Source organism: Dermacentor silvarum, chromosome 7, assembly GCF_013339745.2.
Source record: "Dermacentor silvarum isolate Dsil-2018 chromosome 7, BIME_Dsil_1.4, whole genome shotgun sequence".
NCBI lineage: Eukaryota > Metazoa > Arthropoda > Arachnida > Ixodida > Ixodidae > Dermacentor > Dermacentor silvarum.
The window spans coordinates 126,822,286-126,894,374 of record NC_051160.1 but is presented as its reverse complement, the minus strand read 5'-3'; the positions used below and the strand labels follow the sequence as shown (position 1 = coordinate 126,894,374).

General features: G+C 46.2%; 1 protein-coding gene across 1 annotated transcript; it reads left to right on the top strand.

Annotated features, from left to right (window-relative positions):
• Window positions 1-16,865: 16,865 nt before the first annotated feature.
• Window positions 16,866-69,521, top strand: LOC119459158 (probable 4-coumarate--CoA ligase 2). Its single transcript, XM_049671200.1, has 10 exons — window positions 16,866-17,011; window positions 30,504-30,670; window positions 31,938-32,139; window positions 37,626-37,729; window positions 38,973-39,178; window positions 42,176-42,344; window positions 57,263-57,538; window positions 61,288-61,432; window positions 63,506-63,763; window positions 69,362-69,521. The coding sequence occupies exons 2-10, from the start codon at window positions 30,548-30,550 to the stop codon at window positions 69,487-69,489; spliced, it is 1,611 nt and encodes a 536-aa protein (XP_049527157.1). The 5' UTR covers window positions 16,866-17,011; window positions 30,504-30,547; the 3' UTR covers window positions 69,490-69,521.
• The last annotated feature ends 2,568 nt before the right edge of the window (window positions 69,522-72,089 follow it).

Below are 72,089 nucleotides of genomic sequence, written 5' to 3'. Positions count from 1 at the left end.
AGTTTTAAGAAAAACAACCATACAACTTGACGAGAGAAAAGAAGGCGTGACTAAAAAAGGAAAAAAGGAACTTCAAAAGATGTTAGATGCCAATATAATTCGCCCATCGGTGTCTCCCTTTGCTTCACCTATCACCATTGCTCCAAAGGAAGACGGCAGCTGGCGGCTCTGTACGGATTATAGAGCAGTAAATAACCACACCCTGTTGATTCCTTTTAAAAATGCCGAGGATAGACGACATCATCGATGAAACTGGAGGCTGTACCTGCTTTTCTCGCATAGACCTGTGTAAAGGCTTCTGGCAGGTGCCACTACAAGAAGACACCAAGCCATACACCGCATTTACGATTTCATTTGGCATATACGAACACAATCGCCTTCCTTTTGGGTGCAAAAACTCACCTAGTTGGTTTCAAAAGATGATGAACACCGTTTTGAAATCCCTGCATTGGACTCTTCTGCAATGTTTACATAGACGACATTATCATATACTCTAAAAGTGGCACGTTGCATGAAGAACACCTGGCTCATATTCTGGCAGCGTTGTCTGATGGTAAGCTAAATGTTAATTTCAAGAAGAGTGAGTTCTTCAAAACTAAGGTGACATTTCTTGGCAGAGTTTTGGAGGGAGCAACGAAGAACGCGAAAAAAGAATCGGTAGCTCGCATCGCAAAACTAGCAAAGCCGTACGATGCGGGAAAGATAGCCCGTTGGGTGGGTGAAGTTCAGCAGTTTGATTTTGAAGTAGCTCATCGACCGGTAGCTTCCATGAAGGATGCAGACGCAATGTCGCGATTAGCCATTATGCTTCGAGACAGTCATGAAGAGGCAAATGTTGCTAAGATATGGAAAAGAACCGAGGTTTTCCAACGTACTAAAAATGGATGAGTTGCAGTTCCTACGTCATTGGTTCCAAAAATATTGGAACTGTATCATGATAGCCCCGAATCAGGAGGCCATGATGGCTTTTGGAGAACCTACATGTAATTGACAAAAAGGTTCTCAAGGCCTCGCATGAAGCAAGAAACAAAAGAATATGTACTATGATGTCATAAATGCCAGATTTGCAAATTAAAACTTAAGCAACCAACGCAAAAAAATGGTTATAGCACAATATTGTACCACGCCGCTCGAGGTTATTCATCTATACATCGCAGAATTACGAACAAAGTCTGAAGGAGTTAAGAAGACACAAGCCTTCCTGTTGTGTATCAATGACTGCACCAGGATGATTGCCGCAAGACCTGGTAAAGAAGATGCTAACAGTGTACTTTCTTTTTTAAACCGGAAAATGTTTGACAACACAAAAGTAATTGTCTCCGACAACGGACCTGCCTTCCGAAGCCGTCGGCTACAGGAATGGGCTGAAAAGCATAACATTAACTTACGGTTCACTGCATCCTATCCCCCACATGGGCGTCTGCGTCAGCAGGCGTTTGGTGTGTTGCGACACCACGGACCCGAGCACATGAGGGTTGGCCCCTCCCGCGTTTACCGTACGTGGCTTAGCCGTGTCCGGGGAAAGGAGGATCCTGGGGGTTGAGCCGATGCCGGGTGCTTGAACCTTTACGGCCCCCCGGCGGAGGCAACACAACTCTTTGACCTCTGCTTCACGTAGACGGCACCCCCGGACTGGCCCACCGTGGGGAAATCGGTAGTTGCCTTTTCCTGTCTTTCTCTCTCTCTGCAATCTTCGTCTTTCCCTCTCACTTTCAATCTTTTCTGTCACCTCCTCACTTCTCTTACTTCCGGTGTTCTTGGCAGCGAGGGTTAACCTTGTGTGGTACAACCAACCTTGGCTGTACATATTTGGTTATAGCGGCAACGTACAGTTGGCGACCGCTGGGTTTTTTTCTTATATGACCTGCGGCGTCCCCATGCTGGGCTCCACGGTGGGTGACTGGCGTTGTTGCCGAAAAGTGACGACTTTCTATGGAGAATTGTTTCCCCAAACTCCCTGATCGCCCTCATAAGCGAGGGCGCACCGAAGTATTCCTGTTTTATGGCCTTCAACGTGAAAACTTCCCAAAGTATCATGTGATACATTCTGAAAAACCAGAAAGAGCGTGAGAGTCATCTCACCTTTTCTTGTAGCGAAATGTCTGTGCGATTCTATAGGCCCCGGTTACAAATCCACGAAGCTAGCTAGTGGGGACCTCCTTTTGGAAGTGCATGATAAGAAGTACTATGACAAGCTACAGAACCTTGTCTCTTTTGTGAACATTCCAGTGACCGTGACCCCACACCGAAGTATGAACACTATCCGCGGTGTTATTTCAGATGAAGACATGATGGAGCTAACGGAGGCCGAACTTTTAGAAGGGTAGAAAGAGCAAAGTGTGATCAATGTGAAACGGATTACGATAAGACGCGATGGGAAAGAAATTCAAATAAAGCACCTTATTGTCACCTTCGGCTCAAGCGTCATCCCCGAGACAATCGAGGCAGGATTAGTCAAGCTCCGGGTCAGACCGTACATACCGAACCCTCTGCGATGCTTTAAGTGCCAGCGATTCGGGCACAGTTCACAGAACTGCCGAGGTCGACAAACTTGTGCAAAATGGAGTCCTATTGAACATCTCGCTGAGTCATGTGAAAACACCCTTCACTGTGTGAACTGTTATGGAGAGCACGCCGCGTACTCGCGGTCGTGCCCATCATGGAAAAAAGAAAAAGAAATCGTAACCATGAAAGTGAAAGAGAATATTTCATTAAAGAAGCACGCAGGCGGGTATCCTACCTGCCAAAGAACAGCTTTGCCGAAGTGGCGCGTCAGGGGGCAGCGCCACAACGGCTCCCGGTGGCCGTCCGGCCCACGCAGAGTGAGCCGGCGGTGACGCCATCTGCCCCCTTGGCGGCTGCAGCCAGTGCTGGTCCGCCGCCTCAGAAGGGGCGATCGACCTCTGGGCTGATGGCCTTAAGGGTATCGTCTCTTGAGACGAAGCCCTCTCGTCATACACAGCGCTCGCAAGAGCGTACGTCCAGCGGCTCGCAAGAAGCGATGGACGTAATACCGACCGTGACGGCGCATCCAGCGCCTAAGGAGCGGCGGCATTCTATCGACCGCACCAAAAAAGACAAACTTCGTGTCATGGCGCCTGGGAAAGGCCCCATGAACTAATTTTCGTTTCTCCAACGCACAGCACATTTAACACGTTTCTTATTATGCAAACACAAATACTCCAATGGAACGTTAGAGGACTTCTCCATAACCTAGTTGATATCAAAGAACTCCTCCATAGATACAATCCAAAGGTGCTGTGTGTTCAAGAGACTCACTTGAAGCCCACACATACAAATTTTCTCCGACAATACACCATTTTTCGGAAAGATCGTGACGATGCTAACGACACGTCCGGTGGTGTAGCCATCATAGTTGATAAGTGTGTAGCATGTCGCTCCTTTGAACTTCGGACGCCTCTTGAGGCAGCCGCCGCACAAGCACTCTTATTTGACAAGTTAGTTACAGTCTGCTCGTTATACTTGCCGCCCAATCAACACGTCAATAAAAAACAGATTTCTATTGCCTAGTGGACCAGCTTCCTGAACCCTACATGATCCTAGGTGATTTCAATGCCCACAACAGTCTGTGGGGAGATCCCAGGTGTGACGCTAGAGGGTGACTCGTCGAAACTTTTCTTATAAGCTCTGGTGCATGCCTTTTTAATAAAAAGAACCCACGTATTTTAACTTCACGCATAACTCATACTGATCCATTGATCTAGCCATTGGCTGTGCTTCTCTAATTCCTGACCTGAAATGAGAGGTAATCAAAAATCCACTAGGGAGTGACCATTTACCTATAATACTTAAACTAGTAGAGCAACATGATCGTCCACCACATACGCCTGGATGGAAGCTTGCAATGGCTGATTAGAAGCAGTTTAATGAATCAACTCATTTAACACAAGATTTTATCAACTATTTTAGCATTGACGATGCAGTACGGTATTTTACAGCGTTTATTATCAATGCAGCAGAAAAGTGCATACCTCAAACAAATGGCCGTTCATGTAAACGACGCGTTCGGTGGTGGAATGAGCAGTGCAGACAGGCTCGAAAGAAGCAAAATAAGGCATGGAACACGCTGCGTCGATCACCAACTGCAGAAAATCTAGAAGAATTTAAACACATCAAATCGCAGGGAAGGCGGACAAGGCGACAGGCAAGGAGAACGAGCTGTGAGAGATTCCTCTAAGGCATAAATTCCTACACACAGGAGGCGAAAGTTTGGAATAGGCTTTGGAGACTTAACGGGCAACAGACCCAGTCATTACCCTTGGTCGATGATCAAGGGAATACCTTGGAAGAGCAGGCAGACGCCCTGGGGGAGCACTTCGAGGCCGTTTCTAGCTCAAGTAATTATTCTAGGTCATTCCTTAGATATAAAGAAATAGCGGAACGTAAAACACTAGATCCGAAATGCCGACCGAATGAACCTTATAACCGTCCTTTCAGCGTTGCTGAGCTGAAAGCCTCTATAAACGCATATCAGAGCTCCGCACCCGGAGCTGACAGGATTGTATATGACATGATAAAAAACTTGCACCAAGACACACAAATAACACTTCTGGCACTTTTTAACACCATTTGGGCTTCTGGATACGTGCCTTCAACATGGAGAGAGGCTATTGTAATTCCCATATTGAAACAAGGTAAAGATTCATTTTCAGTTAAAAGTTACCGTACGATAGCGCTAACAAGCTGTCTTTGCAAGCTATTTGAGAAGATGATAAATCGGCGTTTGTTACATTTCCTCGAGTCTAACAAAATGTTTGACCCTTATCAATGTGGTTTCAGAGAAGGTCGCTCTACAACCGACCATCTAGTACGCATCGAGTCTCACATACGTGATGCCTTCATTCATAAGCAGTACTTCTTGTCCATATTTCTCGACATGGAAAAGGCGTACGACACGACGTGGCGCTACGGGATATTGCGAGATTTGTCGGAAATAGGTATTCGCGGAAACGTGCTTCACGTTATAGGAAGCTATTTGTCAAACCGCATATTCCGTGTCAAAATTCGAAATGCTCTCTCCAGGCCATTTCTCCAGGAAACTGGGGTGCCACAAGGTGGTGTACTGAGCTGTACTCTTTTTATAGTGAAAATGGATTCTTTGCGCTCGTCAATTCAGCCTACCATGTTTTATTCAGTTTACGTTGATGATGTGCAAATAGGTTACAAATCGTGTAATCTCGCAATTTGCAAGCGACAGGTTCAGCTTGGCCTGAACAGGGTATCAAAATGGCCTAATGAAAACGGGTTTAAGCTAAATCCCCAGAAAAGCTCCTGCATCCTTTTTACAAGGAGGAGAGGCCTGGTCCCAGATGTTGATACTGAATTTGATGGACACCGCATACCTATGCACACGGAGCACAAATTTTTGGGAGTCATACTTGACTCCAAGCTATCCTTCATAGCTCACATTAAATATATTAAGAATAAATGCTTAAAAACAATGAATATTCTTAAAGTTTTGTCACATATAACATGGGGTAGTGATAGGAAGTGTCTAATAAACCTGTATAAGAGCCTCACACTATACCGTTTGGATTATGGCGCTGTAGTCTATCACTCTGCCACACCCAGCGCATTAAAGATACTGGATGCCGTACACCACTCAGGCCTCCGCCTGGCCACTGGTGCCTTCAGGACAAGTCCTGTACCAAGTCTGTACGTGGAATCTAATGAGTGGTCACTTAACCTGGAAAGGTCATACACTAGTTTTACGTACTTCCTCAAAGTTCTTTCAAACCCAGAACATCCTTGTTACGCAACTGTAAATGACATAACATGTGCTACACTGTTTCATAATCGCATAAGGTTCAGAGAACCCTTCTCGCTGCGTGTTAGAAGCTTAGTGAAGAAATGGGTGTCTCGCTTTTAGAACACAGTCTAAAGACCCCAGCAAAGTTCTTACCGCCGTGGCACTGGGAAATCATAGAATGTGACACGTCATTTGTGCAAGTCTCAAAGCACGCTCCACAAGAACACATTCGTATGCACTTTCTAGAACTGGAAGCGAAATACTCCTGCATGGAATTTTACGCGGATGCATCAAAGTCGCATGTGGGCGTGTCCTATGCAGCAGTTGGACTATCATTTTCCGAATCAGATGTTGTGCACCCACTAACGAGCATCTTTACGGCTCAGGCCTGTGCATTATTGTCGGCTGTAAAGCATATCATGCATATAAATTTAGAGAAGGCAATTATATTCACAGATTCATTAAGCGTAGTTAAGGCTTTAATGTTGCGACAAAAGCACAGAAATCCTGTATTAAATGAACTCTATTCGCTTCTGTGCACTAGTTATGCTGCTGAACAACGTATCATAATATGCTGGGTTCCTGGTCACAGAGGCATTCAGGGGAATGTGCATGCTGATGAACTCGCTACATCTACAGCAACGAAACTTCGCAATGCTCCCATGGCTGTCACAGCTATATATTTTAAACCTTTCTTGCGGAGAAAACTAAGAAGCTATTGGCAACGCCTTTGGGATGCTGAAACGTCTACTAATAATAAGCTTCACCTAATTAAACCTCAATTAGGGTTTTGGCCATCAACAACAACATCACGGGCAGTCGATGTCCTCTTAACTAGGTTGAGAATCGGACATACGTACGGCACACACAACCACTTGTTGACCGGCGATGAACCTCGAATCTGTGGGAAATGTAGTGAGAGGTTGACCGTCATTCATGTACTGCAGGAGTGTCGGGAAGCAGACGCTGAAAGAAAAAAAAACAATTTTCCTCTTGCGTACAGACAATCTATTCCTCTTCATCCAGTAATGTTTTTTTGGTAATGAACCGCTATTTAACATGAAATCAGTACTAGACTTTTTCAATGAAGTCCACTTAATGGATGTTATCAGCCCCAAGAAGTCGCTGTTGCGACGGTAGTGTTTTGTATAGCGCATGCCTCCAGACCCTTAATCTCGAAGGGCACTGATGAGGCAGTAGTGCTTCTGACAGTCACGTATTTTAGTATATCACTTCTTCGTAGCACACCTTTTATTTTCGCCCAACATGTCACTGTACGTTATAAGTATCACTGTCATAATTTTATTTAAGTATACGTTTTACGCACTCTACAGCGAAAGATTTTGGGCCTCTATACAGCCGTGTCGCAGATACCACCTGAAATTAACCACAATATCGACTACATCATACCACTGTCTGGCGCTCTCTGGCCTTCCGTGGCCCTTGCGCCATAAAACCCCATTTATCATCATCACTGCACCCTATTAACCCGCATCAAATGGGCTAGCTGAAAGGGCTATCACAGACATCAAACAAAACATTAGCATTTATCCTTCATTTTCTGGTGGTTGGTAATGCTCTCTGGAAGCGGCAGTAGCTCACCACAACCGCTCGTATACAACCGGCCTGGGATGCACTCCTCTATACGCTGCAACTGGGAAACCACTTTATCTGCCTGTGGATTTAAGCCTTGGCACTGACAAGAACGTAAAGCTCACAGAAGCGGCAAGAACTGAAGATTTTACATCAAAGTATCGTGAAAGTATAAAGAGAAACTTCAACAAGAGGCAAAATACAATGTTGCCAACACTCGACGTCGGTGCCTTTGTGCTGGTAAAAGGAGGGCCAAGCCTGAACGCGTCCTATAACGGGCCATTTCGTGTGATGAAGACGGCAAGTTAACAAGGACACTTAAAGACCATATGGTACATTGTCCTCAATGACACCATGGAATCCGCTGCTATTGGAAATATATTCAAGTGTCATGCCAGGAGGGATGCGAACAATTCTGGGGAGAATGAAGCAATCCTATGGCGGCCTGCAAATAGAAGAAGTTGAAACAAGACAAGGGGCAGGGTATGGGAAGAGAATACCGAAGTGTGATAGAGAACAAAATGGAGTCTGTGTTGCGCAGCTACTAAGTGCAGTTTTATTACAAAACTTATAGAGAAAATATCTTTTTTTATACTTCCTGATCTCAGAAAGCCACGAAAACGTATTCGTCTTTAGCCACGATACACCGCAATATGGGGAGAACATCGAACTGGTGCTCATCAGGATGTGACACCGTATACTGTATACAGTCCCGAACCTATAAGGTCGGCTTAAAAAAGAGAGTCGCAAAATCATAAGTTACGTTGGTGTCCGGGCGCGAAACGCAATAGGTACAGTAGTAGCGAAAGGAAGGTTCTCAGAAAGGCCAGTATGTCGAGGAAACTCAAGTACCACGAAGCACAGTAGGATAGTGCGGGTTGGGGCGATGGCGAGTATACGGCAACTTCTGGGAAGCCTGAGCCAGCACGAGCCATTAACGCTCGAGCTTGGCTCTATTGATTTATGGCGTTTTTTTTTCACCACTGGTCAAACGCCTCTTGCTTGTCTCGACCGTTAAGTAGTTAATGATTCGATCCGCTTTGAATCCCAGCTCTTCGCGAAGGTCGATGTCACCTACGGTTCCTGTTGGGTAAGTATCTTGGCAATACAATACGATGTGCTGAGTCATATCCGGGCTTGCTTTTTCCAGGCATATGCTTCGCTCTGTTGAGAATACTTACTCCGACATGTTTTCGTCCTGAGGCAGCCAGCTGGGGCCTCAAATATCACTTCACGTGTTATTGTTCAAGTTTTCTCTCCTTGTTTCATTCTTGATGTTCTTGTAAATCACCAAGGTATTCATTGCTACCATCATTCTTTGTGGTGAATCCGGGTTGTATACTTACACTTTGAGTGACCCTGTACCTTATTGCCAGCTTTCTTGACGTCTTCCTTCATTCAGTGTCCGCGCTTTTCAGATACAGATATTTTTGCACTTTAGCCGGCCATATGGCTTCATTGAAGTTCCCGAGCCCTTCTGCGAAACTCATTATCTGCGCTCAAGCTTCGAAAGTTCGGCAAACAATCACATCTTGCGCTGTATCATTCGTAGTTTTACCATAAGCCCACGATGGCAATCGCACCACTGACCTTGGGTGGCATCTAATGCCGTTAAGATATCTCGATTTCAGCACAGGATGGCATTAGTGAAAATCAACCTTGGCGCCATCACTGCTTTCCCTGTTCCTCTCGTGACCTGATATTTATGTAGCCCCAAAATCGTGTTTCATTAGAACTGCATTCCGCTTCCCCTTCGTCCTCACATGAAAAATCGGAATGGGGCGGTGGCCAAAGGGGCGGCCACTGCACCGGTTGCTCCCGCAGGGGCGTCTGCGCAAGCAGGCGTTTGGTGTGTTGCGACACCACGGACCCGAGCACATGAGGGTTGGACCCTCCCACGTGTCGCCGTGCGTGGCTTAGCCGTGTCCGGGGAAAGGGGGATCCTGGGGGTTGAGCCAAAGCCGGGTGTTTGGACCTTTACGGCCCCTCGGCAGAGGCAACACACCTCTTTGGCCTCTGCTTCACGTAGACGGCCCCCCTGGGCTGACCCACCCAGGGGAAACCGGCTGGTCGCCTTTTCCTATCCCCCTCTCTGCCCTTTTTTCTTTCCTATCTCCTTTCTTTACTGTCCTGTCTCCTCTTCTCTTCAGTTACTTCCTCACTTTCATAGGCGGCTCGGGTTAACCTTGTGTAGGTGCCCTCTCTTGGGTTTATATATAAGGTTATAGCGGCAATGTACGGCTGGCGCCTGCAGCCTTACACGTTAAGCGCTGCAGCGTCCCCTTGTTGGACTCCGTGGTGGGCGGCTGCCATTGCTGCCGAAGTACACTATACTCCTATGGGAACACCTGCTTTTCCACGGCTTCTTGATCGTCTCCCTCAGAAGAGGGGACGCACCGATGAGTTTTTGAATTTGTTCACCCGGCCTAAAGACATTTTCCCACGATATCAGGTAGTACATAGTGAAAGAACTGAAAGACTAGCGAGAACCATATCCCCATTTGTAGTTGCGAAAACCTTGACCAACACTCTAGGCCCTGGCTACAAAGTCACCAAAATGCCAAGTGGGGACCTTCTGCTTGAGCTACGTGATAAGGAGCAACACAACCGACTTAGCAAGCTTGTTACCTTTGGTGATGTCCCAGTTACTGTCTCACCGCATCGTTCCATGAACACAGTACGGGGGGTAGTATCCGAAGCAGACCTCATCGACTTATCTGAAACCGAATTGCTAGAAGGATGGAAGGAGCAGAACGTCACGAATGTGCAGCGCATTGTTATGAGGCGGGACAACAAAGACATTCCTACGAAACACCTCATACTCACCTTCGAATTGAGCACTTTACCACAAAGCATTGAAACAGGCTACACAAAAATTGCAGTAAGACCATATATACCAAACCCTAGGCGTTGCTACCAATGTCAAAGATTCGGCCATGGTTCACAGAACTGCCGTGGTCGACTCACCTGTGCTAAGTGTGGAGTACAAGGTCATGCCTCAGACAACTGCGAGGCCACACCTCACTGCGTTAATTGCGATGGTGAGCATCCAGCGTACTCCCGGTCTTGTCCAAGTTGGAAAAAAGAAAAGGAAATTATAACACTGAAAGTCCGTGAAAACATATCGTTCAGGGAAGCACGCAAAAGGTGCTCACCATTCCACACGACCACTTACGCTGATGCGGCGCGTCAAGGGGCAGCGTCGCAGCGGCTACTGCCACCTGCCCAGCCCGCGCGCAGCGAGCTGTCGCTTGTGGCTCCTGCCCCCAGGGTGGAAGTAGCTAAGTCTACTCCACCTAACCAGCAAACAGGCCCGGTTACCCTAGGGTTGCCGGCACCACAACAGCCCTCGGTGGCAGCCTGCGCTACGCGAAGCGAACCCGCAGGCCCACCAGCAGCTCCCACGGTGGGTGCAGTCAAGGCTGCCTCACCCTCTCCGACCATTGCTGGCTGTGGTAACACCCGGCGCAGCTCAGGCCCAAAGGCAGCCCCATCAACCTCCGGGCTGGTGGGCACAAATGTCTCGTCCTTCGCGGCGAGACTCTCTCGCGAAACTTCTCGCTCGCAAGAGCGCGTGTCCGTCGCCTCTCAAGAGGCAATGGACACTACACCCATCCCGACGGCGCACCAAGCGCCTAAGGAGCGGCGAGGCTCCCTCGACCGCTTCAAAAAGGACAAATCCCGCGTTACAGGGCCTGGAAAGGGCTCTGTAATCTAAGGCAATACTTCCGTTTTTAGTACACACAGCACCAATTTAATTTCATTATGGATACACAAATTATACAATGGAATGTCAGAGGACTTCTTAGGAACCTCGATGATATCCAAGAACTTCTTTACCAACACAATCCAAAAGTGCTGTAAGTACAGGAAACGCACTTAAAATCAACACATACAAACTTTCTCCGACACTATGTTACGTTTCGTAAAGACCGTGACGATGCTATCGCATCATCAGGCGGTGTTGCCATTATAATTCACAAAAGCATAGCATGTCAACATTTGCAGCTACAAACGCCCCTCGAAGCAGTGGCAGTTCGACTTGTTCTTCTGAACAAACTCATCACCATTTGCTCGCTTTACATTCCGCCACATTACCACTTACACAAACATGAATTTCAGTCCCTTATAGACGAATTGCCAGAACCTTATCTTGTTCTTGGCGATTTCAATGCGCACAGCAGTCTGTGGGGCGACTCTCGTATCGATGCGCGAGGTCGTCTTGTTGAAGAATTTCTTTTCTCGTCTGGTGCGTGCCTCCTGAATAAGAAGGAACCTACATTTTACTGTATTGCAAACGGAACCTTTTCTTCTATTGACCTTAGCATAGCTTCCCCGTGTCTATTTCCTGAACTTGAATGGGAAGTTGCCAAAAATCCTTACGGGAGCGATCACTTCCCCATATTACTGAGAACAACCACAGAAAATAAGTCTCCACCACAAGCCCCTCGATGGAAGGTTGATACAGCAGATTGGGAGAAATTTCAAACTCTTACTAGCAATATCTCCTGGCCTGACATGTCTTCGTTAGGAATTGATGCTGCTGTAGAGTATTTCACTGCCTTCATAATTGATGCCGCTTCTAAATGCATATCCGAAATAAGTGGTGTGGCATGCAAACGCCGTGTCCCATGGTGGAACGACGAATGTAGGAACGCTCGTAGGAAACAGAACAAAGCGTGGGGGTTGCTACGTGATTCACCTACTGCGGAGAATCTTATCAACTTTAAGAAGATAAAGTCACAAGGCAGGAAAACGCGCCGACAGGCCAGAAGAGAGAGTTGGCAGAAGTTTTTATCAGGTATACACTCGTATACAGATGAGGCCAAAGTATGGAACAGGGTTAACAAGGTGAGAGGACGACAAACATATTCACTCCCTTTGGTAAATACACAGGGCGACCGCTTGGAAGACCAAGCGAACCACCTGGGTGCACATTTTGAACATGTGTCGAGTTCATCGCACTATTCTCCAGAATTCACAAAATACAAAGCAGCAATAGAAAAACAAAAACTAGACCGAAAGAGCACCGGGAACGAGCCATATAATTTACCTTTCTCTTTAGCAGAGCTTCTTGCATCACTCGCCTGTTGCAACCATTCTGCCCCAGGCTCTGACCGCATATTATATGAAATGTTGAAGAACCTACCCTCTGAAACGAAGAAAACCCTTGTCTGTCTGTATAACTCTATATGGACCTCCGGCGAGATCCCCTCTGCCTGGAAAGAGGCCATAGTGATCCCTATCCTGAAGCAGGGGAAGGATCCATCCTCTGTATCGAGTTATCGGCCCATAGCGCTAACAAGCTGTCTCTGCAAAGTCTTCGAAAAAATGATAAACCATCGCCTATTACATTTCCTAGAATCAAACAGACTGCTTGATCCATACCAGTGTGGTTTTCGCGAGCGTCGATCCACCACTGACCACTTGATACGTATTGAGGCGCAGATACGCGAAGCTTTTGTTCACAAACAGTTCTTCTTGTCTGTATTTTTAGACATAGAAAAGGCCTACGACACCACATGGCGGTTTGGCATACTCAGAGACCTCTCCCACTTTGGTATACGTGGTAATATGTTAAATGTGATTGAGAGTTATCTGCTGAATCGCACATTCCGTGTTCGAGTTGGCAATGTTTTATCACGACCTTTTGTGCAGGAAACTGGTGTACCCCAAGGAGGCGTGCTCAGTTGCACACTCTTTATCGTTAAAATGAACACGCTTCGTGCTTCTTTACCACCAGCTATCTTTTATTCCATCTACGTGGACGACGTACAGATAGGCTTCAAGTCCTGTAACCTCGCAGTGTGCGAGAGACAGGTACAGCAGGGGCTCAACAAAGTGTCTAAGTGGGCAGAGGAAAACGGGTTCAAAGTAAACCCCCACAAAAGTTCTTGTGTTCTTTTCACCAGGAAGAAAGGTCTTGTTGCAGATCCAACTATCGAAATGTATGGACAACAAATACCTGTGAACAAAGAACACAAATTTTTAGGCATCATACTTGACTCTAAGCTTACTTACATTAACCACATAAAACATCTAAAGGCGAAATGCCTAAAAACAATGAACTTACTGAAAATTTTATCTCACACATCCTGGAGCACCGACAGGAAGTGTTTAATGAACCTTCACAAGAGCCTCATTCGGTCACGATTGGACTATGGTGCCGTAGTATATCACTCTGCCGCCCCTAGCGCGCTAAAAATGCTAGATCCTGTCCACCATCTAGGTATCCGCCTGGCCACTGGCGCATTCAGAACAAGCCCCGTCGAAAGTTTATACGTGGAATCGAATGAGTGGTCACTCCACCTCCAGAGAACATACATCAGCTTCACCTATTTTCTCAAAGTGCATTCCGATCGGGAACATCCTTGTTTTACAACCCTTAATGATTTGAAGTGTTCAACGCTTTTCTATAATCGACCCTCTATGAGGCGGCCTTTCTCACTGCGTGTAAGAGAACTTAGCGAAGAGATGGATGTCCCACTTCTAGAACATCGCCTAATGCCTCCAGCTAAGCTGTCACCGCCCTGGGAGTGGCAGGTGATAGAATGTGATCTATCCTTTGTAGAGGTCACAAAGCATGCTCCCGACCTCGAAATAGCAATGCATTTCCGCGAACTTCAATCGAAGTACTCGTGCTCGGAATTCTATACCGACGCATCCAAGTCCCATGCTGGCGTATCTTACGCCGCGGTTGGCCCCTCTTTTTCGAAATCCGACGTATTAAACCCCCTAACAAGCATTTTCACCGCAGAAGCTTATGCAGTACTGTCTGCGGTGAAGCATATAGAGAAATTGAAACTACAAAAGGCAATAATATTCACAGACTCGTTGAGTCTTGTAAAAGCGCTAACATCTTTACAAAAGCATAAGAATCCAGTTGTTATCGAGCTTTACTCACTCTTGTGTAACATTTACCAATCCCGTAGACATGTAATAATATGCTGGGTGCCTGGCCATAGAGGCATCGAGGGCAATGTGCTAGCAGACCAGTTGGCCACATCAACTACATCGCAAGCTATTAATCCTGCCGCTGCTATTTCCTCCACAGATCTGAAGCCTTTTTTGCGAAGGAAACTGCGAGGCCACTGGCAGCGTCTGTGGGACGCTGAAACAACTAATAAACTCCACTTGATTAAGCCACAGTTAGGTTTCTGGCCCTGTACAACTAAAACACGACGAACTGATGTCCTATTCTGTCGTCTCAGAATAGGACACACATATGGTACTCACAATTTTCTATTGAATGGAAATGATCCTCCAACATGTGGTAGATGTGGCGACAGGCTCACCGTCCTCCACGTCCTCTTGGAGTGTCGGGAAGCCGAAAGAGAAAGAAAGAAACATTTTCCTCTCGCATATCGCTATTGCGTCCCTCTGCATCCCGCTATGTTTCTCGGTAAAGAACCACTTTTTAGCACCAACGCAGTCCTTGCTTTCTTGAAAGATGTTGTGTTACATGTTATTAGCCCAATAAGTTCGTAGGGCATCCTCTCTCTAGAGGATGTTGCTGCGATAGTTTTTTAACTGCACATGCCTCCAGGCCCTTGTGTTTCAAGGGCTCTGTTTAGGCACTTGTGTTTCTGGCCAATTCTTGTATCTTAAATTTTTTGTAACTCGTATCATTCTTTCGCAATGCATTTTTCATGTCCATAGTACTCATAATCACTCATTGCCATAATCTTATTACTTATAGATTTTACGCACTTTACAGCGACTGATTTTAGGCCCCTTTACAGCCATGCCACATCTAATGTTCATATAATTCCCTATTCATCTACCACTAACAAGCCATTACCATCGTATTGATACGAACTAATACTGTCATGGCGCTCTTTGGCCATACCTGGCCCTTGCGCCACTAAACTCCAACAATCATCATGCACCGGTTGCTCTACCCCTACGCACTGGTGATACAGTGAGCTTTCCTACAACTCTATTTACTGACTTGGAATCTCCTCATCAAGCTGTATCAAGTTTATTCCTCGCTCATCTCGCCTACTCTTCTACAGTGCCGCGTAAGAACTTGCAGTCCCAGACGAAGAACTCGCTGCTTCTTCTTTCAGCAAGGCTCGTCCAAATAATGTCGCTGCTCCGCCGCGGTCTAGATAGACCCCCCAGAACTCCAGCCAACGCTTCAATTTTAAAAAGACATCTGCGTGGTCGCTCTGAACCCCAGTAACACTTAGCGATAATAATATTACACGTCTCTCGCAATCAACGGTGTCATGCCCGTTAAGCAGCATAGTTTACGAGACAGCACAGACACCCACGCTTGAGGATAGCAAGACTCGTCGAGGCAGCGCTACAAGTTATAACGGTGACGGTAACTTCGCCAAGCTTGTGTCCTTGACAGACTGGCTGGGCTGGCCGATTGAGTTAACGTTTAAAATAAACATGGGCTCCATGAAAAACGTTGTTGTGGAGGTCTTGGCGTCAATTTTGATAAGCTGTACTTCCTTGACACACGCCCAATCCTCGGCGGTAAATGCGCCCACTGAGCGGGGAATTGAGCCAACGTCACAAATAAACAATATGTATAAAGCTGGGATTTTTTGGCCTGACAATTGGAGGCTCGCTATGTTTAACGCCATCAACGTAGACATTATTGATTTTTATAGCCAGAATAAGATGAAGCGCAAAAACATATTTATGGCCGGAAGTGTTTTCGTTTGCTGTTAAAGAAGGCAGTTGCTGCTTAGTCTCCAAAGCTCTGTCAACAGTCACGCCGAGTTTTCCCCTAGTGCAGTCGCATCAACGACGCTTACACTATTTTTTGCTAGTGCGCTTGTGCCGCTATGCATCACCCTTAACTGTGCGACTTCAGTGCCACAACGTCCCCTCTGCCATTAACCACGCTTAGAAGTTGTGTTTCAAGAAGTCGCTATAGATACTCCGTCACGTGTATGGACGGACATGTACAACCACTGTATTACTAAGCTGTCTGGCAGTTTCTTAAACAAGAAAGGCACCTACACGCAGTAGAGTTACAATGGCCATCATCAGCGTTTCAAGGAGGGCGGCGTAGAATAACAAGCCTGAGCTCGTCATTGATTTGAATGGCATACCCTGCGCAGACAGTCGAACTCTGTCATCTCGTAGGAAAGTTTCAGAGGTGCAGTGGTGTTAGAATTGCCTGTTATCTTTTGGCATTGGATCATTTGAGAACATCCTGCAGTGCCGTTCGCACAGCATAGTAATATTTGGCAAAACAAGTGAAATCGTAACTTTTTTGTAATTAATTAAAGAATTATTATACAATAAAAGTTTATTGCGGTAGCTCTTTGATTTACGAAAACGGAAAGCTTCATACAAATTTATAATATATTATTTGTCTGTTATAGCTATATAGGTGGTCATTTCTTTTTCCTGGGAAACGCAATCACGTGTTTGCCGACGAGTTCCCGAGCTCATCCAGCTGCGACGGTTCAGAACCTCGATATGAGCGCGTGCACGAACTGCAGAGCCATAAGCGACGATAACCATCTCCGACATGAGCTCGTTTAATGACAGGATGTCCCGCTATTTAGCTAGATCTGGATGCTTTCGTGTAATGTGAGGCGACGTGGTTGGCTTACGAATATAAAGAGACGGACAAAAGTGCATGTCAGCTTGTCGAGCTCCTCAAAGTAGCCAGAGAAGAATGTAAGTACACAACTTTGGTTGAGAATTCTTGTTTTGTTTCATTTCACAGAAAGCTAGAATGGCAGTTCTGATGGGTCTTTTTTGTGGCTGAGCCACTAATGCCAACGCATCAGGGCATATTATGTGGAATTCTTTTAGGTGTAAAGCTTAGTTTTCTTAACGGGTCAGCTTTCAGTTAGACAAAATTTGTTCAAGAGCCATAAAGTAAATATAATTATCCGGCTTGGGAAACATACCCACCACGAAAACCAGCATAGCGATAAGTGTGCGTTTAGGGGCATTTAATATTGCAAGGAATGAATTATGAGTTAACATAAGCCCGATAGATTCCGCTGTTCCACGCCCCGATACTGCACTGTGGGTTCTGAGGGAAATCGTATTGAAAAACGGTGGGTTATTTTCCCCAATTATGGTTTTTATTTGGTACCCATAGTGCTTAATACGAGTGCTCTTCAATTACAAATTGAGACTGCGTACTCTGTTTCTTTATCATCGTTGAGCAACGAGCTAGGAGGGGAAAAAATCCTGAAAAGTTATGAAATAGAGAGGAGAAAATAAACATCGAAATATCTCGCTTGTAGCTGCGTCCTTAAAGACATGTCGGCAAGATTGAGTAATAGTTTACGCTATATATATGTCAAAATCAAGGTTACACATTTATAAATTTCTTCGGAAATAATCTAGGAGCTAAGCGAGTATTTAAATTGCTAGGTTTCTAGTTTACGGGTGGACATTATTTTCTAAAACACCTGCGCTCAAAGAATTAGCTAAAGCTTATGAAATAAATATGAAATTTTCCGCCTGTATAGATGTTGAGAAAAAGGAAATGAAGACCCTGAATGCAAAAGACAGCTGTCTTACTGTTTCAGAACTGTTTACACATCACCCAAATAACTTGAAGTAAGATCCTGGTAAAACTCATTATAACCTTCGAGCGTGCTTGTGAATGAGAGTGTTATTTTGTGCATATTTTCGAATGTGGCTTCAGGTAGCTACCCCTGTTTTCTGGCAAGTTTTTTGTACCATCAAGATAGCATAGAAACTACTGCCATATTCACTTCTTGTGGCAGCGCAAGTTTATCCACGCTTCCAATAATAAACTTTTGTTTGACTTCACCGCAGCGTTTGTGCATCGTATAAGATAAGGTAGGCTCAGCTGCTTGTTTTCGTATTTACCTGTGCATCCAACGATTTAACCAAAAGCGCCGCTGTATCAAAACTGTGTAGACCGCAAATGCATTTCACAGCACATTTTGAGAGCGCACAGAATACAAATGGCGCTAGCTATCAAGCTTCGCGAGAAACACGCCTGGCTCTGACGAGTTTTATTCACAAAATTTTACCACGTCGGAGAAAAGCCATGTATTATTGGTTCTTCCCATATATCGCTTTGATGAGCGCGATTTTTCATCCACGTTGCCCATGGCGCATAAAACACTATTGAAGCCTGCATTTGTGTTCTTTCGGGATTTTATAGGCGACAATTTGAAGGCGAGCCTAATAAAGTAATCTAGGCTTTACCATAATCTGTATTTTAAACAGCTGGAAAATTCAAAGAACATTCGCTGTGTCTGCTCGCAAGAAGTGTCTCCAACAGCAATCCAGCTTGTAGTAGTAAAAATACAAGCGTATATATTTCCTTCTTTGTCAATTATAACAGATCGGACTTTATTTGTGGTCACTTTATGGAGTACAGTTTGATTTAAGAGCTTCTCAATAAACGCGACGCTAAAGCAACCAAGAATTGCTAGGTAATCTTGGAAATTCAAAAGATACCTAGCATATTTCAATAACATTTGATGGCTTATTGGTAGCTTTTCCGAAGCTTTTTTGGCAGAGCGCGGGAAAGGGGATGGGGTTATTTTTCTGTTTTCTTGTCAGCCGAAATTTACATTTATGTACACTGCAGCTCACCGCACATCGTGTGTACAAATTCAAGGCACGAACACTTGAGTGCATCACCATTTCCCGATGACGTGACTACTCAATATTAAGCTCTGCGCCTTTCTTTACCGGCATATCCCAGAAATGAAAGTAGGAGAAGCAGAAGCCTTGTGAAATGCACACTCAGATACTTCAGGATGACATGAAAGCAAGGTGATGTGCGGGAAACTCGCACATACAAAGCATGCGCCCATGTCGGAAATAAACTGTACCTAGATTTTCCTAGCCCAGACTTGTTCTCACGAAAGACGGTTTGCTAGAAACTTTATCTTATTTTATTTGCTAGCGCCTTCTAATACCGCACCTTAGTTGCATATTGTATTTCATTTTGTGTAATTTTAAAATATTTTTATCAACGTGTGTAGCACAGAATCCGTTCCTCACACTATTTGTTGCGAGGGAATTCAGCCACATCAAGAAATTTCATTTCTACAACAACGTTGAAAAGAATACTTTATCACCGTTTTTGTTTTGAATGGTGTGCTATTGTACTATTGCGTTACAGTATTACGCCTTTGTAGAGTAATAATGAGTTAATTATAAGCTTTTCTGACCTGTGCGCAGGATCATTCCCAATACACATTTATTTTGTGACGCAGTCAGAGATCTCGGTGGGTGCTCTTTATTTTCTGTGGTACAAGCACGGAAGCATCCCATTTGTTTTCATGAGGAATGCCATTCACTTTGATACAACAAACCTTAAGACCGTCTCACGTCTCGTTTCTAATGGCGTTGTGGCCAATCCCCGAAATTCACTACTCGCAAAGATCCGCTTGTATGCTTCGGCACTTGACAAGTCGGTAATCTCACTGCTTATCAATATTACATTATTCGTGCATTGTCTAGTAAAGAAACCCCCGCTCGGATGGTCGCATAAGCCGTGCTGTTAAGGGCCTTCAGCAAACACCGCACGGGAGCGGTCATGATCGAAGGAAGCATAGAAATATCCCCACTCATTCAGCCGACAATCAAACCATTTATCGGTTAGTGTAAAACATCTGGACAATGCAATGAACTGATCGACATTGCGTTCAGTAATGCCGCCTTCTTTTCAAGATGGGATCAGTCACTGTACCTTTTATGGCACCGCATGCTTTGCGAAATGATTAACTACGTTAAACGCAATACTTTCCAGGAAACGGGCACTTATAAACCATATTTAGGCTCATATTACAGGTAATCAGGCCGATTCAAGTCGTTCAAAGTTCCTTATATATTGCTTGGTTTTATTCTCACCGTGTTTTTCTTTCGGCACCAGCAAGTGTGATTGGCAAATTGTACTCCTACTATTCGTAGAGCTGCCCGAACGTTGCTGACAAATATCCGGACAGGTACCAGTAACCAGTAAACCATTCCGAGAAACGTGTAACGGTATATTAAATGATATTCCTGTGCATTTTGCATTCCACTTCGCGTACGCACAAAAATGACTGTGACCTGCAATTACTGGGTTTGACATTGGTTCTCAAGCCTCGCTGACATTTCTTGCACTATCAAAAAAGTAATGGCCAAGATTATCGATACTTTGCGTACGAACTATAATAACTGCTCAAAACACTTTCTCACTAGTACGACAAAGTTCATCTGCCGGGTTTTTGCGTTTCCGCTTATTGAAGTTATGCTTCACTGCCTGCATGCACTTACAACCATCCTCCAGTATACCGCCGGATTGTTTATTCTTGCTAAGCAGCATTTTATGTGTGAGTGCGCGTAAATTGCAACTTGCCTTATAATGGCACAAAGCTTGATTCGACGTGATCTTACTTTCCTTAGCACATTTCGGCGCGCGAGATATATGCCCCGTTTTTTTTGGATTCACGATGCTGAAGCTCGTTAACCTCAATTCTCCAATTTTGTTGACCTGCCGTGAGAGCCCAGTGGCTATGACGTTTTGCTGCTGGCCTCGAGGTTGCGGGTTCAATCGCAGCCGCGATGACCTCATTCCCATGGGTTCGTAATGCTAAAACGGTCGCGTACGGTGGATTAAGTGCACGTTAAAAAACCACACGTAGTCAAAATTAATCTTGAACCCCCTCCTACGGCGTGCCTCATAATTAGATCATGGTTATGACAGGTAAACACCTAAGAATTGTAAGTTTACTCCAATTTCGGACAGGCGTGTCACACAAAACGTTGAGGAAATCTAGTAACGCCATCATTAGAGATAAAACTCGATGCCGTCGTGCTCTTAGCGTTTAGGACAGAGTGGTAACGGATATCTGTTTAGCGGGACATGTGCAGGGACAGGAAAGCGCTGTCAGGCTTCACCTTGAACCCACGTTGTTGACAGATGTTCGGCGACATCCGTTTTCACAGGCACACTTGCACTGTCCTCGATGTCACGTACAAGCGGCATGCGGTTTATTACTGCGATTTCTTTTGGACGTACACACAAGGGCTGAGTATCCAAAGGGATTTACCGGCTTTCAAAGCCTGAGGAGAGCGCCTCTTAAAAGTGCCAGTTTGTCTTCCCTCGTTACAGCATCACTTGAAAAGCTGGAAAATTATTAGTGTGTCAAGCTCACACAATACCTTTTTTCATAATACCAATAAACTTCTGTCGTATTGTTTGTTACACACTTTTGCTCCTCATCGTTGGAGAAAGACATGTAGTTTTCTTTTGTTCTTGTATCTTCATTGTGTTTTTTTATGTGGGCAGCGACTTCTGTGCCACTTCCCACCCATATCATAATGCTCCATTAAATGCTCCATGCGTCTTTAGTTTAAAAATTGAGGGATGCTTACCAAGTTTTGCCTTTCTCAGAGCTAACATGGTTTGTTGATACCTTCTTGGATTGTGCTTATCATTTGTCACCATGCGACCAAAATATGATAATTGGAACGTTTTTAACAAAATTCACCCTTGACACATACAGGCAGTACCCACCTTCATGTGCTTCCTTCGGATGACAGATTTCCGTCTTCAGGGTACACGACACTTGCTCACATGTTGTAGATATCAGAGCAAGATGTATGTTAACAGCACTACGTGTATGCCATAACTAGAGTCAAACTTCAAAAATGAAATTGTAGACTCAAAAGAATGACCCAAACGGTATGTTGTTCGTAACCGTTTTCTGGGAAATGGTTCTTTTGAAACGCTTTAGAGCTCCGTTAGAAACCCCCCATAACGTTGTTTTGAATGACGGTATTTTAGCGGGCTTTGAAGAGAGCCCGCGAAATATAAAATCATGCTCTCAATGGGCTCTTCCACACTGGAATGGCAGTGCTCACGATCGTGTTAAGAAAAAAGACGAAGCCGGCATGCCCGTTCATTGTGAAAGAAAAAAGGCATTGAACGTCGGCCATCGCACCGTTGCCGTGAAGAAAGAACTCCGCAAGAGCACTAAATAATAACCAATAGGGCGGCGCTGAACCTGCCATCGGAAATCTGTTACTAAAAGCCGCTGAGCAAAGCTCATGGGGGACAGGAAATCCAGCGTCAGTTTTCAGAACCATTTCTTTAGTTTTGCGCACGTTGATAACGTTCCAAAACTTCTTAGGATTGGTTGTGAGCAGATGGTGGTACTGTACGTTTCAGAAGAAGAAGTAATTATTGGCTGAGAGGATGGCAATTTTATATTATGATTCGATAGCTACGTAGGCAGCTTTTGCTTTGGTTTCCCCAGACAGCTTGAAGCGTGGAAAATGCGTTTTTTCTTATTAAGAAGCCGTTTTACACACAATTTAAACCGAGGAGCCCGATTGCATGGAGGTAATAGGAGAGTCGGAATATATATTTTAAATTAGTGTTTCAACCTTGTTTTTGAAAAGGAGCCAGTTTTCTGCGATAGGCTTTTCCCAGAACTGTGGAAAAAAGAAATCGGCAAAACTTTCTAACTCGTTATTGATCGAGGAAAAATCTGCTGTACTGTAGTCACGAGTTTTCTTACAGTATTTTGGACGCTGGGGCGAGCGTAACGGGATTGCAAAATGAATCACGGAATGATCGCTTAAACCAGGTATAATTGATAATGAAGAAATTGAATGAGGAGATGTGGTGAAGACGAGCTCAAGGATGTTGGCAGAAATTGCAGTGACACGGGTAGGCTCTTCAACAAACTGGGTGAGGCCAAAGGTCGAACATATATCAAGAAAGGTTGAACATTGGGATGAGGATAGAGTCACTGATGGTAAGTCAACAGCCCAGTCAATGCCGGGAAATTGAAATCACCGAGCACGAATATCGGTGCTGCTGGACATTCAACCACGATTTTATTAAGACAGTGAAACAGTTCATTGCAAAATGTGGATGTACTGTCGGGTGGCCGCTAGCAAGCGGCAAATATCACGACTTTGTTATTTTTGTGAATACAACAGCACAATCTGCGAAGGCGCGTGTATGTCAAAACAGGTGATATCAGATGAAACAGCGATCAAGGTCCCAGCGCCACATCGTCATATTCGGTCATTTCTATAAATATTGTAAGCCTTACTGCACGCGCAAAGTTCCGATTTTTCAATTTTATCTGAAAGCCAGGTCTCGACTAAAACAAAAATATCTGCGTTACACGTGTCGATCAGCGCAGACAGGGCATCGCACTCATTCATGATGGAGCGGATGTTAGTGAACAGCACACAGTAATCGTTGTCATGCTTATTCTGTACGGCCGCGTGATGCTAACTCGAAGCAGGGCATTGTGTATTAGCAGGGAAATTTATTGCGCTGCTGCCTACATTACCGCTGGCAGTAGCTATACTGTTCTGCTGAAGTTCATAAGCAGTATCGGTTTGAGAGCAATACACGTAGCACGTTTTGTTGATGAACAATTTGTTGTACCTGAGATGATACAATTGACCGGAGGACTTCCCAAATGCAATTGACTTATTCCTAGTCATTCTACTTGCCCGGCAGAAGTCTTCTTGAATAGACACCCCGGATCCTTTCAGTTTCTTCTTTTGTGTTATTATGTTTTTCTTTACTTCAAATGATGCCAGTTTCACTACCACTGGTCGACATTTGTTATTTACAATGGCACCTAAGCGATGCGCACGCTGAATTCCCTCTTCGGGTAATCAGCCTTTTGCATTGCGCTGTGGCGCCACCTTAGCGGACTCCGCGAGAAACAAAATGTACGGCGTCGTGGCGCCCTGGCATGCAGAGAGGCACGCTTCATGAAGCGAGCTGAAATGATTTCGTGTATTTGTCAGTGGCTCTAATTTTCGCTTTGTGTGACTGGATGTTTCCTGGGCAGTACACCGAGGCCGGCAACGACTCCAGCGCGACTTACAACCGCAAGTCGTCGAAATATGATGAAGGGCTTTCGTGCAGCTGCACCGACAACACAAGTCACCGTGCGATGTGCCTCTGAACGAATACATCGCACCGTAACGCGATTGCCACAGCATCTACGCTTTTATTCCTATTTAGTAGTAGTCAATATGAATCCAAACATGCTTCGGAAGTTGAAATGCACGAACATGAGTACTCGCCGGCCGCTCACATATAGTTCGAGCTGTGGTCGATACCGCTCAGCGAAGGTTAACCGTATATCGCAGCAACCGAGTTCGTGCATTTGCCACTGTTAGACCTGCGCTGAATGTCCGCCAATTGGATAATAAAAACTGCTTTTACAGCTAAGTTTTGACCGTAGCTCTGTAAAGCAGAGTATTTATGCAACACAAGAACGGCGGATTTGTTTACATCGGAAGGTGTCCTGTCACCGCTCGCTACAAGTACTGTAGAAACCGTGCACCGCTGACAAAAAATAATGATGAAATTCCCAAACATATATGAACACTTCTCATGCGCGTATGAAAATCGTTGTATCACACTGAGATGAGAAAGCGTGAGCGTCGGGGGCACTTAAAAACAGTGACTAAGTGGTCATGTCGGCGTTTTGGGGAGGGCGGTTATTGCTGATATTGAAAGTTGGTCCTCACTTTTCGTGTTCTTCATCAGCCATACAGTTTGTGTGTTCGATAGCATATTGCTAGAGTAAATTCTGCGCACATAAGTTGTCATTTAGACAGCGCGTACATACGTATATAGCTATCAAGCGAAAATACCAATGCCGGCGGTACTCGCGGGGCAACGAGCGATGTTGTTTACGCTGCAGTATTGAAAGAACCATCACTTTTTGCCTGTTTGGCATAAAAGGCAAACTGTGTTTCTCGGTAACTAATAAATTTTTCAGCATAACAATACACACAGTACACCAATCTCCGTAGTTGCACTTTGTTATGGAAGCGCCGGCGAGTGCGACCGATCGGCAGCCTTCGATCAAGAACGGAGATGTACCGCGTTGTTAACACTGGGCCGTGTCGCCGCTTCCCACTTTCTGTGTGTGCAGGCGTGGATCCAGGGGGGATGTCCGGATGTCCTGACCCCCCCCCCCCCTCAGATTTCTGCATCGCCCCCTCGCTGACAGGGGAATGGCCCTGTCCCCCCCAAAAAAAGTATCGCCACCAGCATTCTTCAAAATTATTTTTCGCGAGTACCAGTGGTATGAGCCATGTAGAGGTAAAGCTAGCTCGCTCACAAGCTTAGTTTTATTCCGTAGGGGTGTGGTGTCGCGAAGTTGCCGTAGTTATTTTTTCTCATGAACACTTTGGACCTCCTGGCGCCGGCCGTGCCTTACTCTTCCCATCGGTGGCGTCGAATGAACGAGGGGACGTGCCTTTTGCCAAGCACGCAGATGTCCGCGCCAGCGCCTTCGCAACATATCAACTCAGTTCCCGATTGGGGTGTCATCGGTTGCCTCATTGGCTGTCATCGGTTCCGCGACCAACCTGCTTAATGAAAGAGATCTCTCGATGAAGTGTTCATATATAAATAATAACAACTAACAGCTAAACTAAGAACTTCGCATAGGCAACTTTTTTTAAACTGTAGCACTCAGTGTGATCACTGGTTTTGGCACGTAAAACCCCAGAAAGAAGTGTGATCACAGTTACACGTTCACATTATCCAGTACGAGCACAGTACGGTTCGTACGCTACAAGTTTTTCATTGTAACTTCGCAGTTTTATTGCCGTACATTAAGCATAGGAGGCTCAAAGCCGTCGGATCCGTTTATCTGAGCGGCCGTTCTCGCGGAGCGGGGCGAAGCCTCGAGCAGCGGCTGCGAAGTGGGGGAGCGTGACGTCAGCGGCCAACGCCAGCGCGCGGGCGTCGGCCGCTAACCACGCGTGGTTAGAGAAACGGGAGCAGATGCGCGCCTTGTGTAAAAGGATGACGTCGTGTGGGAAGCAAAACATATAGACGCTGGCTCGCGCTCTCGGCTACTAGGCCACATCGTTTTTGTAGGTGGCGTCGTGAGTCTTCTTCATACGCGGTGATTCGCATATCGTAAACAACCAGCGTAGTGGTTGCCGCGTTGGAGCTCCAAAGCAAACGAAGGTGTCTCAGCCGAACACAAAGAATCTTCTTAAGGAAATCAAGATGTCCCAACAGAACTCCAAAGATGGACCCGTGCTTACGCATTTATAAGAAACCTGCGACAGATCATCCCAAATTTTATTTTAAGAAACAATACAGGCTAGATATACCGGGTGTTCAAAATTAAGCTTTATGGTGTTCTTAAAATTAGGCACTGGGAGGCACGTAAAGACCACCTGGGCAAATAAGTTATGTGGCCAGGGGGACACAAAGTGAGATAATAATTATTGCTGTCAGCAGCCGAATATTACCTAAAATTGAATAATTAACTATTTATCGACTGCAGTAAGTGTGTATGTTTGTATTGAAAAGTTAGAGGCAGCCGTGTTTCTACACAGTTTCACTTGATAGAATTCTTCTAGCATGTCTATTCTCCAAGATATCCAACTCCAAATTTTAATTGTCGTTCGCATGATTACGCATGCAAGAGAGTGAGGATTGGCGCAAAGCTCCTCCATGATGTGACGCGGCTGTTGGGTGCGGCGTTTAGTCTGACAGCGCAGCGGAGGCATTGGCAAAGATAATAACTGTCCCCCTTCCCCTGACGGATGGCGAAATAAAAGAAATCGAAGAACCCGTAACCGCTGTCGTAACACGCGACCGCGCAGCCTGTAAAGCTGGCGGCACCTGCCATGCCGAGATAATGGCGCGAGCGGAGAAGCCGGAGGGCAATGCGCGTGCGTGATGGTGACTAGACGACCGGGCATGGTCATTTCCTGGGCTACGCAAATAAAGTGACTGCTGATTTCCAAGTATTGTAAGGTTTATTGAAATCAAAAGCAACAACTACGCCATCAACAACAGAAACCTTTTTAGCTATGCTAACGAATATTTCATATATACTGCCGTTTTAAGTTTGATGTTGTCATGCACGAATTTCATGACAACACTTCACCCATCAGGATGTCAATGCCCTAAATACGTTCAAAATTCCTCCCTTCCACAGCAACGCAAAGCATAAACCACTCCCGCGTCGATTCCATAACTCTTCGCAGTACGACAATAGAAATTTGGAGTCGGATATCTCGGAGCACGAACACGCTAGAATAATTCTTCCGACCGATACTGTGTGGAAACACTACTGTCTCTAAGTTTTCAATACAAATATACCCACTTACTGCAGTCGACAAAAAATAATTGTTCAACTTAAGTGACTTCGGCTGCTCACAGCGATAATTATCCTCTCACTTTGTGCCCACCTGGCCACATAAGTTATTTGCCCAGGTGGTCTTTGCGTGCCTCCCAGTGCCTAATTTTAAGAAAACCATAAATCTTAGTTTTGAACACCCTGTATTATCAGGCACAGCCGCCAAGCACATGGCTGTATTGGGTAACGTCCTTTTCCTTTATGCTCGGAGAAACCGATACCTGGCTTCGCTATAGGGCTTCTTCATCTTTCTGGGGTTTTACGTGCCAAAACCAGTTCTGATTATGAGGCACGCCGTAGTGGAAGGCTCCGGATTAATTCTGCCAACCTGGTGTTCTTAAACGTGCACTACAACGCAAGCACACGGACGTTTTTGCATTTCGCCTCCATCGAAATGCCGCCGCCGCGGCCGGGATTCGATCCCGCGATCTCGTGCTCAGCAGCGCAACACCTCAGCTGACTGAGCCACCACGGCGGGCTACAGGTGTTGCTCTAGCCGTATAAAACGCGGGTTTATCGTGAGCAGAAACGGTGCATTTCGGTAAATGAGAAAGGCTACTATCATCATCATCATCATCATCATTGACAGAAGCTGATCCCCCCCTCAGAAAAAACCGGGATCCGCCACTGTGTGTGTGCATCGTACTATGCTAAGAGTGGTTCACTACAAGTCGGTATGGCCCGGACTGAACAATGAAAGCAATTTTCTTCGTCGTACTTGCTTATCCCATAGTTAGGGTCCTCCGATATTAGACGAACTCGTATGCTATGTTTGCCTAATGAAGCTGCGCTGAACGAGATCGACACCGCCTCAAACTAAATGATGTGGACGGCTGCGAAGGGCTCGAAATTGTGCATTTCAGCTTAAGAAGTACGTTTCGACTCAATTTGAGCGTGAAGAAATACACACATCAACGCAGTTGCTTCGACATTCGCGTTGTCGGTGCGATGTTCTCGCTCGGCGGCGGATCGCAAAGGGATCGGCACACTGGTTGTGTCGGCGTCGTTGGCACGAAGGCCTGTCATGCTACGACGACTTACTGTCGTCGGCCGCATCGTCGGTCGCGCCTTCGTCATACTAGTGTTACAATATATGTCTCCCACTGACAGTCTGCCAAGTAGTCGCTGCCGAATGTTGGCATCGCCGTCAGGTCAAGTTCATATATCGACATCGGTGTCGTGTCAGCCTATATATTGTGAGGTACCGCACGTTAACTGAATATCGCAGTGAACAGCTGAAATATCTACTGAAACACAACGCAAATACCACGTCGTCGGCACTGCTGCGCCGACAATATACGAGTTCGCGTTTTCGTCGACAATGCTTGCATCCTGCCCGGGCTATTGCATTGGCGCGCGTCGTCTGCTGCACGAACCATGATACCACCGACGCCGTACAAAACGTTTCCAGCGATCTCCGCTAGAGTACAGCACAGGCGCACTCGGAACATGGAAAAGGCGGATTGCAGCGCGAAAAATTGCACAAGAATTGAACGAACTTTTTATTTGTGTTTCCGTCCAAGTTTCAGAGGTACTGTAGGCGATACCATTAAAAATCAAGTAATCTCTCCTTGACTTATCCTCGAAATCGTCAAGACTAGATTGAATCGATGCATTCTCACTTTTAATCATTTTGGTAATGATGCCTCGAATATCAGCAGATTCCTGCGGAGTTTCGAGTGCAGCAACTGTCTTCTCTACGGACGCTAATCTGGCATTCAAGCTTGTAACACGCTCCTCAAGTAATTTTTGGTTGGCTTTCACTTCATTAAGAGTTGAGATTAGCTCAGTATGGCGCACATTAATTTCAGTATCAAGAGAGTTAATGGCCTCGAGAACCAGGTTACTGCTACAACTGGGATCAGGGCCAGGTTAAGCTGAATGTCTCCGGGCATCACAAGCAACTTTGTAACATGTACACAGTGGGTAAATAAACACCACAAAATGTCCGGGCATGGGACGAGCAGCGAAGCGGGATTGCTCATTCTGTCTCTTAACGTTTCTCCTAATATTTTTTGTTGTATTGCAATTTTCGCGGTCCCTAACTTGTTCTCGAGCTTCTTTGTTAGCCTAGAAGTTTCTGCCCCAAATGTTTTTGTTCAAAGCTGCCTTGCGCAGCTATATCAATATATAGTTATCTGGTATTTGTGAAATTAACCAGCTCGTTTGTGCAGCTTGGAAGCGCCGGCAATCGATACACAAAAAGAGCTCGCACGTGTTGGTTTGGTGGGACTGCTGCAGTTAGCGTCTAATAACTTAATATCACAGTCATTTCAAGTAATAATACAAAATAAACAAAATAAAAAGCGTGTGTGCTGCGAAGCGTCACGTCTACCAGATATGCAATACGTGCATTCAATATATGAGGATAATGAATTATCATTGCATATCACACCAGTAACGTGGTGTGAACCTTCCGCGCAGGCTTATACAAGGTGCTACACCTACAAATTTAGCTAGTTCCGCTTGTTCCTTTGCTATCCACTGAGTATATCGACATAGCTTAGGCGCTTACATGTAGAAGGCATGTGCAGTATAGCCAGCACACAGAGGCGGTGCGCGTTTTGCCGACATTCTCACCTGCAACAGCGCTGTGGAAGCTGTTAATAGGACAACAATAAAGCGTAAGTGGCGTCACCAGAATGTTCCCTATACCGAAGAGAGTGGGAAAGATCCGCACGTCCGTTAATTGATACCGACTCTCTCTAAGGTACACCAAATTGCGGCTCGCTGTTGGCAGAGTCGCATTATAGGCATGTACCGAAATAACCACTCAGCTATTGCTTTCACAAAACGTTTTATATTCTTTGCCTTCCTCAACGTATGCGAAAGGGCGGACTTGCTATAAGTAAGAGCAGGTCCAGCAATACTAAAGTAATGTCACGGCAATGTTTGCATCGTCTGCATTACTTCTTACTTTCACGTGGTATCTACGGCGGCGAGTTTCTAAGTACCTGCATGTGCGCATTCATGTTTTTTCTTTGCTTGCTTGCTCTTCAGATGTATAATTCTTATTACAGAGCTTGTCTCAAGGTGTCAACCGTAGAAAACATTCTGAACCAACATGAAGGCTACAATCAAGGATGGCATTGTGTACTCCCCGCACCCGAAGGTTGACATCCCACTGTGCTCTGTCTACACAGCAATGAAAGAATTCATCACAACGTCTCCTGATCAACTTGCACTGGTGAGACACTTAAGTCATTTCATGTTTCGTACAATTAGAAATGTATATGGTATGCTGTTTAGACCTAGAAAGAGGAATCCATGTTTTGTGGAGTCCTGTGCACTGTTCAAGTTTTCCACCAACACGAGCTTTTGTATTGTTGTAATGGGCAACTGAACAAAACGCAGTAGGCCTTGTCCTACCTATTCAAATGCACAGATGTCAAAAATTTAAATGCCTCCTTTACGAAACCGTGGGGCCGAATTGCATGTAATGCGTGATGTGACTGCGCATCAGTTCTGAACTATTGACTAGCCATCACAAGGCTAGGTTACGCACAATAATGCATAAATTTTCGAGAAATAGGAAGGCGTAGGGAGTGCATTGGCCACCGCGGTCGGTCATTTGCCGAGCAACTACTTGAAAAGTCAATAAAAATGCTTTACTAGAAATCTCAGCTTCCTCCCACCACAAAATTTGGCGCGTTTCTCGCCGCTTCCAACGCGACGAGTGATACAATAATTATGAACCTCCATGACATACACAGCAAGAAGCCAATACCTAATCGAGAAGGCCCCAATTAACCCTTCTCTAGCGTCGGCTGACCATATGTCAAACCTGCATATATATTACTCGGGACAGTATTTCTAATTTTATTCCGACTTCAGCTGCATTTCTACTCACCTATTACCCTTTCTGCTACTCTAAAAGACGATTGGTTAACTTTTATAGGCATTATGTATCCGACCCAACTACAGTTCCTCTCCTTAATCTTATCCAGATTTATCACCTACACTGTTTCGCCCCATAGCCCACACCACCTGTTGCCGTTATCCGAAACTTAAGCCTATCATTGACGTCGCTCGTTTCGTGGCTCTTAATTTCTTTCATGTGCTTCAAGTTTAGCACGCAGCTCATGTGCTTAGGTACTTAGCTTTAGCCTATACTCCATAGTTAGGACCGATTCTGTATAGTTTTTTCATGTAATATCATATGCTTCAGGTTGACGACTAGGGAATGCCTAGTCGTGACTTAATCCCCCCACCCTTTTTTTTTACTGTAGAGTTTTTTTTCCTTGGTCAGGGTCCCCTATAACTAATTGACCGACATAAATCTGCTGTCAGACATGTCCTAGAGGTTCCCTACCCATCACGAACTCCTCTTTCCTTGGCCGGCTATTGAGCATCATTGTTACCCACATTCACAAGCGTTACGTGATGACACCAGCTAAGGAGCAAGAAATACCTGATGATTTGTTGCCAGACAAGAGTCACTGTCTCCTTCGCAGGTGGACGAGAAGTTGCGCCTCACACGTGGCGAGTTCTTTTCCCGCATGCGGAGTTACGCGGCGGGCTTCCAGGCGCAGGGCATCCGGCTGGGCGACCGCGTCTGCGTGCATCTAGACAACAGTGTCGAGAACATGGTTGTTCTTTTCAGCATCACCTTCACGGGGGCCTCGGTGCTGCTATCGAATCCTGTGTTGAACGAAAGTGAGTGGCTCCCATGCACTGCTTTGCATTAACTCCCTGAGCCGTGCTCCCTCAAGGGCTGCAGAAGATAGCGCCAACCTTTCCCTTTCCCTCAAGAACCACTTATCATCATTAACTCCCTGCCCTAAGCGCTGCCCCTAAAAAGAGCTGACAGTAGCAGAGTTTTGTTGATGTTTGGTCAGCTGAAGTATTGAATGTTTTGTGGTAAACATGAAACCGGAAATGATGAAATCACAGAAAGAGAAGCCACTGCACGCAGAAGTTTTCCATGTCACCTGCTGTGTTGTACCACTTCAGCTATGGTGAAGGCAGTGCCCCCTAAAGTTTGTATTTTAGTTCTTATTCTTAGCTGGTAATGCGTACTTAACATGACCGACAGAGAGCCTACGACGGTCTCCGTTATGGATCTGCAGCGCTGCTGCGAATTAATTCGCTCCTCGCATCTCTGTGAGGATTCCTGATGGTGTTTTTGAATATATTAATATATTGGTGCGGGGAGCACATATTTTACGGCTGAAGGAAAAGAAGAAGGTGACGCGAACTAAAGGAAGACGAAGACTCTAGCCGTTGCCTTAATGCCATATACATCAGTTGTAAATATACATTTTTTACACTCGTCGGCCTGCTTTCATCCTGCAACATTTTGGTGGAGGTGCGGGGTAGCAAGCTGGTGTTCTGTAGAATAGGAGCGGAGCAGATTGCCGACGACCTTCGATAGAAAGTAGCGGCCGCGATCCGTGAGCAACTGGCGAGGAGCGCCGTGGTGCAGGATGACGTCGTATAGTAACAAGTCGGCGACATCTGTAGCGCAGCTGGTTGGCATTGTTCGTGCAATGGCATATCTCGTGGCATAACCTGTCGCTGCAGCAATCCATTTGTTTCCTTTATTGCAAATTGGAAAGGGGCCAAGGAGGTCGAGGCCCACACGGAAGAAGGGCTCTGTAGGGATATCAATTGGTTGAAGCAAACCAGCAGGAGGCATAGCAGGCGTCTTCCGGCGCTGACACAGGTCGCAAGAAGCGACATAACGGCGCACAGAGCCATAAATGCCGGACCAGAAGAAGTCGAGCCGCAGGCAGTGGTAAGTACCAGTGATGCCCAGATGTCCAGCAGTAGGAGAGTCGTGAAGTTGCCGGAGCACGGCCAGTCGAAGGTACTTTGGAACGACTAGGAGGAGCTCCGGGCCATCAGATCGAATTCTACGACGGTATAAAGTTCCAGCGTGCACGGTGAACATCCGGAGGGACGGGTCATTGGGCGAGCGACTTAGGCGTTCCATAAGTGTTCGAAGAACAGGATTTTGGCGTTGCTCTTTGCCAATATCCAGAAAGCCGAAGAGGGACAGAATACTGATGTCCGAGTCTGCACCGGTATTGTCCGGTTCAGGCAGTCGTCCAGGACAGGCAGTCAGCGTCTTTATGAAGGCGGCCCTGACTTGTACATAATAGAAAATGTATATTCTTGTAGACGCAATGCCTAACGTGCAAGTCGTCCAGTTGGGTCGTCTAAAGGGATACGGACACAAAATCTGAATATTTTACGGAAATGCTGAAAATGAATCCTCAGTGTGTGATTACACCGAAAATAAGTAGTCACTTAGCTCATTTTTGAGCCGATGACTTTATTTTTGGCGTTTTTGTGAGCGCGTACCTCGCCGCCCGACCCGCGGGAGTTAGAAGACGTGACGTCACGGCACCCTAGTCGGATAGCCAGCCGGCCGGCCGCGGTCATTCGAAGTGCGCCGACGCCACCATCGTGAGCATGGATTCGAGTTCTGGTGCGTCTACCAGCGATGAGTACACGTCTGAAGACGAGGACCATTCCAACTTGGCAAGAAATACTACCGCTTACTGTTACGAGCCTTCCGCGTCACGTGACGAAGAAGAGCAGGCGGCCGTGGAAGCGTCGGTCAGGTTTGCGCGTACCCTAGCGCGAAGATTTCGCTCTGCACCAGACACTTATGCAAGAATGATTGGTCATTTCCTTTTGCAAATTTTCGGCACTGGCGTAATCTTGTTGCTGCCGATGATTTACACCAACAGGGAAATAGAACACACTTGGTTATTGCAATATTAGCTGTTTTTGTATGTTTGAGCTCTGCGCCACCAGGTGGCAGCATCATACAGGCCGCTCACGTTTACGGTTCCGCCCCAACGCCCCAACGCCTGCGTTTACCCGATTATTGGACAAGCTAAAGCTCTCTAATAGGCATGTATCCAAAGTTTACACACCTTCTCGTCTCTGGGAAACGTGTGCGACGGCGTGTCACGACCGACGATGCTGTTATAACAGCAATGTCTGGGTATTTCCTTCCGCCACGACGAACGCGTCAATACCGAGCGACGACCGCGGGAAGCTTTATGTAAGACGCACCACCTGCGTGGAGCGCCGACGGGGATAGTGTTTCAGACGGACCATGTGCGAAGGTCGCCGAAAGGGGTTAAACAAACGCTGCAAGGGACCGACACCCCTGGAAATACTGCGACAATTTGGCCGCGGGCGGGCGTTATGACATCAAATTGCAGCTTCTGCCGGCGGCCGCTTGGAGGTAAGATGCAACAGAAAATCGCAAAAAAAGATGTTTCTCGTTTTTTTTTTTCAAAAGCAGCTTGTTGTATTCGTCATTTTCAACAGTTCAACTTTTTTTCCGACGCAAAAAACCACCCGCCAACTTTTGTGTCCTTATCCTTTTAAAGAGGAGAGTCAGAAGACGGCCTGATGATCGGTTACGGCGCAGAAGCTCCGACCGAAAAGGTACGGTCTAAATTTCGCGACCGCCCATACGAGCGCGAGACATTCCCTCTTAGTAATAGAGTATTTCGCTGGGGCGTGAAAAGAAGGCGGCTGGCGTAAGCGATGGCACGGTCTTGGCCCTTTTGATGCTGAGCGAGGACAGCGCCGATGCCATGACCACTTGCTTCAGTTCGTACTTCAGTGGGCGCAGAAGGGTCAAAGTGTGACAGAATGTGGGAAGTTGTAAGCCGCCCAAACAGGGTAGAGAAGCCTTTCTCCTGCAGTGGTCCCCAAGAGAAAGCGATATTGTTCTCAAGAAGGTCAGTGAGAGGGCGAGCGACGTCGGCAAACTTTTTCACAAATCGCCGGAAACAAGAGCATAAGCACAGAAAGCTACGGACATCGTTTGTTGAATAGGGTACAGGAAAATTTCGCACGGCGTGAACTTTCTGTGGGTCAGGTTGGATTCCGGAGGCGTATGCCAGATGGCCGAGCACGGTAATTTCACGGCGACCGAAATGACCCTTGGAGGAATTTAGCTGAAGGCCAGCCCTGCGAAACACGGAGAGTATGGTCGTGAGGCGCCGCAGGTGGCTCTCAAAGTTCGGCGAAAACACAATGACATCGTCGAGGTAACATAGGCAGGTAGACCACTTCAAGCCGCGTAGGAGAGAGTCCATCATGCGCTCGAATGTAGCTGGCGCATTGTATAATCCAAAGGGCATGACTCTAAATTGGTACAGACCGTCCGGTGTTACGTCCCTTGGCATTTTAAATTGGTACAGACTGTCCCTTGCCCGTCTCTGGACGCCTTTACATCGCGTCGGCTTGTCGAAAAAACTAGTTTCCCCTTATTCTGGTCCGTACCATATCTACGTCAACTTTCCGTCAGCCTTCAGTGCCTCCCAACGTCACCAGCGATGTTGTTCGCGTCTCCAGACTCAAGCCCTATGTCCCCGCAATAAGTGAGCCTCTATAACATGCACCGGGACGGAGCTAACCCTACCGGGAGGGTGATGTTATGGTAAAGGAAAAGAAGAAGGTGACACGAACTAGACGCAGACGAAGACTCTGGCCGTTGCCTGAACGCCATATAGATCAGTTCTAAATATACATTATTTTAATCTCGTAGGCCTGCTTTCATACTGCAACAATATATACATAGTATATATTTACAAGGGAAGGCGTACAACGCTCAATAAGTGGTAGTGCTAGCGTGCGCACACCAGTCCACCCCACCGTCGTCGTCTTCATCGTTCAAGCACCGGCCACAGGATCGCCGTTAGTGACATTACCCGCCGGCTACAGAAGCACCGTCCCGGTGCAATTACGGCTCGGGTCGAGGTTGGCACCGTTTAAGGCACGAGCTCCGGCACAGGCCACTGCCCTTCACCGCGTGCTGGTTGCCTACCAGGATATCTGACTTTGGCGACCGTCCTTTGAGCCAGATTTCCGTCGTCACCCATCGCATTCATACCGGTGATGCGAGTCCCTTTCAACGAATGCCTTACCGTGTGTCAGCTCCGGAGCGTGCTGTCATGCAACAGGATCGCCGTCCCTGACAATATTGCTGCATTTCTAGTTTTCCGTCCTGGAGAGTCCATAATTGGTCTGCGACGAATAGCGGTGTGGCTGGGGCAACGGCGACCGACGGCGCTGACGGGACGGTGAGCGAGCCGGACGACTGTCTCTCTTACGGGACGTGATTCGACAGCATGGAGCTCCACACTAACTGCTCAGTGACCGTGGTCGGACATTCGTTTCTAAAGTCATCGCCTACATCCTGCAGTCCTGCTCAACCAGGCACAAGCTGACTACGTCTGACCATCCAATGACTAATGGTCTCACAGAACGTCTGAATCCAACCTTGACAGACATGCTTGCAAAGTATGTCACATCCGACCATACTGATTTGGACCTTGCCCTGCCCTATGTCACATTTGCGTAAAATTCTTCGCGTCACGGCACTGCCGATTATTCCCCGTTCTTTCTGCTGTTCGGCAGAGAACCCACATTGCCACTAGACACATCCCTTCCATCCGTCGCAGCAGAGACCAGCGAATGTGCACTTGACGCCATCACCAGGGCAGCCCAAGCACGCGAAATTGCCCGCGCTCGCCTGCTGTCCTCCCAAGAGAACCAATGGCGTTTGCATTGTACGATCGACACCACAGAGATGTTCACGTTTCGCCTGGATCTTTAGTACTCCTGTGGTCCCCGACTCGTCACGTTGGCGTGTCCGAAAACTCCTTTCTCTGTACACAGGTCCATATCGAGTGTTGCGTGCCGTGACTCCGATTACGTATGAAATCGTTCGAGTCAGTACCAGTGCCTCATCTGACCCGAATTCCACTGACGTTGTGCATGTCGCACACCTCAAACCGTATTACTCCCCTGTTACCACCGATATTTAGAGGCAACGGGACGTTGTTTCTGCCGCCGGGAATAATGATACATGCATATTGCTTGTTTCTTGTGGACGATGCGCGCGGTCGCCCCGATGAAGAATACGAACTGCTCCTTGCTCTCGAGCTGTCGGGTGAACTGGCCAGCGCTGCAGTTGTCTTGTGTAAATGTACTTCTTAAATAGTCTCCAGTGCTTAATCCTTCGTTCGCGTAACAATATCACAATGTTTCTTGGATTGCTTGTTGCGCTCCCGTTATGTGTATGCATCTCATTTCGATTATTTCGAATAACTACTCCCGCTTATTGCTGTTGCATAATTTTATTGTTTATTTTTTCCGTCTTTTAGACGAGCTTCTCTTTCAAGTCGACCATGGGGATGCAACTCACATCTTGACGAGTCCACAACACGCAGCTAAGGTTACTGCAGTTAAGGACAAAACGAAAGTTAAGGTATTCCATTATCCGCCACTTTATAGCCGTACAGCGTGTGTACCGATTGCATTGTAATAAATATGATTGAAATCGGTGCAGAAAGGAAGAAGAGGGGTCCCCCGAGGTAATACAAAACGTTACAGTCGTAAAGCTCGTGAATTCAAAGCCAAGAAATTCGGCGCCATAAAAGACATACACCCATGACTTCGAAAAATGGCAAGTGCCATTTTTCTTCTGAACAGGCGGTGCTATCAGGGTTCGGGGCGGTGTTCAGCAATTTTCTTGTGTAGGCGTTACCATGCTACCACATGGGCACTGTATGGCAGTATGGCAGCGCATACACATGCAAAAAAAAACAAAGAAAATGATGGATTCTCATGTAGCCGCGATATTTATGTTGCAGTAAGAGTGTTCCACATAAAGGTAATTAACTCTGCGAGCTTAAATAGGCAGCGGGCCTCTCTGTCTCTTTTGCAGTGCCACAATTTTACACTTTCGATGTTTTCAGGCGTACTTTATTTATGGCAAAAGTCTGTAAAACGACAGCGACGTTGCTTTTTTTTTTTTTTTTTTGTTTTAATCTGCAACCGCCGTGGTGGCGTATTGACAGTGGTGTTACGCGGTCGCGGCGTCCGCATTTCGATGGGGGCGAAAAGCAGAAACGCTCGTGTAGCATACATTGGGTGCACGTGAAAGCACCCCAGGTAGTCGAAATTAAGCTGTAGTTTCCCAATAAGGTGGGCCTCGTAATCACATCGTGCTGGCGCGTAAAGCCGCAGAATTTATTTTCTTTTCTCTAGATTTCTTTGTCGTCTATGAACAAAAGAGGCGCAAGCTACTTGCCTGACTAATCATGGTGCACAACGTAACTCTCCATACCAGCCGCGAAAATCACCACCTTTGCGAAAATTGACTACAGCGGCCGGCAATGAGCATGCATTCTAGATCACAATAAAGTGCTAAATACTCTGATGTAGGCGCTATCATGGTTCTTGAGGCATCGTGAAGACTCATAATGGGCTACCAACGAGTACATTCTGTATGATTCATGTGATTCACCGGGCACTTTTAAAGTAAGGAATCATGACTGCATAACGACGCTTTCTTCGCGTTTTTCAATGCTGCATGGTTTAGTACCTTGTATTCATCAAGTATTTGGATTAACTAGAGCTATGTCCAGCAGAGTTGACAGAGTGTGTCCGTCACGTGTTCCCGGATGTGTTCCTGATTCTGTACAGAGTTTGTCTGTTACAATTTACAGGGTTTGTTTATAATCGGCGAGCCTGTTCCTGGCTTTGTGTCCGTGTCTGATTTCACGGAATTGAACGAAGACGACTTCAAGGAAGTGCCCATTGCAGACCCTAAGCAGACCACTCTCGCTGTGTTCTACTCATCCGGTACGACGGGCGACGCCAAAGGAATGGAGATATCTCACTACAGTCTCGTCGCCAACCTATACATGACCAAGTGCGGACCTTTCATACATTCAACTTAAGCGCGTATTTGGGCATGTATTAAGGAAGTCGTAAGCATATGGGACACGGCGATGCATGTTCACCGCTTTCTGTGCATTCTGAAATCTGCAACTATGGCCTGAGGATAGCCCTGTTTAGTATTATGATGCTTCAAGAGGAATCATTACATGGGGAGCTTCTATCGAAATACATGGGAAATAGGAAATCATTTTTTCTCGGCGACCATTGCACCAATTTGGATGCGGTCGTCGCATTTTGAACAATATTTTAAACTGTGGTATCTATGTTAAACATTTTTAATAAATATTGTCGAAAATTATTAAATTTAGAAAAACTCACGCATCAGAATTACTACTCTGTAACTCTGCAGTAAAACTAATATCACAATTATGTAAACTGCACCTGGTAGTGCATCTAAACCCTTCAGTCAGGCATTATGATCGACTGCCGATACATAAGTGAAGCATACATAATTTTATGCCATGGTGCTTGAGACTCTCCTGAAAGCAAGTCGAGGTGGTAGAATGAGAGTTTGGGCATTATACGATCAGTCATCATAATTGCAGCCTAACTCATTATCTGAATATTGTAAAGTAAGTCATGCTATGTTTCTTCATAAAAACGATTGAATCGCCCGTTTGAATTGCATGCACACGTTATTTACTGGCGACAAGCATTTCAGGAAAGAAAAACAGATATTTCGAGATTGCCACCGACTTTCTCCACGTTAAATGTCACGTAAAACACGGTAGTGCCTTCACCAAAGCGATACTCTGTAGCGATACATATAACTTAGACGTAATATGGAAGTAATTTAGGTTAGCAGAATGTTCAATTTAACCTAAGCTTAATTTTTTTACTCTATTCCTTGCTACCGCTGCAGGGAAATGGCACAAATAGGTCGCGTCCACAAATGTGACGCGGGGACTTAAGGGGCTAAAGCAGACAAACTTTATGCAATATACATCGCTGCGAGACAGCACGAATTTTTCAGTAAGACTTTCGCAAGGCCGTCATAAACATTTTAACAATTTCACGTAAGCTGTCAACTCATATATTACAATTGTCAAATTTATGACATGCAAATTGATTTATAATACATTACGCAGAAATATACCACCAAGCTGTGAGTAGGAACTCCTGCAAAACACTCGTAAACGTTTGAGCAACTTCGCGTAAACTGTCAACTCATGTATCAAATTTGACAGTTTTAGGTGCTCTAGCAGATGAGTTTACTGAAGTCGCGATGTTTTTTCTTCATATATAAGGCTTTGTAAACTTTGTATGCTTACTTTGTTTTAGCCTGCCAAATTTCGGCTATTTCTAATAATCGAAGTATAAATCAAAATTATCCTTCCTAGAGTTGCTAGAGTTTATCTTCTCTCAGAAATCGAACAAGCTTTTCGGAAATCGCTCCAGTGCTTCTCTCATTAAATTATTTCTGCCTCTTACGCGTATTTCTAAGGGAAACCGCAGTTGGCCCCGTGCTAAAATTTCCTCTTAGGCATATTCAGCATGGTAATGCATCTTCACCGCTGTCCGTCCATTCTGAAAGCTCTGCAACTTTAGCCTGAGAACAGTCACCTTTAGGGTAAAGCTGAGAAGTAGATGTTATGGTGCATCTGCTATTCGCTCGTTGCTCTAACACCTCAAAAAACCTACAGGGCTGAAAGCGGGTGCTTGTGTGCCTAAAGTACTGCTACACAACAAAATTTGTTCGAAATAACCTACAGAGAGAGAGAGAGAAAAACGTGGTGGGAAAGGCAGGGAGGTTAACCCGAAAAGATTCTGGTTTTACACTGTGCCAAGCACCTACCGTTCCTTCAAAGTCGCTCTGGTCTACAAAAACAGAAGTGGTATAAATATTTCGCAGTAATGGAAATAAATGCGCATCTCCGTAACGGTTTTATATTCTTTGTAGTCCGGACAAAAAGGCGACATACCTTGTAGCTCATCCTCACCGACAATGGACGGCGCCTAGCAGTAATAAGAAAGGCATGCACGGAAGCGAATACAAACGAAGTGGTTCGCCTGTTTAATTCGATTTTTATATGCGTAAGTTTTTATGCCTACCCAATGAGGAAACCTGTCCTTTCGTTCCGTAAGACGACTGCTTTCAAGATAGGGGCCCGCAGCAGCGAGCGAACTGACCTTCGTGCTGGTTCTTGCTTCAACGCGAACTAAGCGGCAAGTACACAGCACACACGAAGCTGTCCGCAAGCGGCGCACTCTGTCCCCCAGAAGATCGCTCCCGAGGTAGGGCCTGCGTGGCCGCGCCATACAAAGCCGCCGCTAGAGTACGGCTGGTCACGGCTGATAATGGTTCGACGCGGATTACTAAAGCTCTTAAGAGTGATAAACGCTTACAGTGGTCGGAACGTCATCAGCGCATCTGGTGCCACCACCTGTAGTAGTTTGGTTGCCTCATCAGTTCACCTTGCGCCACCGTCCGCAGCATTTGGTGTGGCTGCAGCGCTGTCGTTTATACTGGTCGAATCAAGTTTCATAACACTGATAATGACACCGAGCTGCGTAGAGATGAGCAAGTGACACAATGATTACGCATACTCCAACAACTCTCAAAAGAACTGCAGCAGAACTGATAGTTGGGCGAGTTGGTACGAATTCATATTGAAATCTTTTTGCGCACACAATCGACACGGACACAGTGAAGGGGGGACACTTCACTGTGTCCGTGTCGATTGTGTGCGCAAAAATGTTTCAATATGAACTCTCAAAAAAGTTGCTGCGCGAATTTTTTTGTGTGCCAGCACAAATCGTTCGTGTGCAGCTGCTGTTTCAAATGTTTGTTTTTATGCGCGAAAATAGTTCCTGTGTTATGTAAGACGCCGTATTCTATCACTTATCCTAATTCTAACCATGCAGTTTTCAGTAGTCAGTGTTGAAATCGAGCGCAGAGCAATAGAGCCACAATAGTCAATAAAGCCAGCGATGAAAGATCAGCCTCCTCTTCTAACTGCCCTTTCAGGGTCCTGGTTAACTATGAACCCGGAGATGTCCTCCTCGCCTGGTATCCCATAACGTATGCATCCGGTTTCATGTTCATACCAGCGGCGGCCTACGCCGGAGCCACATGCGTCATTGTACACCCCGGATTGACGTTTGACCAGTTCGTCTATTACGTCACAAAATACAACGTAAGTTTTGTTGAAAGTCAATGTTCTCATTACTACACGCACACGTTAGAAAAAAATGCTTATCACCAATGAAAGCTTATTGGGCGAGCTGAAACAATGTTTCTAGCTAGCTACTCAGCGTTGGGTGAAGGGAAAGTATATGAAGCTCAGAAAATCACAACCATCGAGATCATGGGAGACGAGTGTAAAGCAAAGATGTGTAAGAAAAATTCAGGAAATAAACTGAAAGCACTTAATGCAGTGGTACTGTTTGTCAGAAAGGCACAACAGCCTTAGAAATTTGACAAGCACAGCATTTCGGTCACGTACCAAAAGAAGACATTCAATATTTCACCGCTGGTCAGTGCATGCCACGGGCGCCGTCATTGACGATCATTGACGCTAGTACAGCGCGGGAGCATACAAAGTGCGTGTTCAATAGTCTCTATCAAAACGCTGTATTCTAAGTACGGGCTGTCCGCAAGACCATCTTACACGGAAATAGCATCAAGTGAATACGACGTCCAATTTCAGTTTATGTAGAAGGCCTACCAGGCTGCTTTGAACGTTCGATGGTGTACGGAATTGAAAATCAGGATCAAGCATCTATAGCCAGCGATGACGCGTTTTTCTGGTCAACTCCGATAACTAATTGCGTCCACGTGGACGATGTGATATTACATAGTCTTAGCATCGGATTACAAAACTGGGCTCGAAGTAGAGGGACTGATCACGGCTGACTTTGCCTCCGTCACGGCGAGTTACCTTTAAAAAGTACCGCACCGCCGGAGAACTCGTTTAAATGCTAAATTGTGCCCATTTCACAACACATCAATTTCGTCACAATGTAATCATCAGGTCCTCGTCTAGAGAGAGAGAGAGAGAAACAGAAGAAAGGGGAAAGGCAGGGAGGTTAACCACAGGGGAAGGTCGGGTTTGCTACCCAATGCTGGGGAGAGAGGGGAGGGGGAGGTAAATTGAGAGGAAAGTAGAAATGGAGAAAGAAAGGGAGCACAGATGCACAATCACAGTCGGTCACTGTCACCGCATGCAATCACTGCACAACACAGTGGCACTTGTAGCACTCTAAGCATCAGTTGAGGCTACAGCCGCTTGTCCAATTCTGTAGTCTTTAAAAAAAACTGCAACAGAGCTTTCGTCGCGCTCCGCTGCCATGTCTTGTTATGTCATCGTCTGAGCACACCAAGCACAGTCTACAAACTGTAGTGCTGATTTATTGGCACAAGGACAGGCCCCAAAGTGGCTCCAGTGAGATCAAATGATCGGCTTCATGGATGGTACCAACCTCCGCCAACGTGCACGTTGAGATGTGCTCACGTTTGACGCTTGCAGCAGCATATATACATGGAGAACTGGTCGGTCAGCGTAGAAATGCACTGTAGAGGCATATTCTACAAATGTCTGTCATATCACGAATCGCTTAAGGGCACAGGATGCCATTAAATTTATTCATTGTGAATTCCAGGAAATAAAAGACGCACCAGCGGTTTTAAGATTAAGCATCCTGACGTGTTTCAACTGTGACTGGGAAAAACTTGTAAGGATAAAGTGTTCGTTATGAGCAATGGCTCCCGATAAAACGATGTCTGTATGTGTACCAAGGGACGTTTTCAATGTTACAGGGTAATATTAGACCCATCTAACGTTCATCAACGATGTTAAGTCTCACATGTGTCCCTCTTTCCCCTGGCGTAACCACAAAGGACGCTCACCGTGAACGTGTTGCATTAGCAAATTAGACCTATGTATAGTCAGAATGAGTGACGGTGGCCCGAATTCGGAAACACTCTTAGGGTACAATTATTCTTAAAAGAAAATTCAAGGCATTCCTGATGCCGGACATACTACAGGGATTTAGTCGCGCCTCCGCAAGCACCCAAGTAGGCAGCGCGTGAAAGCGTGTGTCTGAGCGAAGCGGCTGCCCACGAAGCAGAAATAGTTGAGGGACGTAAAAGTTCAGAAGTGGATCCCTCACCGGCACGCGCTGGAGCCCGTCGCGTGCTGATGAGCGCCGCCATAGGCCAGCTTCACAAACTGCTGTAGCCAACTCACACTCCTTCCTTCGTTCAGACGATTCTAGAACAATGCGCTCTCGTGATCGCACGGTAATTCGGACCGTCTATGGTCCTTTAACGTGCACCTAATGCACAGTACATTGGCATTTTTGCATTTTGCCCCCATCGAAATGCGGACGTCGCAGCTGGGATTTTATACCGCGACATTGTACTAAGCAGCGCAATGCAAAAGCTACTAGGCAACCACATGGAACAGCAAAGAAACAAAGTCCCAAAGTTCGTTAGCGTGCATGGTATGGCTTGAGACGCGCTGACGTGGGCGACTTCAGGTGGTGCGTGGCGCCGCTGCGATTGATTGCATCATGCCGTGAGGCACGACCTCGCAGTCCAGTGCCCCATTACATCGAAGGATCTTGTATGGCCCGAAGTAATCTTGTACTAGCTTTTCACTCAGTCGACGCCAGCTTATTGGGGTCCAAACCTGAACACGGTCGCCGGGCTGGTCTCGGTATTTTGCTGGTTCTTAGTGAGCAGGCGGGCGAGCTGTCGGGCTTCTTCCGCACACTCAATATAGGGGGTGACATCGCTATTGTTTTCATCGCTGACGTGCGAGCATGGCGTCGAGATTCCTCGTCGGGTTCCTTCCGTAAACCAGCTCGAACGGCGTCATCTGCGTTTTTTTTTTGCACTGCCTTGTATTAAGCGAAGGTTACGTACGGAAAGATAGCATTCCACGTCTTACGTTCGATGATATCATTCATTTGTGGGTGTTAGGAGGTTGTCCTCCGTTGATTTGTCGGACCTTACTTGAGGCTAGCTTGAATAGCTACACCGTAAAGTACATTCTTCTGTCGGCGATGAGGACTTCTGAAGCACCCTTTCATTGCAGGATGTTCTCAACAAAGTATTGAGTCACTTCGGCTGCGCTACGCTGGGACAGCGCTTTCGTTTCGGGAGGGTAAGGTGGTTGGTAGCCACGACGATCCATTTATTTTTAAAAACTGACGTCGGAAAGCGCGCCGATAAGTTCATCCAGATCTGCTGAAAAGGTTGCCTAGTTGCCTCGATTGCCTGTAGCATTCCCGCTGGCCTTGTCGGCGTAGTCTTGCGGCGGAGGCAGTCTCGGTAAATTTTTATGTAATGGATGACGTCAGCGTTCAGGCGTGTCCAGTAAAATGTCGGCTGAATCTGCGACGGCGTACGGGTGAAGCCCTTTTTCGTTGAGGATGGCGCGGACAGCGGAGAATTTTTCCTTTACGAGGGCATCATTTATCAATAAAAACTAAGACAGTACCTATTTAGCCTATATACCTTAGGGGAAAAGTCGGTCTTCCATTCCAAAAACTCCACAAAGCTTCTTAGCCTCGGGTCTGCTCGCTTCTCTGCAGTGAAGCTGTCGGCTCTTACGATGACTCAGGAAGAGTCATCGTCTTGTGCGTGTTGCAGAGGCAGGTCAATGAGTGCGTGGAAAAGGCAGCCAGTAAGTATCAGAGCGTTTTCGTCGTAAAGCATAGATTAGGGTGAGATCAAACTCTTGTAGTCTTAGGCTCCACTGTGCCAAACGGCCTGAAGAGTGCTTTATGTTTGCCAGCGAGCACAAAGCGTGATGGTGGCCTATGACTTTCAAGGTTCTGCCGAACAGGTAACGACGAAATTTCACTGTAGCCCAAATAATGCCAAGGCGCCCTTTTGCCGTTGAGGGATATTTCGATTCTGCTTTCGACAGCGAAATGCTAGCGAAAGCAATGGCCCTTTATACTCCGCCTTTTCTCTGATCAAGCACTGCTCCAAGCACTACGCAACTTGCGCCGGTATTAATTTCGGTATCAGCGTCTTCGTCGAAGTGTGCGAGCACCGGTAGCCCCTGCAGGCTTCGTTTCAGTTATTTAAGTACTTCGACCTGCGGCAATTTAACATGCAATTTGAATTGCATGTCGGCTTTTGTGAGATGAGTCAATGGCTCTATTATAAGAGAAATGCCCTTGACGAAGTGCCTGCAATACTAACAGAAGTCAAGAACTCTGAGTGCTCCCTTCTTGTTGGCAGGCTGCGGAACGTTCGCGATGACAGCTGTCTTCTGTGGATCAGGACTGACTCCAGACTTGCTGATGACCTGCAGTAGGGTTTCCACTTCGGATTGTTGATTTTCCCTGCGCGCAAACAACATGGACAAAAGAGGGAACACGTATTACACACACGAAACGCAAGCCATCTACAGTTTATTGCGAGACGAACGCGACCATATTTATACCTTGCCACAGGCAGTACAGCGCATGACACCAGGGGCGGAACCACACCGACACAAAAATGTCAACACGCGCGTGACGTGCTATTCAAATACGCTATCTCCTTAGCTGATAAGGTGATAGAGGCCATGCTAATGCACTTATCTTTTAAAGTTGTGATGCAGAGGGCCTCAATAATGAGGCGTGTCATCTCGTTGTTCTACTTTTCAATCATCATGCACTCTTTTAACCTTGGTCGGCAGCCGCATTCATCACAATGAAGCACCATCCACTCTCCCGTCTTGTTATTGTCTATGGCCCTTCTATGCTCACGGAGCCGGTCGTTGATGCAACGGCTCCTTTGTCCGACATAAAAACGCTTACATGATAAAGGTATCTTATATACTACACCTACACTGCATTTCACCGATTCGTTTTTGTTTTGGTGGTTCTTGCCACATGCTTTCTTTTCGTTCCTGTTCGGGTTAGCCATTTTGCAAATTTTCCCAAGCTTATTCGGCGCGGAAAACACGACTAGAACGTTAGCTTTTTGGCCGATCTTCTTAATGTTGTGCGACACATTGTGAACGTATGGGATTACAGTGAACTTTCTTTTTTCTTTCTCCATCTCTTGGGAGGTGGGGACCACGGTGGAGCCAGATGCCCTAATATTCTTAAGTTGCTTCTCCGCTACGGACACTAACAGGTGCCTCGGGTAACCTGCTTCTAAAAGACGTGAAGTTTGGTGGCCCAATCTTCGGCTCGTCATGTGTGGGCAAGATTTTTCCAGGGCGTTCTTAAGACAAAGATCGGCGATTGCCCTTTTTATTAGTTTTGAATGGGGTGATTTGAACGGTAGGAGGTGTTTGTTTGCTCGTGGTTCATAGCTCCAGCACACGTGGCTTTCTTTAAAAACAAACCTGACATTACGAAAACGTATGTTGTCTTCACTGGGAAGTTCTTGACTGATTTGCAATGGTAACAGGCATTTCTCAGCGAGAGCAAGAACGTTTGTGGATTCTCAGCTAAAATCTGTGGGGTCACACTCTAAAACAAATAATAAATCGTATACGAATCGCAACCCTTTAACCACCTTAGTGGGTCGAAGTTCAGCGTCTAGCGACTTGTCAAGCTGTGATAAAAATAAATTGTTCAGGACTGGTGCTATGCAGGAACCTATACAGATGCCTTTTTTCTGTAGGAAGTATCTGTCCTCCCATTTGGTGAAGGTGGATTTGAGATAAAAGTGGAGAAGTTCTAGAAACTGGCAATTTGAAATACCGGACTCATTATGAAAACCAACCCCTCTAAATTCGTCAATAGCGCGGTCCACGCACCTTAACAAACCTTTACGTGATAAACGGTAGTATAGGTCAGTAATATCAATAGAAAAAGGTTTAAAATTTTTCGCTGGGTGTGAGTTAATGAACCATAACACCTCGTCAGACTTCTTAATAAGCAACCGGTCGTCAACTGGCAAAAGTACCAGTTTTTTCTGCAAGAACAAGGCTGTTTCCTTCAGCCATGTGTCGTGCTCAGACACAATTACCCTAAGCGAGGCGTCTAATTTGTGGGTTTTAAGTGTGAAAAAACTTCACGATGGATCTTGCAACTCTTATTTATGCTTTTTTTTGCTGTGCAAGGTTCAGCCGCGAACGTGTTTTCTTAGCTTCGCTTTTTTGTTTCTGCATGGAAATTCCTTCGTGACTGCTAAAAGACTTTTCGATAGCTTGTCTGGCTTTTAGGGGCGAAGCTCCTTAGGGTGTGGGTCTGTCCCTCCTGTGTAGTATGTAGTAGTAGTAGCAGTAGTAGTAGTCGTCGTCGTCGTAGTAGGTAGCCACGTCTAGTTTTGTGAAAAAAAAATCCGAAAGTTGTGTCCGTAGCGCGGAATCGAACCAGGGACCCCTCGCTTCCGAACGCGCGGCGCTAGCCACTACGCCACGAAGCGCACATGGACACACGCACCACGATGACAATAAATACCCAACATTAACGAAAGACTGCGCGTTTCTAACGCGATTGTGCTAGCGCGTTACGGCCCGTGTAAGAAGCTGGTGTAAGACGCTGTGGCTTCTCCGCCTTACCCCCGTATTCATAAACGCTCCTCGACTTGAACTTGACTTGCCACCGCCTTGGGCAGCGCGTTCGAAACGCGTTGAAGGCGGTGGCAAGTCAAGTTCGAGTCGAGGAGCGTTTATGAATACGGGGGTTATACTCTCTCAGCAGTCATGTGATGGCGTCGGCAAACGCGGTGCACGTTCCGGCATGTGTAAACGGCTGCATAAGACGCTGTGGCCTCTCCCCCTTACTAGAGAGTACTGCACGTTTCTAACGCGTTTGTGCTAGCGTCCCCTTAAGCGGGAGTAATGCAATTATAATGAAGGGCGCTGTTATAAAATAGGAATGACGTCACATATGGCGCGTGTCATTGGTGGAAGTCAATCGTTCGATTTAGTGCGGCGACGTACGCTAGGGGAGCGTTGTAATAAAACCCGCTCGCTGTTGGCGCGCTTTCACTTTCGCTCGGAGTCACCGGATGGAGGCAGACAAGACTGCGGAGCGCCGAGCGCCCAAGGCGGCGGCAGCGCGCGCGCTCGCAGACAGAATCCCGAGGTGCGAGCCCGTGATGCAGAAGCGCGTCGTTTACAATTTACACCCACTGAATATTCAATGTGGTTCTCAACATACTCAAAGATAAGAGATGCTATGCTCCCCGTTCAAGCCGTACGTTGTGGTAGACTTCTTCAAGCGGATCGAATTCCCGCCGGCAGCCACGCCTCCGTCGGTCGGTCGGTTAAAGTTGATTTTGTATATATACACACAGTGTTTCTCACGTCTTTACATGATGATCGACTGGGCGAATTACACGGAAGATTCACGGTTTACCAATGATTCCCTCCGGAGCTTCGCCCAATCATCAACATTCACCCCGTGGATATGCTGTGATTTTTTTTCACTGAAGGTGCCGGAGGTTAAAACAGCGAATCCCCCCACTTTATCGGCCTGCAGAACACATAGTTCGACTCGTCATGTGTGGGCATGATTTTTTCCAGGCGCGTTTTACACCACGCGTTTTAAACCACGCGTTTTACACCACGCGTTTTACACCACGCGTTTTACTGGAAGCGAAGGGTACGAGCAGATACTGCGATAGGATTTAGGCCCAAAATGATGACCCGCGTCGGCCGTGTCTACCTTCGCTCCGATCTGTCTGTCGGCATTCCAAGTGGTTGCGTACCTAGTTTTCTGTCCTTCCGCTCTGGCGTCGTGGCGATGCCGTCGAAACGTCACGCGTGTCTGGTTTCCTCCGGTTCCTCGGGGCGGCGGTCCCGACGTCCACGCGAATGTATTTAAAAACCAGAAACACAAGTTGCCGTTCTCTATATTGAATTTCACATCTCTTCCGTCATCGTAATGGGGAGGCCACGTATAGTCCGAACTACCGAGGGTCAACGCGCGTGCGAAGAGCCACGTCCCACACGCGCTTGGCGTTTTGTGCACAATCTTCATCGGTGCTGTTTACCGCCCGCCGGCGATGATTGCATTACCGTATCTTTTCCTGCCGTCGCTGTTCGCAGGCGCGTTGCTTCTCCGGAGTCCGGACTATAAGCGAATATGATGTAATTAAAATAAAAATAACAGAGGTGATACGAGAATGTCTGCGCACGCTTATGGTCACGATGACCACGGATCAAGACAGTGAATGTGCTCTTACTTTGTTCAAAATTCTTTGTCACCTCTGTGTCATGCGTTATACGGCTTCGCTGGTCATCCACCTTCACAGAGTGGAATGGGTCATTATTTTTTCTTCCCATTTTTTTCTCGCTGTATGTGTAAATATCCATGGTCATATTTGTTTCCTTTTTATTGTGATAGCAATTACATGGACACTTCTACCAGATTTCTGCCGTCGGCGTCGCGGTCGCCGTGAGGTTCCGTATAAAGTCCAAGGGCGATAAAATCGTCGCCGCGCGGCGTATGCGCGAGCGAAAGCGCGCGGGGGACGCGTGCTATCACGGAGATCGAACGCACGGCGGAAAGCAAACGCGACCGTCGCGCGAAAGGCCGTGGAGGTATGGGAGGGAGGGACGGAGGGAGGTAGGGAAGCGGGGCGACGCTGTGCTCCGGCACCAAAGGCGTATCTTGCAACCGGGCGTAAGGGGAACTTGCCACTCAATCTCCCACGCGAAAGCAAGAAAGCGGGAAGGCAGCGCGGGAGGTAGGGGGTAGCGCATCGTCTACTCTGCCAACAACTGCACTCGTACTTTGCCCGCGACTGTGGTGGTCGCCCGCACCTTCTGTTATCTCCACACGGCTCTGACCTTTGTATGCGCTGTGCATTCGCCGCTCAGTTTCTGTTGAAGCGATAGACCGCACGAACCTTCGCCCCCTGCGGCAGCTGCGCTTGCTGCCAGCGTTTTGACAGTCGTCTGCACTCATTCAGTATGATCTATTCATGTTTGCTTGTGCGCGCTGACACCACACTTGTTAATTCCATTAGCAAGCGAATGTGTCCAAGTTTATGCAGCCAATAAAACTACTATCCCTACTCCGAATAGCTCTCTACTACTTTGCTATTGCAATTGATGCTTCGCCTTTCGGGCGAAGCTGCGACATTTTTTTTCATTGAATTTGCCGTCTCTGTTTCCCCTACTTTCTTTTTTGATCACTCCGCGTTCTCGATTTACACGTTGAAACGCCGTGCTCTCGGTTTCCAACTTTCATGACCGCTTCCTCCCTTCAGTGTCCACGCGTTTTCTGCAAAGACCTTTGTGCACTTTAACCAGCCATTTCTTGTGATCCTTGTTCTTGAGTATTCCTTGAATACTAATTTTGCTCTGCGCTACTCTGACTAGAAAAGAATCACAATCCGCCTTTTTCACGGCCCTACGGCGCATGCGCCCTGCCCTGGCGGATTAGTCGCGAAACGTTTTGGAAGGGTCGCGCGCGCGGCCGTGCGGCCCCATCTCAGGGAAACGTCCCCCGAAAAAAAAAAAGCGCTCGGACGCGTGCTACTGACAACTCTTGCCGTGTACCCCGTTGAAACTCCACTGGTAGCTCGACGCCAGTGCAGTACTGAAAGTGTGCGTATAGCGTAAGACTGGCTTTGGTAGTGCGACGGGCTTTCTTGTCGACGGCACCGATAAAATCACCGTGCCTATACCATCGTTCGACCGAAATCCGCGCGATAGGTCGTCGAACCGATAACGCGATAGCCGCAACGCCTGCGTTGGTATATATGAATAATCGCGCTAAAAGTGAGTCAAAACATGCCTACGAAGTTGAAAGGGTGAAATGCGCAAGGCTTCGACCAGGCCTCTCAATCCGTACACATGACGTTTGAGCCAATGTTGATTTCAGCGAAGCTTAGGCCTGGCTCCGTCGAGTTTGTGCACCCGCTACCGGCGGACCTGTACTGAAAAGTAAGCAAGTTAGGATGAAGGAAACTGCTTTTATAGTTAAGTTCTGGCCTTAGTGATTTGAAATAAACTACTCTTCGCTTCGCACGGCGCGTACACAATAATCTGCAAGCGGCGACACAGCGCTGTGCCCAACGGCTGTGCCAACATCTGTATAGGTCACCGTTCCCGTAGGCTGCCGCTCGTATTCGCTAGATGGGTCGGTTTGTACGTGTTGGTATGCTCACGCATTTCTTAATTCCTGAGATGTACTGTTTATCTCTGCGTCAAACGCGAAACAAGAGACGGTACATTCGGTACAGCGCCAGCATAAACAGCCGCCTCGATCGGTCAGTTATATACCAACGGTGTCAGCGATGGCATCCGAGTTTTTGCGGGAGAACAATACGGCCTTTAAATGAGCGCTTATGTGAGCACATTTTTCTCTAATAATGCTTTATGACACGCGCAAACTAAGTATGATGAAGTTAAAGAAAAGCGAGAATCAGTAATAAATTAACAGCCCGATATTTGTAACTGGATTACAGTCGCCGTTGAGTAGCTCAGGCGCTCATACTGACTCGTCTCATGGTGGAATAACGCGGCTCATATGAGCAGGTATGTGTGTTTTATTCTACGTTTTGACATTTTTTTTTCATATCAGCGATGCACCTTTTCTCAATTTTTCACGCTAACGACGATCTGTGGCTGTAGATGTCGATGTAAACAAGCGCACCGCTCTGCTAAATCCGACGCGGAAGGCTGCGGGCTCGAAAACTTCTTATTTATGCGAAATGTCTAAAGAATGTGCAAAAAGAATTTAAAGAAAAGCGTGGTGCAAGCGTAGGAATAAGCGACAACAAACTCCAAAGCAGCCGCGACGGCAGAGGGTACTCAGCGTACCTTTATAGGCCACACTATAAACAAAACAGCGCTATCACGCCTGCTCACCCTATATATATAGTTGGTGAGTGCTACATGGCTTCCAGGAACGACATGCTGCCCCGCAGAAGCCATTAATAATTATTCGCGATCAGGGGCGTAGCCAGAAATTTTTTTCGGGGGGGGTTCATCGGCCCGACCGGGGGGGGGGGGGGCAAGCGTCTGCTTTCCACTACGTGACGTGATCGATAATAAGTATCGGTAGTTTAAGCATACTCTATGCATGTATATCAAAGACATGGGACCCCCCTCGCGTGTGTGTGTGGCACTGTGTGCTTGTGAAGAAATTAAGTAAAAAGTAATGTAAGCTCACTAAAATACAGTAAGTACGACAGGTACAGCAAGGCGTTTGGAGCAACCGTCTCTCATCGCGCCACTGAATGGACCAGTCTTCGAAAACGCATTATTGAGACGACCCGCCCGATCGGAGAAGACATCATTAATTGTTAATCTCTGTTAAGCGTAGATGGCGTCGTCCTCGTCGGGGCGAAGTGCGTTTCACAGGTCAATGACGGCTATACATGTGAAAATGCACGTGTTACCAGGCTATACCTACTCCCATAGCAATAGCTTGTTCGCTGCGTCTTTGCGCTAGAAAACTTAATTGCGCGCAAAAACGAGTAATGCTTTTTTTTTTTTTACGAAGCTTTCGTCGCCTTGCATTTCCAGCGGCAAGTGCATGGGCCGCTGTGTCTTCCGCTGTGTGCGAGCATGCAGCCGTCATTTGCCTTTACGTCAACAGATTCAGAATTGTACAGAATATTTCACCGCACTGCATAGTTATGGCATGTGCACGCCTCTTAAGTAGTGCGTGCGAGTCATTTCTGCTTCACTTAGGCCGGTGCAAACAGGATGTGGCCTTGTACCTCACAGAATCTCGACTGATTGGTGTACTAGTGATGCAGGAATGAACTCCGGTCTTGTTCAGTGCATAGTGCACATAATCAATTTCTCAGGACGCGTGAACTCCGACGAGAACTGTCAGCGCCTGCAACAAGAGTTTACTTACGCTGTACTGCGCACAGCAGTAATTCATGCTTGTCGGCTGTCGGTTTCGTGCACTCTATTGCGAGTCGGTGGAATTTCACTGCTGTCATCAACCCCTTCGTGTATACATTGCTGGTTTGGGATTCCACAACACAACAGCAACTACCAGCCTTTCGTAATTGCTGGTTTGGGATTCAGCAACACAACAGTAACTACCAGCCTTCCGTAGGGGCGCAATCGCAAACGAGAGACGTTTTGCGCTGCAGACTATGGCTACATTCACATTTGGGAAGCGGCAAGCGGGTGGAGAGGCCAAAGCGGCCGGAAAATCTATTCCGCGCATGTCCAAGTTCACATTTGTTTTGCTACCACCGCGGCCGCGCTGCCGCTTTCGTCCACATCCATCTAGTCTGCGTACGTTTGTCGGCGTGGTGGCGTTCATTATCGCATTATTTCGAGCGGTATGTTCATTCACTGACCCACCCGTCATCAAAAGTGATCATCTTGCGCAATTTCGCGTGTCATCTGCGACCTTCGGTAAGTTCCTCGATGGCGTTCTGTAATTCTCCTCACACGGGCGCGGTAGCGCTGTGTCACAGGTTGCTGCCTATAGGCGTGATTATATTTCTTTAATAGCTTTTATTTACAAGTTGTAATAACATTTCATCATTTCGTATTATTTTCGGCGCCTCCAGGACACGAAAGCGGCAACGGGAACACCAAAGCTAAAACCCGGGCTGGCCCTTGTGTTGAGGCTCGCCGAAGCCTGCGCGTCCTACGTGAGACCTACGCTCCTAATCTATCGTCGCGACGAGAAAAGCACCCTGCGACTGCTGCAACATATCGTGCACGTGCGAGGAGAATTATGGAGTGCCAACGAGGAATCTGCCTAACTATTGTCTTCCATGGAAGTGGAAGAAGAAATGGCTTTTATACTTCTACCTACTTGTTTTCTAGAAATCGACAATGAATAAACGGAAGATAAGAAAACCTCGGAAACGGCAGTGGTGGGTTCGCCTGGCTTTGCAAAAGTGTAAGAAGTTGGGTCACGCCCAGGCTTCGTTGCCGCACCTCCTGTCGCGCGACGTTGAATACTATCGCGAGTATTGCTGACAGTACGTTTGAGTGCCACTCTTGTCGTAGAGGAAGGGGTGGTTCTTGATCGCGTCGATCAGCATTACAGCCTACACTTTTGGTGCCATGTTCAATGTTACGACAGGAAGTTTACATGCTAGTGTAGCTTCCGGTCGAGCAGAACGACTTTCCGCCGCGTTTCCGCTTCGCCATGGCGAAAAAATCGGTCCGAGACCAATTTGGCTCGCCGCCTGTTTTTCTGCCTGTTTTGCCGCCTAGGCGGGCGGATTTTTGCAAGATTTTGCCGCTTCCGACAGCTTCGAGACCAAGTTCCTACGCGAACGCGGCCTAACCGGCACCTGAAGGGAAGCGGCGGAAATGTATACCGGAAATTTCGACCACCTGGGGACTTTAACGTGCACCTGTAAACGGGCCTCGAGCATTTTCGCCTTCATCTAAAATGCGGCTGCCGCATTTGTTGCTTCATTTCTTGCGCATTTGTTGCGCATTTGTTGTTTCAGAATGCGGACGCCACATTCGCGCCCAAAACCTCACAGAGTGTCAAGGCCTTGACAAACACCCGTGACAGTTTTTTTCCATATGCAGACATGATTCGCTGTAAATTACCAACCCAAACGGAAGCGCCCAGGAATGAAAGTGTGAAAGTAGCACCGGTTTCTTGAAATATGTCAGCGCGAAGCGACGAGAAAAAAGGGTGGGTTAGTGGGGGGGGGGGTGCAAAAAATTTCGGGGGGGGGGTTGAACCCCCCCAACCCCCCCCCCCCCCCCCCTTGGCTACGCCACTGTTCGCGATCCACGAAATGCACAACCGATGCGCACTCAACAAGGGCGCAGGTTCACAAATCAACCGGCGAAAGCCCCGGCACCCTACCAAAACGTTTCCGGTGGCGTGCGGCAGAGGGCAGCACGGGAAAATGAAAAAGGCGGATTCATGTTACCCTGTACTGCCTCATCTGTGTATTTGCCCTGGGCCCGCCATGCCAATCGGCCCAATATTCAGCTAACTTGCAATCCTGACAAGATATGTGGTTTTAACCACAGAATGCGCATTCGTGCGCATTCGCGCTGGTACTATTCCTGTTTGCGATTTCCTCGCACCACCACTTCGAATTGTAACCGCGAAGTGTTCCGTGCTTCAATATTGTTGTATTCTGCTTCCCCTTTATCCTGATATTATCTTGGTGGATGCTTGAGTAGGTTTTTGCTGTGTTTATGTATGAACTCAGGTACTTATATTGCTTGAAAATAGGTAAGCCTTCGTGTTAAATCGATACCACTTCACTAGTCCTCTATTCATTACAGATCATAGTTCACAATTTTTTGTGCTAAAATTAAGGGCTAGATATGTCGCTTCAATTCCACACGCATTCGCGAGTATCTGTAAATGCTCAGCGATGTCACCAGGTTGTCAGATGTTGTGTCCATACACCCGCCCAGGGGCGCTCAGATCCACCCTTTGCTCAATACAGATGCAACAAAATGCAAAACCTAATTTTCATTTTTCCAGTCGTCGTTTTACGTCAACTACATGACGCGTTGACAACAATGGAAAGAGAGAACATCCTTGCTTCAGTCGGTGCCGTAGTTTCACTTTTTCAGTGCATTTAAAGCCTTCCTATGCAATTTGTACTCTGTCTTCACCGTATCTCCCTGAGCAGCTCCACAATATTGTCATCTAAGCCTAAAGGGCGTGAAGAGCGAACACAAGGTGGAAACAGAGGCCTTAATATCCACAACAATCTTTATTTCTTTTAATTACTCAAATTGATGTACCTTCAGCACACGACGTCGAAGATCACGTGAACCGCCCTACCATCGAAAAACATAAAGGAACGTGACTGAGAACCAGAATGATCTTGGAGAGAAACAGCAATTCTTTGTCATTCACGGAAAACGTCAGTTTGCCCTGCTTTAATTATTTGGCAAGTGAATTCGCACCTATTTCTGGCCGTGATAAGTGCTTTCTCTAAAATGGGTAGGCATGCACCCTAATCAGGTACTCGGCAGTGTAGCGCAAAAAAAAACAATCGGTTGGCGTTTTCTTAACCTTGTCGCTACCTTCCCTAAGCCGTTCATATTTGCAACGACCTGTTTGTCCCATGTTATAGCGGTCACAATACAAAAGGATGCGGTAGATTGTTCGTTGAGTGCAAATTTGTTATTACGTCTAATTGTTTTCTTACCAAGCATTCCTTTAGAACCTTACATAGACATTGCGAACGCAGCAACGTTGCTATTCGTTGACTCTTTTCCAGGTTACTACAGTAGCGACAGTTCCGGTGCGGCTGCACTATTACCTGGCCGACATGATGCGGACAGGGACGAAGCTGCCCTCCGTAAAGAAAATCAACATGGGTGGCACTGTCTTGACCCAAACATTTGCCAACAAGGTACTGGAAGTCTTTGATGGCGTCCGCTCCCTTCGGAACCATTATGCTACATCTGAATCCTGCGGTCTTCTGTGTTCTCCTCCTAGTGGCGAAATATCTTCGGGAAACGTTGGCTTTCCGGCACCAATGGTTGAGCTAAAGGTAAGAACCACGCCGCATTCGCCGTGTCTTAATAATTTCAGTTTGTTGCTTGAAGAGAGGATTTTATGTTCAAATTTTTTTCCTACCCAACAGAAAGAAAGCTCTTTTCTAAAATATATGTTGAAAAAGAATACTGGGGTTTTACGGGCCAAACTACGATCTCTGTCGCAGTGGGGGAACTACGGATTAGGAACCCCCTGGGGTTCTTTAACCTGCACCCAGTGCACGGTACACAGGCGTTCTAGCATTTCGCCCAGAATGGATTGCGCCCGGCACAGCCGGGATTTGATCCCGTGCCTCTGAGCTTAGCAGTGTAAGGCGGAATACTCTAAGAAACCACGGCGGGTAGACATATGTGTGTTTCTCTTAACCGTTTACCGGAGGTAAAATATCCACGGATGTGTTAAGGCCAGTGTTCACGCATATCTTATTTCTTGGAAGCATACAGGCTGTTCCAACTATCATGCAACAAGACTTAACATATGCAAATGCCACGTAGCTGGACAGAATCAAGGTAATGTTGTATGCCGTCGCTTGCAGATATCCATATCTTTTTTTGCGTTCCGCCTAATTCCATATTTAGTACTAATTAGGTAGTCAACCTCTCAAATATAATTAAATGAAGAGTGTCAATGAGAAAATTGTACAGCAACATGAAAAACTCACGATAAAGCTTTCTGTTGCACCATACGTGCTACATAAAAATATTTTTCCGAGCGTGAAACAAGCCCTCGAATACAGGCAACGTGCCCCGGGCGGCCAATCACGCGGCAGTTTTTCGTGTATTCGCGGGCTTCTTTCACGCTCGGGAAAACACTTTTATGTATCTTGTAATCAACAGAAACCTCTATCTTGAGTTTTTCATGATGCTCTACAATTTTCTCATTGACACTTTTCACCTAATTATATTTGAGAAGTTCATTATTAATTAGGACTAATTATGTAATTAGGGGGAATTCCACAATAATCTGAGTATCCCCAAGCGACGGCAAGCAACATTACCTTGGTTGTGTCCAGCTACGTGGCATTTGCATGTTTTTAAAGTTTGTAGCATGATAGTTGGGACACCTTGTACAATCACCAAAGAGAAAGGCCAGCGATTGCTTGCTAAAAGCAACACGACGCCCGCTCGCATCAAAAGGAGGGGAAAAACGCAAAGAGTAGAGCAATGCACAGCACAACACGTCAGATCATACGCAGATTACAAGCAATACAAAAAAGTCTTGTCACTGCGAAGAATTGTAGTGCAGCTTTGTGCACCTCGTATCTATTTAAAGCTCGATCTTCACAAATGAAGAAGTCAGTGAGCGACGTTCGTGAAAGGCAAAGATGCTGAACCAGCCTCAGCACCACGTCTCAAAGAGTGCTGAAAGTTGAGCAATATAAACGCAACTGGCTCAGTGCTTCACTGCTATTAAAGCCGGACACAAAATGATCGGCACAAATCTGTTCCACTGCGTGCAATCCGCAACGTAAAGGTACTCGAACTTGGTATATGGGGCTTTGCGTAGTTGTGTAAAGCACAGCTAGATATTGTGCAGGATAGAATCACTTGGCGACATTATTAGGTTGGCATGAACGTCATAGGAAGGGGTGGGCAGGCAGCAGGTTCTCGGTGAAATCGCACAGGTTTTAATTTATTTATTTATTTATTTATTTATTTATTTATTTATTTATTTATTTATTTATTTATTTATTTATTTATTTATTTATTACATACTGCAGTCTGAAGACAAAGCAGGAGGGGCAAAAAAGGGAACATAGTGAAAGAAATCGTGAGTTAAAGCCAGGTTTTGTGCTGGACTCACAGCAGCATCGAGTGCCTTGTTTCGTGTTCCACCATTGCGTGATTGTATCTGTAGAAAAATGTGTGCTGTTCCCTTTGATGTGATTGCATGGGCACTCTGAATACTTCAAATAATTGATGAATGTTAGTGAACAACTTACTGAATGCAACGCACTTCGATGGCGTGCAGGAATTAGGCGACAATTGTTCTGCACACAGATTTTGATTGGCAAGAGCATTCAAGCAGGCACTTCTCATCTGTTGTCGCGTAAACGTCGACCTATAATAAAAAAAGTTGTTACAATCAATAACTTTTACTTAAACCATAACATTCATCATTTGTTGCAAGAAACCCATTGTTTCACTATTTCCTCTTACTTCGTTTACATTCATTTCACACCCTTACGCCTGTATTTAACTCCGTTCATTGAGAATCCACTTTAACCATATTTGTTATATCTTCAGGATCGTGGAAAGCATTAAGCTTCATAACAAATTAAGAACATTCAATCCATTGATGAGATTTTTTCAAGTTTATACAATATAGGCTCTATGCCTGAACTCTCTACAGAAACGTCAGGTGTGAAAACATAAACTTTATTACAGGGTGTCGGAACGAAATGTTCTTCGTACTCGTTTTAGTTTCGTTACAATGAAAAAATTCCGGTCGGATTCGGCTCCGGAACGAAAAAAAATGATCCGTAATGGTTCGTAACGGTTTTGGTTCGCATATAAAATATTCGAAGCAAAGTAACGTGAATTCTCAATTCTGAGATCATGTTCAGTGCCTTGACTGAAGGCACTGAGTATGATCTAGGAAGCAGCACGTCGCCGAGTGTACTCGCCATAATTTGAGGCCGCGGTTCCGATAAGACTAATTTCGACGAACACAAACGAAACATAAAACATCGGTAACAAAGCGTTGTACCCGTAGAAAACGAAACGATAAGCTCTTAGCGCGCAAGCCCTGGGTTTTGCTACGATGCCGATCTGCTAGTGCGAGGACGGCAGGCTTATATTAGTGGAGCGCTCGACCGGCTATTCATCGCACTATGCCTGCCTGAGATACGCGCATATGCGGACCCCTGAGATACGTGCTAGCCCTGGCGTTGCCTGACATCAGTTGGTGCGGATTGCTCACTTTGCCCTTGAACCGAAAACTGATAAAAAATATTTCAGCTTCAATCCGAAACAAAATAATAACGTTTCGGTTATGTTTTCGTTCCGGTGAAAAATATCGTTTTGTTTCGTTTTTCGTTTTTGTTTTCGTTTCGTTCCGACACACTATTTGATATACTGATAGGCTCCATGCGTGAACACTCTACAGAAACGTGTGGTATTTGAAGGTAAGCTATTTAATATACGGTATATTCGTAAAAATGCTACCCAGCTGCTTGAAAAATTTACCTGATGTAAAACATTGCTAAAATCTATAAAAGAAGTCAACCAGCTACATGATGACACTCCGACAGAGAGAAAACAACAGCCCGCTTCAACTTGTTTTACCAAGCGCTTTACACATATGATTCACATTTACAGCGCAGGTCTAATCTGAATTGTTCCCAAATGTATGCGACACTTCTTAAATATTATTTTCTTCAGTACTTTTGCTTTAGACGTACTATATTGGGGTGCACCATGGCCTCTTCCGTGCGTAAAGGCTATATTTATTATAATTGTTTACAATTCGCTCGCTACAGCAACAATAATTTTTTTCAACACTTTACGAAAGCAAACGGAATTCGGAAAATGTGATGTGCCAGCCCCAACATTGTGTTTTCTGATCATGTACGTAAATACATCGTTATAATGACCAGCTGGACCCTCCTAGGAATAGCTTTCTGCATTTGTATCTTCTGTCATAATGTGCCAAGATAGCAATCTCACGGTGCAATGCACGCTTGCAAATCCAGTGTACTACACACAATATTTTATATACTCTGTCTTGCTTGCTGCTCCGCAGTTCATCGACATGGATACGGGCGAGAAAGTGGGACCGAGGCAATACGGCGAGCTGTACTTTCGCATTCCGAGCGTCATGAAGGGGTACTACAAAAATCCCGCGCTCGTCAAGGAGTTTATGGATGAGGACGGATGGTGCAAATCAGGTGCGTCAAACTTGGCAGTCTTCCCGGCTTTGGTTCGAGGAACTTCTGCTTGCTGAAATTTAAGTACAATATTCTGCTCCCTACAATACTCAATTTCTTATTTCTTATTTTGTGGAAAGCACAAAAAGTCTTGTTGCGCAGCGTTATAGGCTTCGAAACCCGTATTTGTGTCTACCTTGTTTTACGTGCATGAAAGCGCACCGCTTATCATATCGTATATAACCGGCATGGGCTGATTGTGAGAAATGTGTTGCACCCGGACATTTCCGCGCGATAAATGCTGCTGAGTGGATACATTATAACGAATTGCAGCCAACATGTCAGAAAATACGCCATATTTTCTAATGCACAATAACACACATTACCACGAAAATGAAGGCCTCTCTTGCGTAAAAGCGGAAAGTTGAGCTCGCGAGGCAACGCCACCAGACGCTTCGTTTCGAGCTTCGTTAGATTTCTCATTTCCTGCCGATACATGGCGCCAAGGTATCCCCACGCTCTCAACGACGAAAGTGTCTTACAAGCATCTTTTATAAGCATATACTGGCGTTCCGAACCTTCCGGGAAAGTTTTTTCTGCACATTAAGCACATTATTCTACCCATTGTGTAATTACACATTTTGACAAAAATTATCCGCGAGCAGACACATGTAACAAAGCGAGGCACAATATTATAATCTGTCTCAGGCACCATGCAGATTCAATATCCGCGTGCAAAAAAAAAGAAAAATGAACATTTTCCTGGAATCCTGCTCTTATGTGGAAACCGGTGTGATGCCAAGCTCTTGGTATATTTCCGCATATTTCAAACCAAACGTTATGCAAACTAACGGCTGATAACGGGAATGCTGGACAAATTGACTTAAATTCAATGCTAACTTGCGCAAATGTATGGCTTCTTTCGGGGCTCTATCTATTTCACACTGAATCTGCGGTTTGTATAAAATTGTTAACTCCGCTTCTTCCTCCACTCACCTTCACTTCTGTGTAGGCCAGTGCTCCAGGCCCAATGCATGCACTCATGTATTTTCACTTGGCCGACTGCTTCAGCATTTATTCGGTGACTTCCTTTCCTATTGTCCATTTATGAATGCTGCTCGCTCATTGCACACGCTCGTCAAAGTTTGCTCACTTTACTTCTTTGTAAACACTTCTTCACTATTCTGTTGGTCAAGGCTTCTCGCTCGACTCATCACTCGGATATTTCTTCTGCTGAATCTTCACTTCCCCTAATTGGATGCTCCTCACTCAATACATGTACTTCAATTTTATGTGGCCGACTACTTCGATATTGTGTAGCCGACTACTTCTCGATTTTTCTTTAGCTCAATGCTGCTCGCCCAGCTGTTCAAGCACATTCGCCTGCTTCTCCTTCCGACTTCTTCACTCTCTGAAGATAACCGCTCCTCGCACAATGCGTGTGCGTCATCAAAAATATGTAGCCGACTATGTCATTTCTCTGCAGCTCAAAGCTCCTCCCTGAATGCATTCTATTATCTCATTAGGTTAATTTCACGTCTTGTTCACACTGGTCTGCGTCTGCCGCTAATTTTGTCCACGCTTTTCCATGGCCGACATATTCAATTTTTGTTGCCCATACTTCACTCTCTGCCTCTTGATCTACGTTCCATCCGAACACATACAAAACTATTTGTGGGCCATTGGCAATTATAAAGCGTGCCCATTTATAAATACCATTAGTACAAGCTAATTTACACACCCGTGCACAAAATAGTTATCTAATCAGCAAGATATAGCCTGCAAATAGGACGGAAGGGAGAAAGAAAGCTTTGCTGAAAAGAAAGCGAGTTATTTGAGCATGTGCTCGTTGTTGAGGATAGGCGAAGCAGTTAACATACAATACTAAAGTGCTTTGCCAAATTAGGATTCCTGACTCCACTGCATGAAGGAAAATGTTCAAATGTCACCTATATTGATTTAGACCTCTGAACACAAAAGAGTCAGTAGGGTTCATTCAGCAGACCATTTTCTTTGTCCAGTATAGTTGCCCAAGCGCAATTATTCCTGTAACAAAAAAAAACACAGAACTTCTTTTTGTTAACGCGCCTGCAGGGGACATCATGTACTATGATGAAGATGGTCGCGTGTACTTTGTCGACCGGGTGAAGGACATGATCAAGTGCCTAGATCAGCAAGTGTCGTCTATGGAGCTGGAATGCCTGCTGCAGAGCCACCCCAGTGTGGCCGACGCCGCCGTAGTTGGAGTTGCGAAGACAGAGTACGGCGATGCCCCGACTGCCTTCGTGGTTCTTCGAGACCCGACAGCTGCCTCCCCCGAAGTGGCAGCGAAACTAAAGGAACACGTTGCATGTAAGCCCCGTCAACCATGTTTGACAAATTTGACTTTTTATACAGTTTAGGAACACTACAGAAAGAATAAATTCAGTTCAAGGTGAAGTATTATACTAGCCGGTGTAACTTCCACACTCTGTCATAACCAGGCATTAAAATTTAGTCACCTTATATCACTAAGTCAATTTTTTTCTGAATGACTTTATACAAATGTTGAAACATCTTACACGATGACGGTCTGTACTTGCGGCATGCTCACTCAGCAGGAATTCAGACACAAACATAACTTTCCAAGAGTTTTGCCTAAATTTTGCACTTAAATGTATTCATGTTCAGTGGAATGTTGGTGCCACCAAGTATAAAGAAAAAACAGAGCTATAAAGTTTAATACATACTGAACATGACATTCCGGCTACACACAGGTCCTGCTACTTCACACGGAGGTGAATATTATGTCATTGTTAGGGGGAGGCAGACATGGAAAGTGTGTGAACAGTACGCGATACCATGGCGCCTTCTTCTTTGACAGAATACCATGTGTCGTCTTTGTAGGTGTACAATAGCATACCTCACTTCCAGTGGCAGAAGCACCGTCGCAGTACTTGCTTTGGTGCGACCGAGTGGTAATCCTACCGGAGGATAATACAATAAGAATATAAAAATGCGTTTAGTGAAATTATGCTGAATGCCGGATGTCTTTCGCGGAAGTCTGCAGTTGGATACGTCGACCCTATAGCTATGGTCTCGGAGTCTTGAGAACATATTTCAGAGACGACTGGCTTCAGTTCCCGAACTGTGGTATGCTGTGTAATGGAATTATTAATAAACCTAAGCAGCAAACTACATAACTTTTACAGGCGCAGGGGGAAAATTTCTGATCTCCATTGGTGCCGTGATGAGCATTCCAAAAAGTAACCTTTGCATTACTGTGTCTAAAAATCGCATTCATTGTGGCCACCGTTGCTGGAACATGTGGAATATTTTGTTCCAAGCCACGCCCGGCTTAAAACGTACCTTGCGGGCGGACAGCTAAAGCCGTTGAGAAATGAATGGAAGCTGGATAACGAACGAAAAGGGAGATTCCTTTCCTCATGTTACACTTACACTTCAGCAAGTCTGGGAATTACGAACAGAAAGTCTGGATGCGCCGATGACGCCGCGAAAACAGCTGAAAATTCTAACAAAAGTCCGCATATCTTCTCCTCTAAGGAGCGACTAGGGTGTCAATGGACTGACGTCATGCGCAAAAGCGCTTCCGCGTCACACGCACAGCGCCTGCAGTGCACAAAGTACATGGAAGCAGCCCGAACAACTCGGAAAATTTCCGCGACACGCAGAGCGCACAGAACCGTATTTGGAAGTCTATTACATACTTGAAGAAAAAAACTGCGCTAAAGAGACGAGGGCGAAAAGAAGACAGGTACAACAGACGGGCGCTCTCTGTTGTGCCTGTCTTCTTTTCGTCCTCGTCTCTTTTGCGCAGCTTTTTTTTTTTTGTCTTCAAGTAGGTTACATCCGCACGCCCACATCAAGCTCCTGCAGCTTCAGAAGTCGAGTACAGTATGCTGTACTAGAATAGTTTAAGTAACAAAACGTATACAAAAGCGTGAATGCGGCGGTCACGAGGTAGCGGTAATTCAGAGGAGAGGGTAGCCCCAACCGGTCAGCTATCGGAATAAGAGAGAGAGACGTTTACAGTATTGGTGAAAAAAAGAGCAGGGAAGAGATGCATATGACCGGATCCATTAGAGTCATAGGTACGAAGTAGATACAGAAGTGTTGAGGAAGAGAAAATGATTAAGGAGACGTATACAAAAATGCTAAAATGAAAAGCATGTACGAGTATACCAAACCTGATTCACTCAAGTAGGCTAAGTGACTATTTGTGCCCATCCCGTTTCAAAGGGGATGCCAGTAAGTCATCATCATCTGGAGGTGAACCTCCGAAAAGCAGGAGAGAAATGTCGCGTGCGGGCGCTTGTCGAGGAAAAGAGAGAGAGCGTCAGACAGGGGAGAGTAGCCCGCATCGTCGCGTGCCACTTCCATTGCATCTTAATCGGATACTGCAAACCATTCTCTAAACATTCGTGTGATAGAATGTAACCTTGACGGACTTTACCAGATTCTTGAGGACTAGCGCTAGCACGAAGCACAAAGAGCATTACTCATGTTGTGCTGGGTGTGTTGTTCGGTTTTTCGCGCTTCGTGTAAGAACTGGTATTCGAAAATCTGAAGTATGCTGTACCAACCAGGCCATGTTTGTACCTTATTAAAAGTCTTTAGCACCTTGATTACGACCATGTTGAACACAAAACTTCCGACAAGGCCTGCTGACAGCCATTTAAGGTTTTGGGGAATGATGGCCAGCGGCCACTGTTGTAACATTGCACGGAGAACAAACCCTAGCACTGATTGTTTTTTCTGCTTTAGGTTGCCACTTCTGCTACAACTGGCCAACGACAGCTTCAACGTTGACAGTGAAGGCTAACCTTGATTATTTGCAGTCTCGTGGTCAACTTGAACGGCTAAATTATCTTCAGTTCTTTTAATATGATAAGCTTGCTGTAGAAACGGGCACGAATATTTATTCAGTTGACAAACCACCCACTTGCGTGCATCATCTAAGTAAATTTAAAAGCAGATTATTAAATTAATACGTACAGCAGTGAAGAAAAAGTTTAATATTTTTCATTTGGGCCCTGCGAGCTAAACACTCAGAAGGTTGGTGCTGTGTTATGCCAGACTGCTAATCTAGGGCAATGGTCTCTTAAACACGCATGGCCATTGTACTTTATTCACACCGCATAGCCCACTCACCGTATACATAATTTTCGTATTCCAAGAATGCATCACTTGCAAACGGTAATATCAATCAGTACTGAAAATACGTGCACGCTGGTGAAATACGGGCGCGCCGAGTAAGAGGTATTGCATGCTAATACTGGTTTATTATATAACAATAGATGAAACGACGAGATAAAAGAAAGAATGCAGACCCCTCTACTCGCACAAAAACTCATGGTTGTCATGGTTGTACGATCGTCGTCATTTTGTCGTAGTCATTGCTTCGCCGTCATACACTCGTCGTCAGACCATCGTGGTCATTCCATCTTCGTTATTCCTTCGTCGTAATGCGTGTAATGTGCACGATCGAGCGGATGGTTTATGTAGAGCGAGGCGGTATCCATTTTCCAATCGGATTTGATTGTGTGCTTCTTCTTCTTCTTTCTGGGGTTTTACGTGCCAAAACCAGTTCTGATTATGAGGCACGCCGTAGTGGAGGCCTCCGGAATAATTTTGACCACCTGGGGCAGCATTTCGGCTCCATCGAAATGCTGCCGCCGCGGCCGGGATCCCGCGATCTCGTGCTCAGCAGCACAACGCCTTAGCTGACTGAGCCCCCCGGCGGGTTTGATTGTGTGCTGTATGCTTGTAAATGGGCGCGAAAACAGCATTCTTGGCAAACACCAACGAAGGGGAACCCCATTGAAAAATTAAAATGAAATAAATTATGGGGTTTTACTTGCCAAAACCACCATCTGATAATGAGGCACGCCGTAGTGGGGGAGTTCCGATAAATGAGGACCACCTGGGGTTGTTCAGCGTGCCCCTAAGTCTAAGTACACGGGTGTTTTCTGCATTTCGCCTCCAACGAAATGTGACCGCCGTGGCATGGATTAGATACCGCGACCTCGTGCTTAGCAGTTCAAACCATAACCACTATGCAACCACGGCGGGTCAATGAACCCCATTCCCACGTTTCCTTGGAATTCATATACATGTTATTTAATTTTTTAGAAGGTATACCTCTTTTTTGTACATATTGCGAGCCTGTGCGGCAACTTCAATTTTACTTGCGGTTGCGTGCTCACCGCTCCACTTCGCTGACTCATCCCTGCGTCGCGTCGCAAGCCAACAAGTTTCTACGCTCGAAAAACGGCTAATGGCGACTGCTACCGGCAAAATAAGAGGCGCGTCTTTTCTTCACCTCTGCCATTCATGTGCTCATGATTCAGAAAACATAGGTGATGCTCATACGGCAAAACAGGTGCGAGAAACAGGTGCTAGTAGAAATTTCTTCAGAGCAGCACTTCGAAAAGCGCACTCATAAAATTTAGCGCCACTGTAGGTGTAAGGCGGCGGGCGAACGCTTTTGCACTCGGATACGTGCTTTCGCAATCACGCCAGCGTGCGTTCACACCTTGAATTCCAGCACCTGTCTGTTACTTTTCGCCGCATCGCCCATTACAATCACCGATTTGTCGACTGCGGTGATCTGCGTCACTGTGTTTGTCATCGCAGGAATATTGAATTCAGAAGCACCGACTTCATTATGAGAAACATATTTATAATTGAGGTTTCACATCCAGAAATTCCATAGTGGATTGTGAGGGACGCCATAGTGTATGGCTCAGGATTAATTTTGACCACCTGGTGTTCTTCACCGTACAACCAAAGCAAGACACACAATCGCTTTGCACCCCTCCTCCATCGGAATGTGGCCGCCGCTGCCGGTAAGCGAACCCGTGACCTTGTGCTTACCAGCTCAACGCCACAGCCATGGGGCCATGGCAGCAGATGACGATAAGTGTCAATGGGGCACTGAGGTGGCAGAGTTGTGCAGATTCACGAAATAGCCGAAACAGCGGTGTGCGTGCATCTCCTGTTGCATGTAATTTCAAATAGAAGAGGAAAGCTCCGTGGCACGGAAATAGACATCCTTCAGAACTATTGTTCTAATTAGGCCATAGTAAATTATTCCGAGCCACATGTGAGTAATCAACTGCTTGTGGTGCATTTAACTCACTATTTTTTACTGACCAGGTTAAAGACAATGAAACTATACCCGTCACCAAGTTCAGAAAATGTCGACAAGAAAAGCAACACAACATGTGAGGGGGGCGTGAACTTTACGAGCGCGCCTTTTTGTCCACTTCAAGAACTGCATTGCATTGCAAGTGATAGCGTCCTCAACGCCCGACGCTATCGATGGGCGCTCTTAGGGTGGGCGCTGAAAAAAGGTATTTTTTATAATGATCAAATAAAATAGAGTTGCTCTTTTTTCACCATGCGTATATAAAATTGATTAGGAATTTTATTTTCAATGAATGAATCTAGCTGCGTATCCCTTTAATTAAAAAAACGCTTTTTTTTCTTTCCCAATGTTTGTTCCCTCCAAACATAGTTGCGCTTTAATCGCTGCTCCCATAACCACCCCTGCTGCTGTCGGTGACAATTCGTTCTAAACCGCTTTTCGCTCGAAGCTTCGCGACCATTTGGATCGACCTTGGTGGCGTCACACTACGGCCCTCGATTCTCCAGCAACTCGGCTCGTCGCGGACACCGCGCGGCCACCGCTCCTGCCGTTGGACGCTCGCTATGCCCTCTGTATGACGTCAGACCCCGCGCTCCGCAGCTGTGATAACCGGGAGTATAGATGGGGAGAGCTCGCGTCGCAGCAGCTATATTTGAGGCCATAGTGTAGATGGTGTCTAACTACAAGCGAAGCCTAAGCGCAGCCGGAGGTCTGTAGCTATCGCTCCTCGACTAGGTTTAAGCAGAGCTAAACCGCAGTCAATTTTTGACGTGTCCGTCTGTTCTTATTCACTTTTGCAGGCAAAACTGAAAAGTTTAAGCATCTCCACGGTGGACTTGTGTTTATGGACCGTTTGCCCCGGAACACCAACGGCAAGGTCATCAAGCGCCAACTGAAGCTCTTATATGATAAATCGAAGGTGTACTAAGGCCCCTGATTGTGATCACCTGATGGAGCAGAAAAAAATTAAAGAGGAAATGTAATTTGCAACCCATATGTTCTACACGTATTTATTATAAGACATTTGAAGCATGCGAGTAAACATGTACATGCATTTCCTCAAGCAGTGGTTCTTTGGCCTACAGGATCTCGTTTATGATTGCGGCTAGTGAGTAAAATCTGTTGCCCCCACAGATGAGAGGGCTCGAAAAAAATACCAGAGAATGAAAAAAAAAAGTTCACTTCTTCTGGTTCTTTCTTTGCTTAAAAATCGCAAAAAGAAACAAACAGTCAACATTCTTTTTTTTTAAATGAAGCACGTTTAGGCGAATCATGTGAAACTTGGGTTGATTGCAGTTTTTTATGTAGAGTATTATTGCCACGCATATTTCACATAGATTTATAACCTTCAATATGCCAGATGATAGACTTCGTTTACATAGATAAACAAAAGTACACGAAACAGAGGCTGAACTAAAAACTCAATTTATTTTATAATTCACACGCCCAAACTAAGTTTGACCAGTGCACTGGAAAGTCCGCAATGCCACATTTTGATTGCAAACCTGAATTTGAAGTACAGTCGCCGTCACCCTTGTGTAAAGCTCAGGAATGGTGACTGCCGGGGAGCTCCGGAGCCAGCCAGCGACATCTAACGGTAGTTGCTGGCCCCAAACGTGCGCAGCGGCTACCATTAGACGTTGCTGGCTGGCTCCGGAGTGCCCAAGAGGCTGCTCTTCCTGCGGTCTACACAAGGGTGACGCCAAGTGTACGTGTATATAAGAGATGAAAATCGGCTTATTGCGGAATCCTCAGTTCCAATAATTTCGCTCATTTGAGTACATTGCGTTTCCTTCACAGAGAGGCAACCTGAATAGGCGTCAAAGAATGCGAGGCTTAGGATACGATCTACTTCGGATGAAGAATTTCAAAGAGAATAGTCACGGTAATTGCATTATCCACGCAAGTTCAGAAAGAACCTGCGATCGATATGAACGTTCGGGACTCTATCCTGCAACTTCATGGGTGTTTCGGTTGATACGACGAACCAAAATTACGGCAGAACCATTGTCAGGATGGCTGTGGACGGAATGCGAATAGCATTCACACAATGTAGCGACACATCGTAGTGCTGAAGTAGTGTTTAATTAAAATGTGCAGTGGCCAGTCTGAGACTTCCGTTGCTTGGGCAATATGCGATATGCATGGTCTCTGATATCGGTCCAACTTGCTATGGCACTCGCTTACCAAGGTCACCCATGAGCATGACGTCATGACACCGACTGTACTCGATGACACAGTGACGATGATGTATTGTCGAATAAGGAATGGTGTCAAAAAACGACAAAGGCGTTATGAGGATGACGACATGACGAGAATGAGATCACGATTATGAAATATCACAATGGTATAATGACGACAGCGTGGCGAAGACGCCATGCCGACAATAATACTACGATGAGTGTATTACGACGATGGCATGACAAGGACTGTATGACCACGACGGTATAACGTCAAACTATATGACAATGAATACATGACTGCGACTGGTATGAAGACGACCCAGTGACGACAGCGGAATTGTCACGATTGAAAGACGATAACATGACTACGATAGAAGGAGGAAGGAATGACGCCATTGAAACGACGAAGGCGATGTGACGACGAGGGAGTGACAAGCCAGGCGTGATGATGAAGAATGAAGAAAGGCGGATGAAGAAGTTGCAGTCATGATGATTGACCGACCGCAGCTGCATCCCAACGACGATCTCACAATGAGTGCATGAAGATGGTTTCGCTAGCAGCCTTGCGCTTTGGGTGCTCTGGTGGACCTCTGCACCGCTCTAAATAAGCCGGATAGAAGACCGTTCACTTTGAAAAAAGATCTTGGAACCATGGCCTCGCATATCGCAGCTACAAAAGGCAACAAAAGCGCTCCTGCGATTTTTAAAAACTACAGGATTAAGTGACTGTCTTTGATGCGGACTGAGTCACTGTCAGTGATATTGAGCAGAAAACTGTTACCACGTCAACGATATCCACAGTGGACTATCCCCTCTTCTCCTTAGCTCTCCCTCCCCTTTTCGCTTCCCCCAGTGTAGGGTAGCAAGCCAGGCTCAGTCCTGGTTAACCTCCCTGCCTTTCATTTATCATTTTCTCTTTCTCTCTGATGGACCTTGTCGCAAGCATAGCACATCAACGCAGCTGTGGAAATATGACAATCATAGTCTTTCTACGCATTAAGAGACAATTTGACACTTTAGGGCATATACATGTGCTTGTTGACATGTTAGACCTCGGTCTATGTGGACGATCTCTGCGATATGTTTCGCAGCTAAATGACAGTGAAATGAAAGCCAGAGCAAATATGAAATCGTCATGCAGGGTGGTCCACAGGGCAACGTACTCAGCCCATTTCTCTTCAATTGCCTAATGGTGCTTTACCGCAATAGCTTCCACCTGGCCTGCAGTATTCTTTGTACGTAGATGACGCCTACAAATGGGCTTGTGGTTAATGTGTAGGTCAACTACAATCGACGTTGCACGAAGGCGTTGATGTAATTGACAATTTCTGAAAAGAAAGGGGCA

What these genes read in the sequence shown, in the direction of transcription:
- LOC119459158 (XM_049671200.1), top strand. Translation starts at nt 30,548, where the DNA reads ATGAAGGCTACAATCAAGGATGGCATTGTGTACTCCCCGCACCCGAAG. An exon ending in GCCAACCTATACATGACCAA is followed by an intron (nt 39,179 to 42,175) that starts GTGCGGACCTTT and finishes CTGCCCTTTCAG; the next exon opens with GGTCCTGGTTAACTATGAAC. An exon ending in GGACGGATGGTGCAAATCAG is followed by an intron (nt 61,433 to 63,505) that starts GTGCGTCAAACT and finishes ACGCGCCTGCAG; the next exon opens with GGGACATCATGTACTATGAT.